Source organism: Haliotis rufescens, unplaced genomic scaffold, assembly GCF_023055435.1.
Source record: "Haliotis rufescens isolate VD_foot unplaced genomic scaffold, xgHalRufe1.0.p SCAF_11, whole genome shotgun sequence".
NCBI classification, from domain to species: domain Eukaryota; kingdom Metazoa; phylum Mollusca; class Gastropoda; order Lepetellida; family Haliotidae; genus Haliotis; species Haliotis rufescens.
Genome location: NW_025963791.1, coordinates 3,050,367 through 3,122,455, shown reverse-complemented (window position 1 = coordinate 3,122,455; position 72,089 = coordinate 3,050,367). Strand labels below are relative to the sequence as shown.

The 72,089-nt window shown below is 38.8% G+C and overlaps 4 protein-coding genes across 9 annotated transcripts; 2 read left to right on the top strand and 2 right to left on the bottom strand.

Moving 5' to 3' along the window:
* Window positions 1-19,679: 19,679 nt before the first annotated feature.
* On the bottom strand, window positions 19,680-24,660 carry LOC124144535 (acyl carrier protein, mitochondrial-like). 2 transcript variants are annotated; one of them, XM_046513979.2, is made up of 5 exons: window positions 24,467-24,660; window positions 22,826-22,939; window positions 22,103-22,190; window positions 21,278-21,386; window positions 19,680-19,847 (listed from the first exon to the last, which is right to left on the bottom strand). In XM_046513979.2, the coding sequence occupies exons 1-4, from the start codon at window positions 24,623-24,625 to the stop codon at window positions 21,295-21,297; spliced, it is 453 nt and encodes a 150-aa protein (XP_046369935.2). In that variant the 5' UTR covers window positions 24,626-24,660; the 3' UTR covers window positions 19,680-19,847; window positions 21,278-21,294. The 2 variants fall into 2 exon arrangements, with proteins under 2 accessions (XP_046369935.2, XP_046369934.2); XM_046513978.2 differs by lacking the exon at window positions 22,826-22,939 and adding an exon at window positions 22,683-22,796.
* Window positions 24,661-25,476: 816 nt separating this feature from the next.
* Window positions 25,477-30,152, top strand: LOC124144537 (glutathione S-transferase 1-like). The gene is made up of 4 exons (XM_046513980.2): window positions 25,477-25,645; window positions 27,138-27,366; window positions 27,872-28,051; window positions 28,875-30,152. The coding sequence occupies exons 1-4, from the start codon at window positions 25,477-25,479 to the stop codon at window positions 29,038-29,040; spliced, it is 744 nt and encodes a 247-aa protein (XP_046369936.2). The 3' UTR covers window positions 29,041-30,152.
* Window positions 30,153-34,252: 4,100 nt separating this feature from the next.
* LOC124144538 (ubiquitin carboxyl-terminal hydrolase 22-like) lies at window positions 34,253-59,909 on the bottom strand. 4 transcript variants are annotated; one of them, XM_046513981.2, is made up of 13 exons: window positions 59,686-59,909; window positions 58,525-58,657; window positions 57,345-57,473; window positions 56,910-57,011; window positions 56,286-56,458; window positions 54,223-54,370; window positions 51,873-51,975; window positions 50,409-50,524; window positions 49,084-49,141; window positions 47,145-47,271; window positions 44,748-44,911; window positions 42,968-43,117; window positions 34,253-42,249 (listed from the first exon to the last, which is right to left on the bottom strand). In XM_046513981.2, exons 1-13 carry the CDS (start codon window positions 59,803-59,805, stop codon window positions 42,207-42,209), a joined length of 1,566 nt encoding a protein of 521 aa, XP_046369937.1. In that variant the 5' UTR covers window positions 59,806-59,909; the 3' UTR covers window positions 34,253-42,206. The 4 variants fall into 4 exon arrangements, with proteins under 4 accessions (XP_046369937.1, XP_046369938.1, XP_046369939.1 ...); XM_046513982.2 differs by having other exon boundaries at window positions 50,421-50,524; XM_046513983.2 differs by having other exon boundaries at window positions 57,360-57,473.
* A 21-nt stretch (window positions 59,910-59,930) lies between these two features.
* On the top strand, window positions 59,931-71,876 carry LOC124144539 (dehydrogenase/reductase SDR family member 7B-like). 2 transcript variants are annotated; one of them, XM_046513986.2, is made up of 7 exons: window positions 59,931-60,058; window positions 61,072-61,253; window positions 62,129-62,232; window positions 63,213-63,432; window positions 66,563-66,655; window positions 68,081-68,233; window positions 70,499-71,876. In XM_046513986.2, exons 2-7 carry the CDS (start codon window positions 61,100-61,102, stop codon window positions 70,708-70,710), a joined length of 936 nt encoding a protein of 311 aa, XP_046369942.2. In that variant the 5' UTR covers window positions 59,931-60,058; window positions 61,072-61,099; the 3' UTR covers window positions 70,711-71,876. The 2 variants fall into 2 exon arrangements, with proteins under 2 accessions (XP_046369942.2, XP_046369943.2); XM_046513987.2 differs by having other exon boundaries at window positions 60,042-60,171.
* The last annotated feature ends 213 nt before the right edge of the window (window positions 71,877-72,089 follow it).

Sequence of the window (72,089 nt, the reverse complement as noted above, 5' to 3'; positions counted from 1 at the left end):
TAAGATAATCTATACTTGTACTTGTGTTTCATTCAGAAACAGAAAAAAAATTATACAAGAAAACGGTCGGCCGTAGTAGATATCAAGGACTAATTTATGTTAACCCATTGGATGCCACAGGGACATATATGTCCCTCCTCTACAACCCTTACTTTGAAGTCGATTAAAATTCAAAATACATCACCCACACAAATACACTTCACAGTTTTGAATAAGGTGGGAAATTCCCTGTTCTGTGATATCATCCATTTGAGGCCAAGCATAAGTACTCAAAATGACCCCTAAAAATTAGTTACATCGTAAATGTCGCCATAGATTGTCAGAATGTTTCTGATTACTTACATGTCACATTTATGTATATACGATCCCTGAATCAACGAAAGTCCCCTCCTAAAATCCCGCGTACTGTTGACAGTGAACACGCCATTTTGTAAAAGTCGGTCACCGGTTGTGATGTCATACGTCAACATTGTTGGACATATTTGGTAATTTCTTTGAGTTGAAGGTCCTTGGATGAGAGTGCACACGATCATTGTATCATGCTGTTTACAGTTTCAGTTGTGATGTAGATTTTACATATCTTTTATACATTTTTTCACACAATTAATTTCACTTTGGATATTTGTCAATCTTCAAAATGATATCATACGTAAATATAGGCCACAACATGTATGAACGATCGAACCTTTGATCATCTCCTGTTTGTTTGAACATTGTTTACATAACAATTGATACGTTTATAGTGACGAATACGATATTTCTTTCCTTCGGACAAGTGTTACAAGATGAAGTGTAAATGTAACTGCAGCATGTACGTATTTCTTGGGATTTGTAATATTCAATATTATAAGTTCATATAACCAATATCCATGAATAGCCGTTTCATTGTATTTTAAAACCAAAACTGAATATATTACTTTAACAAAATTGATAATACTTTTCATTAAAATATATGCAATTGTCTTGGCTTTTGAATTGGTTTTTTTATGTCTTTTGATACACAGAACAGTGATATCTAACGATTCGTCAGCCCAGCTAACAATTTCACGTTGTGACAACGTTGTGGTAACGTTGGGGGTGTTACGTCCATATAACGTTATTCTGTGGACTCCCATTTATGTTGTCACAACGTCATAGCCTAACGTTGTGTTACGTCATCTTCACGTCGTGACAACGTTGTGATGACGTTGTATTTGACGTTGTGGTAATGTTGTATTTTACGTTGTGGCAATGTTATAATAATGCGTCCCTACAACGTTATTCTGTGTACTACCATGGACGTTGTCACAACGACGTGAAATAACTGTTACCAGGATTAAATACGTTGTGAACATTCCCCACTAAAATGTTGTATAACCAACCTAAAAACATGTTCCGGAAATGTTTTAGAATATGCTTTAGTCACGTGAATGTGTATGATTCGAGACACCTTTTACCAATGTTTTAAAACCAGGGCGTCGAATAGCCTAGTTAACAGTTAGATCTTGTTTTGCTGACAATGTTCAAAAAGTAAAAACACCCCTGAGCTGTTAACTAGATACATATGACTATAACAAAGGCAGACACCATTACCCTTTAATAAATAGGCAAGTACTGCAGGAAACAAAATAAGAATGGCAGACATTGAAAGGGGTTGACCATATGATATTTTCTGGGGCGGGTCGGGTCCTGGAATTTTATCGAAAAAATATATTGTCACCGAAAATTCTTGACAAAAATAATTCCGGTTCAGACTGGTGGAAAAAATGCCTGCCACAAAAAGGACATAGATCTAGTTGCAAGGTGCTTATCTTCAGGCTCATAGAGTTAAATAAAATCATATATCTGATTTTGTAGCTGTGACCGAAAATATATGTAATCTCCATAGAAAAGTTCCAGGTCCCCACCTCCTTGAATATCAAATGGTCGGTCTCTAATCAAGTCCATATAGTATTCTTCAACTTTCAGTCATGCGACGTCACCATTCAACAAAGAACTCCAAGACACATTTGTGTTGACATTTTAATATTTTTAGATAATTGAAAATTTATACACTTTTCGAAATTATTGAATGCCAGAATCTTCTTTCTTTGGTGTTCACTTCCACTTCCCTGAAATACAAACAGCTTAATAAATCTCGAGCAGGTATTTGAAAGATACTATATGACGAGAAACATTCATTTGGAGTAGGGCTGTTACGATTCACTCGCGTATTCGGTGAATCGAACCGTAACCATTCGTGAATTGAATTCGTTATTCATGGCCACTAGAATCGAATATTTATGAATATGCTATCATGTATATGTACATATCCTGTACCTAAAAATATCCATAACAACATATTATATGCATAGATTCTTTCAATGACAACACTCTAATAATATTTAATTTGATAGTATTGTTTTCACTGGTCATTGTCGCATTTGAGCAGATACTAGTACCCGGATAAGTGCAGTATATAAATGTTTAATTTATTAATAATTAACAAACCATGTCAAATAAATTATGTTGTTATTGTTTCACTGAATATAATAAATAATACATAAATTGCTGACTTGTTATTGTAATTGTTAATTAATATTCGTATTCGTTACCCTATATTCGTGATATGAATCGTATTCGCCTCATAGTGTATTCGTTGCAGACCTAATTTGGAGATAAAGCTTTATCAATATTCAAACAATAATGTATAATGCAAGAGTCTGATGGAAACGAATTTTAACATTCATTCAGAGACATCAAGAATCAGGTTGAATACAAAACGTGGTACGAGCATAGATTTATATAAATAGATCTACATTCTTAGCATTCATTTAAAAAAAACAAAAAAAAACAATTAACATGGATATAGACAATGGAATGTAACTGTAAACAATTGTACTTACGTTAACATAATTCACAGCCCAGGGTTTATTTGTGTTCCTCAATGATTCAACATTCTTCATTTTATCTCCTGGAATGGTCGTGTAACATTTTCACCCTTGCTGCAACGAAAACATATATAAAAGTCAAAACTAGAACTATATTCAATAAGCATACATTTAAATCTATAGTCTATCCAAAAAGATAACATACATTGTATAATTGCCTAAAATTTAGGAAAAACTGTAAATCTAAAGCCCCCGTGTATAACGTCCGATGGGAAATATCTCAGGCTACAGATATAAGAAATAAAATTATGAGTACCATCATAAAACAAACACCTAATGTAATTTGATTTCCATATACACCGGTCTGACAAACCGGTCAGGCAAACCAGTTATTGTTATAGTGAGCCACGTCTCACAACCACTGTCAGAGTACCATGACACACAATCATGTTAGTACAAACATGGTTTGTTGGGGACCTTTTCTAAACCGGAATCCAAACGAGAACAGATATATTAGAGAGGCATTGTAGCTAATTACGACTCACATCTTCATCGCAGCGCTGTTTATATAGCTACAGTACGATTTCGTAGCGAGCACTGGATCTTACTCGTTCAGTTTTCGATCACCATCTCATTGTCAAAAAGTTTCAGAGAACCAAGTATCATATGAAATTTATTTAATACAGTTCAATATCGTTAAATATAATTCTGTAGTGTGGTAGCCTACGTGGCAACATATTGAGATCGAAAACCGAACGAATATGGTTGGTAGCATTGTATTTTTCATTGGTGCACATTGGCTACACCAAGATAATCAACAAACGATGACCAACTCACTGACAATATATGGTGATATTTAACTTTTGACTATCGACCAGCTTATCATCACCAGCGAGGACAATAAAGCAAACACCCCGTTATAGTTCGCGACGAGAGACTCGTTTTACTTTTGCTCGTTTTCATTAGAAACTATAGATCTAGTTATCGGAAAATGATGAATTGATTCTTTTTTTGAAATATTAAAAATACACATGATTAGCGCCTTGCTAAAATAAACTTTATAGACAGCACCAACAACCAAATGATTTAGGCTACTTCAGTCAGTGCTAATTAGGCCTTTTCGAAAACAAGTATGTTTCTGTCTCTTCCCGAAAATACAATTTTTCATAACATCATTGAGCGCTTTAGGCTAAGGCTATAACTAGCAGCCTACAGAGAGTCGATCTGAAAATACTTCCATTGTTTGGATTCTCTCTCTTCGCTGTATAAGAGAAATCTACTCAACCTTTCCCATGGCCCGAATGAGCCACATTGTTTCACAAAAATCAAAGTCAGAAGATTATAGTAGATGTAATGATTTCAGAAATAACACGGAAGAAATGGCGATAACTGTCAGTGGTCAGAAGGCGATGCATAAGTTAGGCCTATTTACAGACCTATACGCTTACGATCGAAACCCGAACATAATATGACGGCCACAAAACGCCGCAAGACTGAATTCTGGTCAAACATATACTGCTTGCCCTTGGTAATTACCCTTGGTATCCATAATATAATAAAATGGAAAAAAGTCGTGGGCCTCCTTCACCTCTATATACATCTTGTTCTGTGTATGAAATATTAATATCAACACTGACGCTCGGTGAAAGTGACCCGCAAACTGCATTCTAAACCCCGCCACTTCTGAATAATACGATACAATTAAGATAAACGATAAACTATCTAATTGTTTACATATTCAAGACATTATGTACTTGGTGAAAGCAGCCGTTTTATGTTGTGTCGAAAAAGCGTCAAATTCCGTTTTACACATCGAGATTTTCCGTTCCATGTTGTTGGTTTGGTTGGTTTGTTGTTTTACGCCGCACTCAGCAATATTCCATCTATATGACGGCGGTCTGTAAATAATCGAGTCTGGACCAGACAATCATGTGATTAATGTCATTAGCATCGATCCACGCCATTGGGATCGATGACATGCATCAACCAAGTCAGCGAGCCTGACCACCCGATCCCGTTAGTCGCCTTTTATCACAAGCATAGTCACCTTTTACGGCAAGTATGGGTTGCTGAAAACCTATTCTCTCCCGGAATCTTCACGGGTCACCGTTCCGTGAACGAAAATTAGGGGAGATATATATTAATCAAAATACCAGTGTCGTCTTGCGCCGACGTTATCAAAGACATTGAACCAGCCATGACGTCAAAAGGAATGGTGTTATGTTTTTGGTATTTCATTACATTTGATAAGGCTAGTGCTCCATTAATAATTGTACAACATTAGTCAAATTACACTTACACAATCAGGAGACTAAGTTATAGGTTAGATAGGGCCATCCATTTCTCTATTACCTCTTTTTTTATGAAGTACGATTTCATCATTTCTTATGATTGTTTTGGGTTTGTTTTTTTATAACTAAACCTATACAGTTTCAATATCGATATTTGTGTTGGGGTAGTTTGGTTCCTCGTGAACAAAACACCATGAAAATATATTGTCCTTACCCACAGCTAATTCTCACCAAGTGACCCGAGTTACAATAAACTAGTGCTAAGCATAGCGGAGTTATGTCCCCTTTTCTTTGTACGTGTGTAACCTCTCTGTCGCCTTTTGACGTCATAGAGAAAAATCAGTTTTTGTCATTTACGGCATGTTATTTTGGGCATTGAATGTATGTCGCTATATATACGCATACAGTGTCTTAGACAAGAGCTTTGAAACCGAAATGGGTAGGTTTTATGCCGCTTTTACCAATGTTCCTGCAACATCACGGCGGGGGTCACCAGAAATGGTTGCAAACGCAGTAAGCCGAAGCATTGATCCAGCGTCTGATTATCCTGTTTATCTTGGACACAGGTTTACGTTTTTACAGTCTTTTGCAACTGTGATGCTTATATATTTGGTTATTTTCGCTTAATTGATATATTGTTGTAAGAAAAAGGTGGATATTGCCATTGTACTGTCATTAGTGTATGAATCATTTATTTATGATTTCAAAGTTGCTGATATTTCGTTGGACCTCCGACTCAAAAGACAAGCAGATACACATATCTGCTATAAACTCGTACCTATATTTTAATTTGATGCAACAGCGGTTTTCGTATACTTTGACCTTGACATCTGGATTGATCCTCATTGGTAACCTGCTGCTTACTTGTAAATTTTGAAAACCAATTTTTGTTCTCCAAACGGTACACATAATTTGTCTAGAGTTGCGTATTTCATATGGAATGTAGAGGTAATTCCGAACTAGGTTGCTTACCAGTATCGATCAAGAGAAAGTCCACCAAACTTGAGTGGTTCACTACTGTGGGCCTCTACACAGTGGTTTATTATACTGAAAGATATGGTAACTAAGATCATAGCGGTTGCATTTGAAATCTGACTTTAATGGTTCAATATCAATCTAAAATTAGAAGAAGTTGTATTTTGTAAATTATTCGTGAAAACGTATTGCAACCCCAGTTCAATGTATAATTCTTTCAATCGCTTAAAGTGTAAATGATGTATTCGTTCAATGCACATTTATTCTCTTTCTGTTCCAATAGATACTTCCTGAGAACGTATTGAGTTTTCTTACTTCAACATTGTCTTTCAGTTTTGTATGAACGTTGTCTTTATTTAGAAATTATTTGTTTGTATGAGCAATATCATTTTCATTTTCTGATGTAAAGATTATGATGTCGAATTTCAGTGTATATTTTGCTCAATTGTCCCCAGCAGCGGTAGAAACTAAGAGTTTTAGTCCACTAGTCCTTATAATGATAACATATAGCAAAACCCTTAAAAAGGGCACATTTCTACTTGTCCTTATGATACCTTAACTCTTGGGCAGTTAAGCAAGGACTATAGGTGCCAATTTCTAACGCTGACTGGTAACTCGACATTTAAATTACACAGAATTCATAGATATCGTTACACTGCACAGTCAAGTATATATTTAAGTCGTGTAAACAAAATCTGTGGACCTAATTGTGTTCATGTATGTCATAAAAATTGCCGCTATTTTGTATGTTATCCGTTCAAACTGGATGGTGCAATTCAAATCTGCCGTTCAGCGATTCCATACCGTGCTTAAATAACGACTGGATGGCTGCAGTGGTTGGTTGGTTGGTTGGTTGTTTAACGCCGCACTCAGCAATATTCCAGCTATATGACGGCGGTCTGTAAAATATTCGAGTCTGGACCAGACAACCCAGTGATTGATATCATGAGCATCGATCCACGCAATTGGGATAGATGGCATGCATCAACCAAGTCAGCGAGCCTGACCACCCGATCCCGTTAGTCGCATGTTACGACAAGCATATTCACCTTTTACGGCAAGCATGGGTTGCTGAAGACCTATTCTGCTCGGTATGGGATGGAGTCATTTTGTGGAGAGCTTGACCACATGCGAAGTTTTGTTTTTCGTAGCTGTAGATCTACATCAAATATATCAATGTATATAAGCTACAGCTACGTATCTTTCTTTGTGGTCTAAAGCCGCACTCATCAATATTCCTGCTATATGGCGGCGTCCTTAATAATCGAGTCTGGGCCAAACAATCCAGTGATTGATATCGTGAGCAACGATTCTCACCGTCGGGGTACAAGGACACCCAATCAACCAAGTCACCGAGTCTCTTACGACCAGCATTGGCTCCGTGGTTACGGTCCGATTGATTAGGAAGCAATGTGTACAATAACGAAGAACGAGCACATAAAGATATAAAACACATTGATTTCAAGTAATTTATTAGGAGAATTAATTTGATTTAATTTTTAATTAATGAAAACAAAATGCATCTGTGCGAAAAAAGTCCAAAACTTCTCTGACACAGCAAACAAGTTCTTAAATTCTCACATTATCATAAAAAGGAAAACCGAGGATTTTATCCACCAAGTCACCATCTTAGTCGACTCTTGAAATAACGCTAGGTTGTTTGAAGCAAGCCTTTGGCATGGACCACCTGCGAAGCCATCTCTCGATTCGTTTGTCATCGGTTTTCACAAGGAGTGCAGAAAACGTAGTGAATAATAATAAAATACGAATATACATGACGCTTTCTTCAAGCAACAACTTTTATCATAAACATGTACATTTAAAGGAGATAAGCCAAAATAGTCCAAATTGTTCGTCCGAAAGGTAAAAAAACTTGTAGTTCAAACTACACTGGCAGAGACAATAAATCCAAACTCTATCTCTCTGTGAAGAAACTCTGGAAAATGTATTTCACACAGGACACAAGGACGGCCGAGCATGACTGGGGCTGCTTGGTTTCTTCACCAAGATCTATCTCCACAACTTGAGGGCGGGCTCTGGGGGAAGGGGCGAGAAGGGAGGTCTGGGGGTCGGGCTGGGATGAGAGGGGGTTGACAGTGATGGTGAAGACACTGAGGCGCTAATAGAGAGGAAATAAATTGCTTAATCATTGAAATCGGTATTTTATAATCGAGAGTGAATTGAGAACGTCGACCATTTTCGTCATTAATACTCTGTTTTACCTGGTCATTTAAACAAAGAAGCAAGTGAAGACAAATTACCTACCGACAGAGTAAAAGCGACAAAAACATCCCATAATCACAAGAAATCTTCACGTGTACGAGTCAGACTATATTATGGGCATGTGTTTCTGAATCACTATCAAATTGTGGTGGTGACAGGTGTTGACGAAAAGGTCATGTATTCGGATGTAAGTTTTATCATACATTTCAGAATAAGGGCTTTGGCTAGGTAAGGAAGTGGCAGAAAAATGAAAGTCTGTGTTGTTTGTTAGAAACGAGTACTGATTGTAAGACGCTTCCTGACTACTGAATATGTAATATTTGTCTCTGTAATGTTTGACTTGTTTCGAACGTTAGTTGCAACTGTTCTCGAATATGTTTTTCTTATTTATAGGACACATTCACACAACTTGAACCTTATAATGACCTACAGGATCTGGGACAGGAGGATTTGTTTGGGAGACGGGGGCCGGGGAGGTCCTAAACCTGTGGAGATCGTCCAGAGCTACAATAAAATAAATACAATAAAATACAAAATCCTACCTATCCTCATTGTATAGACTAGAAAATAGACTGAGTTTATTAAAAGAAACGGCGTGCTTGTGTTTTAGCTGCCAAATCAAATTATTGCAACGTTACAGGAACTTTGGTTGAGGTAATGTGGTCCCCTTTGGACATTATGGAACATGAAAGATGTACTTTACCACTCCCTTTGACACCAAACGTAGTTGGGAGAGGGTACTTAAAAGCCCACACTATGAATACGATATGCATAAACTCTTCTGACATGTTTCATAATTGACAGTTTTTATTGTCAGAAAAGCCTCGAGTAGATCCCACAGCTAGGGGAAGTAGGCTAAGGGACTAGAAAACATATCTACATTTATTGTCCGTTTTTTCATTTATCATGATACCTAACAGTGATTCACATGATTTTACCATGGAAGTGAATTTATACAATTAATATTAATCACTGAAATCACTTCACTGAGATAATTATGAGCTTTAATTAGGGAAGCATACATCGACATACATTCACATCCATACACATTCACTTCACAAAACACTTGATCTTTTGCAAAACAACATATAAATCCCCTACACCAATATACAAGGGACCGGCGAAGTACGTGTTACATTTGGTAATGAGTCATTCTCTTTTACTTTTATTGTTACCTAGGCTAAGGGTAACAGGAATCAAGTTTGGAATAGGCCTATAATCCGCCCAAGTGGGCCTCAAAATGTATCAATCTGAAACCTTTGAAATCAAGATGAGAAGCAAACATATTTTAACACTGAGAACACTAATAGATACCTTGATGATAAACCAAAGCAACAGAGGCATACATCGTGCAAAACGTGCGATACGTGCGGGATAAAGAGCAAAATGCAAACACAGACGTGGAAACAAAGTGCAGCAGCAACAACCAAAATGGCGTCGTTTGTGAATAACGGAAGGGGCAACGGTCTCCATGGAGATCCATCAGCGATCGTCGTCTCTCGCTCCTTTCCGTAACCTGTTTCTCTCGGAATGACACGCATATGATTGGGAAATCTGTTTTACTGTTGAATGACATAGAATCTTGAATCTTCCTAATCGAAAAATTCATTTCGACTAACCCTTCTAAAAATATTTGTAGTAATTTAACTACAAATTGGCAACATAGTATAAATAGATCCATATAAAGAAGTTTATTCTGAACCTCTTGCCTCTCATAGGGGTTTTTCTTTCACAGAGAAAACAGCATAAATTAACCTTCTTTATCGCCGATTATCATCACTGAGAATAATATTTGTATTCATCTAAGTTTAAGATAATCTATATACTTGTACTTGTGTTTCATTCAGAAACAGAAAAAAAATTATACAAGAAAACGGTCGGCCGTAGTAGATATCAAGGACTAACTTATGTTAACCCCCTGGATGCCACAGGGACATATATGTCCCTCCTCTACAACACTTACTTTGAAGTCGATTAAAATTCAAAATACATCACCCACACAAATACACTTCACAGTTTTGAATAAGGTGGGAAATTCCCTGTTCTGTGATATCATCCATTTGAGGCCAAGCATAAGTACTCAAAATGACCCCTAAAAATTAGGTACATCTTAAATGTCGCCATTTTTTACACATTACTAAAACACGACTCACGGCGTTATTTACAGCATATGTTTTGAAATCTAAATTTCGGATATTCACTCGGAGAAATGAATTTCAAAAATAGCGTATTAGTGATCACGGGTATCTGTCTTATATCAAATCACCAATGATCATTCCAATACGTCTCCGATAACCCTACAATCGTTTCGAATGTTTTGGAAAATACGCAACCACGAACGCCGAAGTGAACTTTCCGCCATAATGGATAGTGTTTACAAAATCACGTTTCAGGTACACCGGTTATGCGACGCCTGTAACATCACGTATATTTCAAACTTAGCTGCGATACATACATCCTTGAATTCCTCATACATTTTAGAATCGAATGAACAATGGTCTTTGTCACCAATACGAAGTGGCTGGATGAAATCAGGCAAAATAAGTTAGGTGTGAAAACGAACGCTGTGCTCGAAAAACTGCACTTGTTTGAAATGTAGGCAAAGCAAAATTCAGATTTTACACAGTGTAGCAATTTTTCTATTTTGAGCTATCCATTCGTCTATTCGTTCAAGCTATTGGCTTAACATTTTCAGAATAAAAATGGGAAGAGAATCGTTTGAAGAATAAGGGAATTTAAAATAAACAAATTGCAATGATTTTGTATTTTCAACAGAAATCGTCAAAGTAACCGTCCTGTGACTCCATGACTGACGCAAAATCACGCACAACCACAAGGGTATTTATCGGAATTTCTGACTATCTCCGTTGGTTTCAGTGAAAATTATAACAACAAATAACAGTACATAGATTGTCAGAATGTTTCTGATTACTTACATGTCACATTTATGTATATACGATCCCTGAATCGACGAGAGTCCCCTCGTAAAATCCCGCGTACTGTTGACAGTGAACACGCCATTTGGTAAAAGTCGGTCACCGGTTGTGATGTCATACGTCAACATTGTTGTACATATTTGGTAATTTCTTTGAGTTGAAGGCACACGATCATTGTATCATGCTGTTTACAGTTTCAGTTGTGATGTAGATTTTACATATCTTTTATACATTTTTTCACACAATTAATTTCACTTTGGATATTTGTCAATCTTCAAAATGATATCATATACGTAAATATAGGCCACAACATGTATGAACGATCGAACCTTTGATCATCTCCTGTTTGTTTGAACATTGTTTACATAACAATTGATACGTTTATAGTGACGAATACGATATTTCTTTCCTTCGGACAAGTGTTACAAGATGAAGTATAAATGTAACTGCAGCATGTACGTATTTCTTGGGATGTTTCATATTCAATATTATAAGTTCATATAACCAATGTCCATGAATAGCAGTTTCATTGTATTTTATAACCAAAACTGAATATATTACTTTAACAAAATGGATAATACTTTTTATCTTGGTCTTTGAATTGTTTTTTTTATGTCGTTTGATACACAGAACAGTGATATCTAACGATTCGTCAGGTGCGCGTTTGTTACAAACAATTTACGAATTATTCCTCTCGTTTTGCATTATATAATCAATTGGTTCATTTTTTTTCAATATTGTGATCACAGGATATTAAACTGTTTTCTTTATTTCTCCAGGAATTGTTAAAAAGTATAAGAATAAAACCCATGCCATGAACCCCTTTGGTTCAACCGTATATACGATTATCCTGATAATTCTATTTATACCAATAGAGATTTCTTCGCATCTTTTATTGTGTAATTCTGAGACGAGATGAAGAGAAATAATAAACATAATAATGAACAAATATATGTCCAATATTGAATATAAGTTTGGTTGTTTTGAAATATTCTTTTGGGTATTTCATTACGTAAATTGATGCCAAACAGATGCGTGTCTTGTCCAATTAAGATAAACGATAAACTATCTAATTGTTTACATATTCAAGACATTATGTACTTGGTGAAAGCAGCCGTTTTATTTTGTGTCGAAAAAGCGTCAAATTCCGTTTTACACATCGAGATTTTCCGTTCCATGTTGTTGGTTAGGTTGGTTTGTTGTTTTACGCCACACTCAGCAATATTCTAGCTATATGACGGCGGTCTGTAAATACTCGAATCTGAACCAGACATTCCAGTGATTAATGTCATGAGCATCGATCCACGCCATTGGGATCGATGACATGCATCAACCAAGTCAGCGAGCCTGACAACCCGATCCCGTTAGTCGCCTTTTACCACAAGCATAGTCACCTTTTACGGCAAGTATGGGTTGCTGAAGACCTTTTCTCTCCCGGAATCTTCACGGGTCTCCGTTCCGTGAACGAAAATTAGGGGAGATATATATTAATCAAAATACCAGTGTCGTCTTGCGCCGACGTTATCAAAGACATTGAACCAGCCATGACGTCAAAACGAATGGTGTTATGTTTTTGGTATTTCATTACATTTGATAAGGCTAGTGCTCCATTAATAATTGTACAACATTAGTCAAATTACACTTACACAATCAGGAGACTAATTTATAGGTTAGATAGGGCCATCCATTTCTCTATTACCTCTTTTTTTATGAAGTACGATTTCATCATTTCTTATGATTGTTTTGGGTTTGTTTTTTTATAACTAAACGTATACAGTTTCAATATCGATATTTGTGTTGGGATAGTTTGGTTCCTCCTGAACAAAACACCACGAAAATATATTGTCCCTACCCACAGCTAATTCTCACCGAGTGACCCGAGTTACAATAAACTAGTGCTAAGCATAGCGGAGTTATGTCCCCTTTTCTTTGTACGTGTGTAACCTCTCTGTCGCCTTTTGACTTCATAGAGAAAAATCAGTTTTCGTCATTTACGGCATGCTATTTTGGACATTGAATGTATGTCGCTATATATACGCATACAGTGTCTTAGACAAGAGCTTTGAAACCGAAATGGGTAGGTTTTATGCCGCTTTTACCAATGGTCCTGCAACATCACGGCGGGGGTCACAAGAAATGGTTGAAACCGCAGTAAGCCGAAGCATTGATCCAGCGTCTGATTATCCTGTTTATCTTGGACACAGGTTTACGTTTTTACAGTCTTTTGCAACTGTGATGCTTATATATTTGGTTATTTTCGCTTAATTGATATATTGTTGTAAGAAAAAGGTGGATATTGCCATTGTACTGTCATTAGTGTATGAATCATTTATTTATGATTTCAAAGTTGCTGATATTTCGTTGGACCTCCGACTCAAAAGACAAGCAGATACACATATCTGCTATAAACTCGTACCTATATTTTAATTTGATGCAACAGCGGTTTTCGTATACTTTGACCTTGACATCTGGATTGATCCTCATTGGTAACCTGCTGCTTACTTGTAAATTTTGAAAACCAATTTTTGTTCTCCAAACGGTACACATAATTTGTCTAGAGTTGCGTATTTCATATGGAATGTAGAGGTAATTCCGAACTAGGTTGCTTACCAGTATCGATCAAGAGAAAGTCCACCAAACTGGAGTGGTTCACTACTGTGGGCCTCTACACAGTGGTTTATTATACTGAAAGATATCGTAACTAAGATCATAGCAGTTGCATTTGAAATCTGACTTTAATGGTTCAATATCAATCTAAAATTAGAAGAAGTTGTATTTTGTAAATTATTCGTGAAAACGTATTGCAACCCCAGTTCAATGTATAAATCTTTCAATCGCTTAAAGTGTAAATGATGTACTCGTTCAATGCACATTTATTCTCTTTCTGTTCCAATAGATACTTCCTGAGAACGTATTGAGTTTTCTTACTTCAACATTGTCTTTCAGTTTTGTATGAACGTTGTCTTTATTTAGAAATTATTTGTTTGTATAAGCAATATCATTTTCATTTTCTGATGTAAAGATTAGGATGTCGAATTGCAGTGTATATTTTGCTCAATTGTCCCCAGCAGCGGTAGAAACTAACAGTTTTAGTCCACTAGTCCTTATAATGATAACATATAGCAAAAACCTTAAAAAGGGCACATTTCTACTTGTCCTTATGATACCGTAACTGTTGGGCAGTTTAGCAAGGACTATAGGTGCCAATTTCTAACGCTGACTGGTAACTTGACCTTTAAGTTACACAAAATTCATAGATATCGTTACACTGCACAGTCAAGTATATATTTAAGTCGTGTAAACAAAATCTGTGGACCTAATTGTGTTCATGTATGTCATAACAATTGCCGCCATTTTGTATGTTATCCGTTCAAAATGGATGGTGCAATTCAAATCTGCCGTTCAGCGATTCCATACCGTGTTTGAATAACGACTAGATGGCTGCAGTGGTTGGTTGGTTGGTTGGTTGTTTAACGCCGAACTCAGCAATATTCCACCTATATGACGGCGGTCTGTAAAATATTCGAGTCTGGACCAGACAACCCAGTGATTGATATCATGAGCATCGATCCACGCAATTGGAAACCAAGTCAGCGAGCCTGACCACCCGATCCCGTTAGTCGCATGTTACGACAAGCATATTCACCTTTTACGGCAAGCATGGGTTGCTGAAGACCTATTCTGCTCGGTATGGGGTGGAGTCATTTTGTGGAGAGCTTGACCACATGCGAAGTTTTGTTTTTCGTAGCTGTAGATCTACATCAAATATATCAATGTATATAAGCTACAGCTACGTACCTTTCTTTGTGGTCTAAAGCCGCACTCATCAATATTCCTGCTATATGGCGGCGTCCTTAAATAATCGAGTCTGGGCCAAACAATCCAGTTATTGATATCGTGAGCAACGATTCTCACCGTCGGGGTACAAGGACACCCAATCAACCAAGTCACCGAGTCTCGTACGACCAGCATGGGCTCCGTGGTTACGGTCCGATTGATTAGGAAGCAATGTGTACAATAACGAAGAACGAGCACATAAAGATATAAAACACATTGAGTTCAAGAAATTTATTAGGAGAATTAATTTGATTTAATTTTTAATTAATGAAAACAAAATGCATGTGTGCGAAAAAAGTCCAAAACTTCTCTGACACAGCAAACAAGTTCTTAAATTCTCACATTATCATAAAAGGAAAACCGAGGATTTTATCCACACAGTCACCATCTTAGTCGACTCTTGAAATAACGCTAGGTTGTTTGAAGCAAGCCTTTGGCATGGACCACCTGCGAAGCCATCTCTCGATTCGTTTGTCATCGGTTTTCACAAGGAGTGCAGAAAACGTAGTGAATAATAATAAAATACGAATATACATGACGCTTTTTTCAAGCAACAACTTTTATCATAAACATGTACATTTAAAGGAGATAAGCCAAAATAGTCCAAATTGTTCGTCCGAAAGGTAAAAAAAACTTGTAGTTCAAACTACACTGGCAGAGACAATAAATCCAAAATCTATCTCTCCGTGAAGAAACTCTGGAAAATGTATTTCAAACAGGACACAAGGACGGCCGAGCACGACTGGGGCTGCTTGGTTTCTTCACCAAGATCTATCTCCACAACTTGAGGGCGGGCTCTGGGGGAAGGGGCGAGGAGGGAGGTCTGGGGGTCGGGCTGGGATGAGAGGGGGTTGACAGTGATGGTGAAGACACTGAGGCGCTAATAGAGAGGAAATATATTTCTTAATAATTGAAATCGGTATTTTATAATCGAGAGTGAATTGAGAACGTCGACCATTTTCGTCATTAATACTCTGTTTTACCTGGTCATTTAAACAAAGAAGCAAGTGAAGACAAATAACCTACCGACAGAATAAAAGCGACAAAAAAACATCCCATAATCACAAGAAATCTTCACGTGTACGAGTCAGGCTATATTATGGGCATGTGTTTCTGAATCACTATCAAATTGTGGTGGTGACAGGTGTTGACGAAAAGGTCATGTATTCAGATGTAAGTTTTATCATACATTTCAGAATAAGGGCTTTGGCTATGTAAGGAAGTGGCAGAAAAATGAAAGTCTGTGTTGTTTGTTAGAACGAGTACTGATTGTAAGACGCTTCCTGACTACTGAGTACTGAATATGTAATATTTGTCTTTGTAATGTTTGACTTGTTTCGAACGTTAGTTGCAACTGTTCTCGAATATGTTTTTCTTATTTATAGGACACATTCACACAACTTGAACCTAATGATGACCTACAGGATCTGGGACAGGAGGATTTGTTTGGGAGACGGGGGCCGGGGAGGTCCTAAACCTGTGGAGATCGTCCAGAGCTACAATAAAATAAATACAATAAAATACAAAATCCTACCTATCCTCATTGTATAGACTAGAAAATAGACTGAGTTTATTAAAAGAAACGGCGTGCTTGTGTTTTAGCTGCCAAATCAAATTATTGCAACATTACAGGAACTTTGGTTGAGGTAATGTGGTCCCCTTTGGACATTATGGAACATGCAAGACTCTACCAGTCCCCTTGACAACAAGCGTAGTTGGGAGAGGGTACTTAAAAACCCACACCATGAATACGATATGCATAAACTCTTCTGACACGTTTCATAATTGACAGTATTTATTGTCAGAAAAGCCTCGAGTAGATCCCAGGGGAAGTAGGCTAAGGGACTAGAAAACATATCTACATTTATTGTCCGTTTTATCATTTATCATGATACCTAACAGTGATTCACATGATTTTACCATGGAAGTGAATTTATACAATTAATATTAATCACTGAAATCACTTCACTGAGATAATTATGAGCTTTAATTAAGGAAGCATACATCGACATACATTCACATCCATACACATTCACTTCACAAAACACTTGATCTTTTGCAAAACAACATATAAATCCCCTACACCAATATACAAGGGACCGGCGAAGTACGTGTCCCATTTGGTAATGAGTCATTCTCTTTTACTTTTATTGTTACCTAGGCTAAGGGTAACAGGAATCAAGTTTGGAATAGGCCTACAATCCGCCCAAGTGGGCCTCAAAATGTATCAATCTGAAACCTTTGAAATCAAGATGAGAAGCAAACATATTTTAACACTGAGACCACTATTAGATACCTTGATGATAAACCAAAGCAACAGAGGCATACATCGTGCAGAACGTGCGATACGTGCGGGATAAAGAGCAAAATGCAAACACAGACGTGGAAACTAAGTGCAGCAGCAACAACCAAAATGGCGTCGTTTGTGAATAACGGAAGTGGCAACGGTCTCCATGGAGATCCATCAGCAATCGTCGACTCTCGCTCCTTTCCGTAACCTGTTTCTCTCGGAATGACACGCATGTGATTTGGATATATGTTTTACTGTTGAATGACATAAAATCTTGAATCTCCCTTATCGAAAAATTCATTTCGACTAATCCTTCTAAAAATATTTGTAGTAATATAACTACAAATTGGCAACATAGTATAAATAGATCCATATGAAGTTTATTCTTGTCCCCAGCCATAATCAACACACTATATTTTAATGAGCACCATCAAACACATTTTCACTTTTAGCACATTGAGTATTTTCCACAAAACAAACTATTCATTCTTTGCACCACTACCAACAAACTATTCATTCAGGGCATATTTCTAATACATATTTTCATTTAAACGCTGGGACTACCCTACCCACCCCTATGCAAAACATGAAAGGACCCAATAGTTTATTTAAACATGCTTCACATTTATGCATTGATATGCTTTATTCAGTATTGTTTTTATAAATCCCCTTTCTAAATTTTTATTGATGTATATTATCATCTTCGCTGGTTTGCTTGTTGTTTAAAGCTACACTCAGCAATATTCCAGCTTTTGGGGGGCAGGCTGGAAATATAAAGCATCTGGACAAGACAGACCAATGATTAATATTATGAGCATAGACCCAAACTGTCGGGTCCATTCTTAAGTGCATGCATCCGTGAAAGTTTTTCTAATGGAATAAATAATATTGTTATATTCATGTTTTTTGTCTCATCTTAAAAGCAACAGATCTTGTAATCTGAACATAGTCTGTGTGTTGATGAATTTTGCAAGGCTGAATGTTGTAGGTAGCATTTACTTTGCATGAGAAACATCAAAATGATCAACAGTTCACCAATACCAAACCATCTTGACACTATACCTAATCAACCAAGTCACCAGTCTTACCTGATCCATTGAATCACCCTGCAGACAAGCACTGGTTGCTGGGGACCAGTTCTAACCTGGAATCACCACTGGTGAACTAGGGACTGGCAACCCACAGATTGATTGCATGAGCTAAGATTATCATAATCATGCTCTCCACCACCACTTTTCCTGGACCAGATTTGATTATATATGACAAAAACAGTAACTCACTCTTTTGGAGGTAATAAATGATATAACAGTCTGTGCCAAAAACTCTGAAATCCACTGGATATTTACACAATCATGACAAAATATACATCTGCATTGTACATGTATATAATCGTGCAAATATCTCGTAATTTTGACTCTGTCAGCATTCAAAATAGGTGGATGGCATATCTGACAGCATGTACATTTACTTCTCTAGATACAAATGTAGCATAAAGATCTGAACCGTTTCCATGTTATGATCCAGGATCTAAGTTTCCAGAGGCAAGGCTGGACCCCAGGGCGAATCCTATTGGCATAAATGTATTATTCTCTTCATAACAATCAAATGTATACAATGTATCTGTTAATTATACTGTGGCGATAATATCGGTTTGCATGTTATGGTCAAGGTTCTAACTCCTTTGGGAGTGCCGGACAGATGAACAAAAGGACCAGTCCTGGTAGCATATGTGCATTCATCTCATTATACTCAGCAATTGTACATATGGTTATTTGGAGGGGATCTTAACTGTGTCCAAGTTATAAACTCTTTTTGGCCCTGCCCCTTAGCCCCTCCATTTGTACAATTTTGAATCCTCACCAACGGAGAATGCTTCCAACCAAATATGGTTGACATCTATCTCTTAGTTCCAGAGAAGAAGTCTTTTAAAGCAATATAGCCAAATTACCCCTATTTGGCCCCGCCCCTCAGCCCCACCATTTGTACAATTTTGAATCCCCACCACCTAGGGATGCTTCCAGTCAAATTTTGTTAATTTCCAATTAGTGGTTCAGAAGAAGTCATTTGAATAAATTGTTGACGGACAGACGACGGACGCCACGGTATGGCATAAGCTCACCTTGGTCCTACGGACCCGGTGAGCTAACTAGTGACTCAAGTCACAGAATGATATAGTGTCCCAGCTGTCCTTTAAAATCTTAGCTACAAGCAAATCTGTTTGTTTCTCAGGGGTGACATTGGCACAGCCTAATTCATCGGAAAATACAGAACACAGGAATGTCTTCATACAACATGATTTATTCCAAGCCAACATGTACAAGCAATAATACACAGATCGTCACACCATACTAGTGAGGAGGGGACATATGTAACGTAACAGTCTCTTATTTGTACAGTTGTCCTCCAAGAGCCGCAAACATCTTCCTTTTTTTTAGCACTAAAACATCTGGAAACCAAACACAAAAACGTGATTAGGAAATTTTCAACAACAAAAATATGACAGTTTGTACTAAAATAGACCACAATGCTCTTGTCTTAAGTGAGTGAGTTGGGTTTGAACAGTATTCCATTTTTTTAATGGTGTGCGAGATAAATTGGAAGGAAAGCCTGATGTGATACAGGGCTCAAACTTGAACCACTCTGGTGAAACCCATGAGCCAGGGTATGGTGCTGACATACCTAGAAACATAAATAGAGACAAACCAGGTTTCGAACCCACAATCATAGGTTTCTGGCATGTCCAAGGGACTCACAAAATAAGTTAAATTAATGCATGCCAAATTCTGCTGCATATTGCCAGTGCAAAGAGAGTAACCTTGTCAACAACGTGAAGCTGATAATCTGAGTTTGGATATATACCACTTTGATTGGCAGTGAAAAAACCAAGTCTTCACACATCCTTTACACCAACACATACAACCATTGCGGTAACCCACCATCCCAATCATCATATATGGCTAAAATCACTCTCCTACTCAGAGTTCCATGGGACCAGCATAGTACCTGTCACAGGACAGCGCCATGTGACGATTCATCACATCTTACACAGTCCATTCAAGATATTGCATATATTTTTCCTTTGTTTCATTTTGGACAAGTCTACATATCCAGACAAACATATGTGATAAAATGGTTAACTTTCATTGAGAAAATATCCTAAATCGTGAAAAGCTATTTCCATTTGCGTTGTTATCCTATGTTTACATTGGTTGTACGACACCATGTGCTGACATTGAAGCCCTATGAAGAGCTAGCGATATGGTCACTTTGATGTGTAAATATGTATTGTCATGCAACTCACTGTTGCAGTTGTAGTAGCATATTTATATAATTATGCAAAACAATATGAAAAACCCGCCAATACAAATACTTAGTCTGTTCTGTTCTGATTTCTGAAAAAGTGTGTTTGTTTGTCGGGTCACATGATATGCAAATTAGCCTGTGGCTAAGTCACAATCTGCAATATTCCAGCCACATCGTATGATAACTTGCTATCAACCAAACCGTTCATCCGATCCATATATCGCATCAAAGTCAAGCATAGAGGGCCTACACTAACCTGGGATCCCCATCCATCATGCTCAGGGGTCATAAGAGAAATCTCAGGATCTATAAAACATTTATCTGAAGGGTAACGGTAAACAAAATGCAGAGACTAAATGCATCAAATTTGTTCTATACTGTTATGTTATTTGAGTTTTCAGTGACTAAATCCTGCCAAGAAATCCCTGGCGAACCACTTAAAACAACTACAGCTAATATAGATTTCATCTAGACTGCGTAGTTACAGTAGAAAGCAATTAAATTTAAGTCAAGACTTCTATCCCGTGTGCTGATCAGTAACACAGAAAAGATGGTAAACTTTCAACAACTTACAATTCCTCTCATTTTCTCTAATCAAAAATATCCTCTTTGTCAGCTATATATTGTACAATGTCTCTTGGTCTCATGAGGCGCTCAGAATCCGCATCAGGGATCTCGAACCCTGAAAAACAATACGAAAATCATTTCTTGAATTTAATACAGTGGTGCAAATCATAATACATTTCCTCAACTTACACCATGTACACAGTGTTTGACATCAAGGATCAAAGTCAAGATGTCCTACTCCTAAGTGATAGACTTAAGAGGGTCATTTGTCTAGCTGTGTATTGGTCAAGCAATTGTATTGCAATATATTGCACTACATGTACCTGTATTGTGATACGCATTGTAACATATCAGGGGCTAAAGCATTTGATAGTGATTGACAGTGACACTGACTGTATATGCAGATCCTATTTTCTACATACTAAAGTAAATAATAATCAGCATGGTCAGTCATCACCAACTTACAGGGGAGATAACAATGTGAAAGAAAAATCACTATAGTGTCAAACAATTTCAAAGGGAAACATCATTGTGAGTGAATTTCTGTGTAGATTTTATGTTTAACCGAACAATAACAAAACTTGTTTAATATTTTTTAAACACAATATACAAGAACAGAAAAAAAATTGCAAAACGTATCGTTTGAAAAGTGTATTGCAGCATAGTGACAATACTGCGCAGGCATAGTCCTTCAACAAGTTCTTGAGTTAGTGTTAACGCTCCCTTGAGCAGTATCTTAATCACTGTTATAAAATGTATTGGGGTATAATTACAACAAAGGAATACTTCTAGTTCTGCTGTATAAACCATATTTGTTTTAACGCAATTTACCAAATTCATCTTCCATCGCCATGATTATCTCCACCTGGTCTAAACTATCCAGCCCCAAGTCGTTCATGAAGTGGCTTTCCAGGGAGAGCTGAAACAAGAACATCACTGCTTAATGAAACATGGACCAAATGAATTGAATAATAACAGTTGACAAAAATTGCTGTGTAATTAAGTGCAAACTAACTCATAATCAGAAAGAAAACACTGAAAAGATTAAACCAGTGACAACTTGTCCTAATCATTGCAAGACACAAAATATCTCAAAATACTGGCTTCCTGCATCTTGGCCCCAAGTATTTATACAAGAAGAAATGGGCATAGTGTTACCTTAATCAGGGACTGATCATTAAATATTGGAGTAACATTTACCCCGACACATTTCTTTTCTGGGCATCCAGGGAAATGCTATTTGCAGGGGGGTAAAAATTAAATGACTAAAATGAGTAAAATCTGAGGCAAAATTATTTTTGTTTATTCTTTTCTAGAAGAAAACATTTTGAAAATATATAATGGTTGGTACTATTTAATTAAGATATTGTAAAGTCTTGTAATTCAAAGGGAAAATAAATGATTTTTGTACCTTTTCTGGATTAATTTTGTCATACAATTTCAAAACCAGCAATACTCTTTCTTGTATCATTTCAATAGTGAGAGGAGGCTTGGAGCTGTACAACCTGACATCTTTGACTGTGTTCTGAAATGAGAGTTGAAAATACTGAGTACCTTTTCTGCATTGATTTTGTCATAAAGCTTGCACACATTGAGGACTCTCTGCTGGATCTCTTCCACTGAGGTGATAGTGGTGGCGGTTGAGAAGTTGATAACATTCACGCCAACCTGTTAAGCGACAGAATGTTTTGTATTGCTTTAGATGTTTCATGAGGCTCCTTCTACATCTACTAGAAAACATTTAACTTATAGCTGCCGGAATGATAAACTGTCTTCTTCACTGATTAACATCAAACCCACATTGGCCATACAATAACTACTCAGTGTTTTAATACATGTCATCTATAAAATTTATCATTCAACTAATGAGTTATAGCTAAATTTCTTGCATAACAAATCTAGAGTTGCTTGTCCCTCATACACAGACTTTGCCGAAATTAACCCAAATTGTCTCCCGGAAAAAACTACTGAATTATTGTAGACTAGGTGCGTTGGTGATCTACACTTTCCATGCCTGAATGGACAAAGACAATCAAATATTTGCAACCATAAGTATAGTGGAAGGATCATGATACAGTTACCTCATTTATCAATATTTATTGCGGTATGTAGTTTGTGCTGTTTCTGCGTGAAATGTCTCTGTGTTCCATGTGGACCAGGTGAGAAAGGCTGATGCTATCAACCTGTTTGTTTAAATCACATGAGGAGTTCAACTGGGTTTTCTTATCATGCTGATATAAGTAAACAACCAGAGTCTGCTTTTTGTTCCAAGAGAGGCAGTAAGGTTATGCTAGTTGGAGTAGTTATCATGCAGTTATTTTAAAATTTGGTAAATAATATTACTGTTCGAAAATCAATACACAATTAAAACATGAATCATTACATAGATGGACATATAGTATATCATACTGGCAGGTGTAAAATTGCAATGGATAGCTGAATCATGACACACCTAAAATTTAGTCTCTTTCTTTTTTGTGTGTGTAAGCATGGTAAACTCTAAGTTATAAAACTTGAGGACTAAGAGCCTTATAACATACCACAAAAGGCATGACATTCAAGCTAAACTGCAGATGTCATTTACACATAAAGGAACATTTCTCACACTTGACAGTTCATTTGTCATTTGGATTATCAGATAAACTATTTATTTGTAAGTATTACCACCTTAAGCATGTCCAGATGAAAGAATACAATAAGCCATGTTTGTACATTCATTGACTATAGTAGACTAGAAATGAAATGTAACTCACATCAACCAAAAGCAACACGTCAGTTTGGTAAACGCATGCTGGTGGAAAATAAGACAACCTAATGAATGGGTGAACTCACTTAACAATAGTATCGCCAAACCATTTTCAGTATTGTCACGAACAGTTACTTCTTTATTCTCCAAAGACAAACTATTGTTGTTTGTGACCGTGGAAGGCTTGGACATGGGATAATTTCGGAGCACATAAACGATACATAATCATCTACTGTTCCACCCCTTTTCTCCGAACAGATAGCAGAATTAATTGTTTGGTGTCTATTAAATCACTAAATGCACTGCGGGTGCATCGTTTGTGGAAGCTTCTGAATAGCAAAGAGAAAATACGAAACGCACGATAACACGAGAGCGATCGGAGTAAGGTTCCATCTTTCAATGTCAACGATGTCAATCACGACCCGGGCACCGGTTACAAAGTTTCATACCTTTGTGAGTGTGACATTGGATAGAAGAGCTGGGGTATGCATGCATCTTGACTGTGTATTATGTAGGAGTGCAATCGCACTGACTCTTGGCAAAGTTGTGCGTAATGAGACAGCGGCAATGCTGCATGCACTCCTCACGTTTCTCAAGATGGCAGCCATGTTTGAAGATTACCCAACATGCACCACAACATCAGCCACCATGACTTCCGCTGTGTCTGTACGGAAATATCTGAGGCTGGTAACACCGGTTTCTGTACTGTTATCCGAGACACCAGCCTTTTTTTAATGAAAACATCACACGAACTTAAATTATTTAAGTATGTTACATACACAAAATAAATCGGGAGAGCGAAATGTTTTTACAGGGTTATTTTTCTGCCATTTCTTGCTGATAATTATTGGAAATAATTTCAGGCAGGTCGACGCAGGTTAATTGAATATGTACACATACAAAATAATAGAAACAAACATATGAATATATTAGCATCTATATATACATTGTAGGTAACACTGGAATTTCGGGAATTTCATCAAATAAAAACTAGACCTGTGTATTTTCTAATTGCGGTTACCCCCCATCTCCCTCCCTAGAACAAAATACGTTATTCATAATGCACTGTATACCGATAGAATCATGATTTAAATAAGAAAATACTTTTAATATGTATCGTTTATTTCATTTCCACAATAGGTGTGTGTGTATGTGTGTGCGCGCGCGCGTGTGTGTAAATATAGGATTAAGCGTTGATTAAATCAGAGACCATATACCGGTATAAAGCCAACATTGAACAATATATATTTTTAAATGATCATGGTCATATTAACGCTACAAAATCATACATTCGAATTATAGAAGTTCAGTTCGTTCAAGAGTGCTTACTGATAAGACATAAAATAAAATATTGCTATCCTAAAAATACCCAGAGTAACAAACATTTCTTAGGCACGGTCACTTTCAACAGGATGTTGATCCCCATGGTCGGTTGCTCAGTGGGAACATCACACAGTATATGTATATAAAGAGGTTGACCTATTTTGACAGGCAAGAAAGCGCGGGACATTGTATCACCCGTGTTCCCGAAGTCATGGCTGACGCGGCGAAGAAAGCAAAACGTGCAGTTATGAAGTTGTATCAGTGTCCTATGTACAGGTCGTTCAGGTGTATGTGGCTTATACACGGTGAGTGTATGTGCTCGGGGTGGGTGTATACATACATAAGGGTGTTCGCTGTAATAGGTGTATCGATCGGTAGCCCCAATGTGTTGGGTTGAAAGAGGTGGGTGGCCATGCGGGTGGTCAGCATACACTCTAAACCGTTGTTGAGCTGTTACATGGAGACGGTATGCTGAATATTCCCAGTACAGACCCATATTATATAAATACGTTGTAATTGCAGCTGAACACCGTTATGTCGAACTCGATTGTGTCGAACATATTGTCCACTCTTTCATTTTAACTTTTGTTTATTTTAGGAAAGTCGAATAGTTTGTTTGTTGTTTAATGCTGCATTTAGCAAAATTCCACATGTATGCCATCGGTCTGTAAATAATCGAGCCTGGATCAGACAATCCGATGACTGATCTCATGAGCATCGATCTACGCATTTACAGTCTGTAGTACACAATGACATGCATCAACCAAGTCATCTTCCCGGGGCAAGGGAGTTAACTAACTATAAAAGTAGTGGACTTTTACAGTCAGTTAACTCCCTTGCCTCGGGAAGATGCAACCGAGCCTGACCACTCGCTCCCGTTAGTCGCCGCTTACGACAGGCTTTGGTTGCGGAAGATCAATTAAGATCAGGATCTTCACGGGTAATGAAGAAAAATCACGGAAAGTCAATTCGGTTGTGTCAAATTTTCATTACATACTAATAATGCACGTATTCCTTTGAGTATGCTTTATGGAGCGGAAATGGCGCCTTATGAATATACACGCAATCATTACTGTATTCATTATAACTGTTGAATTTATATGTACTCCAATTTTAAGTTAGCAGACAAACCAACTAGTCTCTGAACGACTTGAATCTCTTTTGAGGAGACAGAAAATACTTATAGAGATATAATTAGTCAGTCGGATATCATCTTCCCGAGGCAAGAGAGTTAACTGACTTTAAAAGTCCAGTTTCCACCCTTGCCGAACTTGGCTGGAATTCCTGGGCTCGATCGTAGCGCCACCAGTGGCTATTACGAGTTATGTCCTTTCTATGCCTCTCCTATTGACCAATCAGATTCAAACTCTCGTATCACTTGCATTTGCTTCAAACAAAACGGTGGAGCCCAGCCAAGACGATCTGATCGATAATCAGGATGTATATTGTGATAAAACGAGTATTACGTCGCGAAGTGCATCAAATCACGTGAGCACCTTGATTAAAAACATGAAAAGGTTTAGAAAAATATCTGTCGACAACGAGTTAGCGGTGCACATGTTTTGCAAATCCTGCAGTCGATCGAAATCTGCATGACACTTTACGAACCGGATTTCGATTTCGGTGCGCGATTTTGATTGGACTATGCATAGACTCGTTAGTCCAGCCAAAATGTAACTCCATAATACCAGCCTAGTAGGGTGGAAACTGGACATTTATAGACAGTTAACTCACTTGCCTCGGGAAGATGGTCGGATATAAACTATATACTATGTCTTATTTTGTCATGGATTGCAGAACTTGACGCTGTCGACGATTTCGAAATTGTGAAGCTGGACTCCATTAAGGGTAAAGACACTGAGGCATACGAGGAATATAAGCGTTCCGTCCACCCCCACGGCACCATCCCCGCCCTACAGACTGAGGGTGAGGGTGCGATCATCGAGTCGGGTGCGATCTGCCTGTACCTGGCTGACCGTTACGGCAAACTAGCGCCTCCCCTCGGACAGAGGATGGACTACTATGAGTGAGTGGACTTAAACGATAGATACCATATTCCACAGAAATCAAAGAACAACCGATACTATATATTGGGTGTTCATTAACTTCTTTTGGGTAGTATATTTGATATGATGTGAGTTAAGAATGCCTATTAACCTGTTAGTGAAGGAATGGTTCCGGAAATGTATTGGATTAAAAAATGTTTACTGCAAACTGGTTCTGGCAGATGCATAAGTTATTCCATTTCAACCACCACCACCATCATCATCATCATCATCGTCGTCGTCGTCGTCGTCGTCGTCATCGTCATCATGCGTGACACGGGTGGCACATGTAGGGTTTTGTCCCTCAGCTAAAATATGCGTGTGAATCCCATTCTACACGTTCACCACCATTGAACTGGCGTAAATTTACACTCCCTCATAGGGTAATGCCCATGAAACGGAAGCCATAGAGCGAAACCCAAAAGCTGGAAGACCCAAGGTAACACGTGACCAAAAATGTTACCTTTATGTTTCTCACTGTTCTAGCTGGGCACTGTATGCTAGCGTGACTATAGACGAGGCAATGGAGCTGTTGTATTGGCAATGGGCCGTCACACCCGAGAAGCCCGACCCACAGGGAGTGGACAAGATGGTGACAAAGATGGACACCTGCATGAAGCGTCTCACCAAGACTCTGGAAGGAAGGCAGTATGTCTGTGGCGACAGGTAAAAAGGGAAATGGAAATATATGTAATGATTTGTGATGGTCTGTGCATGTTAGGTATTCAACATATTAGGGATAATGCTTTTTCATTTCATTTTCCAAACTTGGCGTTAGGAAACTACAAGCGAGTTCGAGCTTTGAGAGTGAAGTGAGTGAGTGAGTTAATATTTAAAGTCACATCAGCAATATTTCAGCCATATCGTGACTGTTTCGAGACTGGAGGATGCACGGACCCCTATTGACATCCGATAACAACGCACAAGTAGTTTATATGGACAGTTCCTCAACAGTTGAAGATGTGGTTGGGTAGCCTAGTGGTGAAAACGTTCGCTCGTCAGGCCGAAGGCTCGGGTTCGATTCTCCACATGTGTACAATGTGTGAAGCCCATTTCAGGGCCCCGTTCCACAAAGCGATCATAGCGCCACGACTGTCGTAAGCCTATGATAAAGTATGGGAGTTACGATCATCTTAGCGCGTACGATCGCTTTGTGGAACAGGGCCCTGGTTTCCACCATTGAGTGACATTTCTGGAATGTTGCGAAAAGCGGTGTAAAACTAAACTCACTCACTCACTCTTTTCTATTCTGACGAACACCCTGGACCCATTCTACACCAAAACTTTGTTTTGAACCGTGTCCGAAAGACACGTCTTTAAAAATGGCCGCACAATAAGATTCCACTCGTGAGCGAGAGAACTGTGCCAAGTCAGTAATGAGAGCATGAGATGGTGACGATTGGGTCTATAGTATGTATCATAATAGAATGGAGATCTATTACCCTGGATAATCGAGAATGCTGTATTACAAATGTTTATATCTTTTCAGTTTAACAGCTGTCGACTGCATCTTGGGGTACAGCGTGTGGGCGGCGACAGACGACATGTTCAACAAGGGATCCTTGCTGAAAGATTACCCTGAGGTCCGAGACTACGTCAAGCGGCTGGAGCAGAGGTCTGCCTTCAAGATGGCGCTGAAAGCTCAGTTTCAGTAGATGATCACATGTCAAAGATTTGTATTGTTTTGGGTTTGGAACTGGCAAACAAGTTGAGAGCATGAGCAACGACCACGCGGTAGTGTCAGATGACAGGCCTACAGCCGAGTCAACCATGAATATCCGGTAGAGAATAGGTCTTCAGCAACCCATTCTTGCCCTAAAGGGCGACTAACGGGATGTCGTCATATAGCTGGAATATTGATGCGGCTTTTAACAAAAATTAAACAAAATGTATAGCCTTGCCAGAAAGCCTGACAAAACCGCCCACATTGGCTTCGCAATGTTTAAAACGTGTGTTCAGGATACTGGCTCTAATGCTAGCATTTCTTATTTGAATAAATGTGAAGGCTTGGAATTCGAAGTGCCCTGAGCACACATTGTATATTGTCAGGTCATAATACTGGCACAGTTTTTTTATTTTTTGTATAAGATAATTTTGGTACGACTGCTATGTGGGTACTCGAACATTTAGAATGTGTATATATTTACATCATTATTATACCCTTGGAGTAATTTTCGGGTTAACGCCGCTTCAGACAGTATTGAAGCTTCATCACAGCCTGTCAGGTTAAGATGGGAAATACGGCCAATGGCGTATAAGCCGTAGAATATAGCATTTTGGTGAAACCCAAAAGCACGGGTGTGTTGACAGACCAATGATCACAACTGGTGCAAGTCTTCGATTCGAACCCGCCTGGTTCCTGACACGGATTGCGGACACAAATTCTTGTCCTTTGGGGATTTTAATACCATTTCATACCATATTCACCTGGTTTCACCAGGAAACGACATCCCTCGTTCTGAAAATACAAGGACACCTTGTCAACCCAGAAGCCCGTATTCCAGACAATGTGTTTGCGAACTAAATGTTTGTATTTTCTGGGTCAAATTCAATTTTCAAGTGTATACTTCTGTTTACTCTGCAGTTTATATACATATATAGTCAAAGGAACACTACTATTTACTATTAGTTAATCCCGACGATTTTACAAGGAACGGTAAGACCGGATTGATGGGTTTCCACTGTGTATATGCATGAACGGTTTGTTTACCTGTTATGTATTCTGAAGTTTATCCAATAAAGTACGCAGATTCACAGTAGTGTATCATACAAGGCTTGTGTTATCGATGAGATACACCAATCCGATAAATTTGGCCGTATTGTGATCCAAATATGCAAATGAGGTCGCCAAGCAGAGGTACATGTACTTTTAAGCTCCATGTACAAAGCGATGCTTCTTTCTTATTAAACTATTGACTAACGTTCCCAATATTCTTAGATAGGGGTTTTCCAATGTGTAGTCTAAACACGCAAACAAACATGGCTGCATGACATTTCGCCAAAGGGCCCATTATACATTTTGTACTCCTAATATAAGTTATGTGCGAAACCAAAACACTCAGCTAATAACCTGTATGCATTATTACTAAAGCGAACATATTACTCATCCATGCTTGGCTATTAAATAGTAGAAACCTGATCGAGTTCGGTGGGATTTAACTAGCCTCCCGTTACTTGAAGAGGTTTAAGGCCGCTTTGAACATTAATTTAGCGTCAGAGTTGTCATCTCCGAGTGCATTGGAGTGACGTAGATCATTTACCAGGTTGATGAAACTCATGTACACGTATGCGCCGACAGTCAGTATCACACTTGGAGAGAATTGTAGAGTGAGTGAGTGTGTTGGGTTTAACGCCGCTTATAACAGTATTCAAGTTATATCACGGCGTGTCAGCTTAATGTGGGAGGAAAGCCCGAAGTGATGCAGGTCTCAGACGTTTACCACCTCGGTGAAACCCACGAGCACGGGTATGGTGCTGAAACATAATCGGGGCGAACCGAGCTTCGAACACACAATCATAGGTTTCTGGCGTGCACAAGGGACGCAACTCTGCACAGCGAATCGCGGCGCCTTAGACGACTGGGCCATCTGTGCCCCCAAGAGAATTGTAGAAGCAGATACCGATACTGATAAGGGAATCAACTGAACAGTAGATTGAGGCGCCCCAGACCACAGTCACCCGTACTAAAATCTGGAGCCACAAGGCAAACGTACCGCTTGAGGCAATACACATTTTGCATATCCTTTCTTTTCTATCCATTCCTATATGGGAACGAAATCTAAACTGTACTAATGCCATCCGAAATGTATGCAAACGTATTTCTGTAAGGTTGCGTTCTTTTTATAAGTTTCATTCACTAACAACCCAAAGATTGATATACCTGAGAAACTAACTCATCATACCTTGTATTTCATCTCTAATTTACCTTAACAAATGATCAGTTTTAGAATTTGTCTTTCGCAAACTGAAAATAGTTCCATAACCCTCACCAAAACGTGAATTGTTGTATTTGGATACTAAGTAGTACTTGATCAAACTCCTTATCCTGAGTGTGAATGCTCTTAAGCATTTAATGATACAAAATATTATTGAAGTTGAAATTATCAAAGCAAAAGGCACCAAATGATAGCTCTTGTACTCTTCTGGAAGTGTTCCCAAACCTGCTTGCTGTTACATTTGATGTTTCCATACACAAAGGAAGCGAAAGTGGAAGTATCTTGAATCGTTTTATATTTTGTCCGTGGAGAAACAAAGAACGGGTGAACTCTTGGACAGCTTCCCTAAACATACCATGATATGCTCCGGTTGCCGTCTTGCCTTTTCGGAAGACAGTCAATCATGACGACACCCTCGGCACGAACACGGAGGCCATCACCTTTTCAGCTGAGGGGGCAGCCTTTGTCTTATTTGGTGGTGGTGATGTCAAATGCTCCCATCGTTTTGATTGTTGTTTGGACTAAGGCTGGAAATGATGAATCCATGTTTAATCCATGATTGCAAATCATTGCAAGAACCTTTCTGGTTCAGCTTCAAACATAGCTTGATTATCACAAAACATGTTGGTTGGTGCGTTTTTCATCAGATGCCAGAAGCTATAAATTCCAACGAGCTGATACTTGTTTCTTTGTCAAATTTACTGTGATAATGGAATGTATATTTGCTACGAAATGCCAACTGAGCTAGCAATATGACGCTGTCGTCACTTATCGTGGATTCTCTGGAGCTGCTGGCGTCATTGGCCTTCCTTGACATGGTTCGCCTTCAATGCTCTCCCTGCTACGCTGAAACGCTTCTGCCCACCTCTTTACAGTGGCACAGGAAGGGGCACCCTTCCCTTGTGTTGTGTTCATTATCTTCATGGATGCTTTTGGTGTTAAGTCGTTTCTTTTGCAAGTACTTGATCAATGAACGTCAGAGACCCCTGCTTAATTTAACAGTTTGTCATAGCGAAACAAGTTTTTGTGTTCGGATATACCTATTACATCATGTATTATCTACGACAAAAGATTTTATTATTATTCAATTCCTTCAATGCGAGTCACTAACTTATCATTCAACGCCCTTCTAAATTTTTTCATTTGGTAGGATGGTTGCTTGGGGAATTCTGAGTATAATGAGCTTGTACAGCCTGAAACTGGAGGTTGATAGAGATATGTAACAAATCTATCATAACTCAGTTCATATAGATTAGTTTTCATTGAAGTATGATAGTCACCTTTGTGAGGTGAGGTGAAATTGGGTTTAACGTCGCGTCCAAGATTATTGCACTTATATAGCGACGTGCATGCACGTGTATGTGTGTGTGTGGCTGCTAGTACTAGTCCGTACTGATGCCGATTTATAGTGCTAGCTCACTGAGATACCATGCCGCAGTTTAACATGAATACCCCACTCAGACACAGTATACTGACTCCGAGCCGACCAGTCCTTGTTTTAGCCCCTTAATGCCGAGCGCAAGACAGGGTAACAACAAGTACAATCTTTTAACGTCTTTTTGTATGACGCGGCCCGGGATCGAACCCTGGACCTTCCGCTCTCCGGGCGGACGCTCTACCACAAGACCACGGAGGCGGTCTTCACCTTTGTGAACAATCGATAACAATGATTCAAAGTGCAAGCGTGTACTCATGTTGTGAATAAGAGTGAGTGGGACTATGGTTTCATGTCCCTTTTTGCAATATTCCAGCAACACCATAGCGGAAGACACAAGATATGCGCTGTATCAGATATCTGTGCATAAAGATTCAAAGTGACAAAACAATCTCCACAAGACTGTATGACAAGAGGGATGACTTCAACTTTCCAAAAGTTAACTTTCCCTTTTTGTGGAGCAATATTCTAGGAGCTCAAGCATTTGGCGTCTACATTTCACAACTTTTGAGGTACAATCGCTCTTTCTCCCAAGGTTTCAAAGAGCGTTATACGACTTGGTCAGAAGTTTGTTTTATCAAGGTTACAACATTCAAACCCTCAGTCGTGAGCGGGTATGGTTTTACGCCGCTTTAGCAATATTCCAGCAATATCAAGGTGTGGGGGGGGGGGGGGGGGGGGGGGGGGGACACCAGAAATGGGCTTCACACATGGTTCCCATGTTGGGAATCGAACCCGGGTCTTCAGCGTGACGAGCGAACCCTTTAACCACTCGGGTACCCGACCGCCCCTCAAACCCTCTGTAAAGCTTTCCAAAAATTTTATGGTAGACATGTGGAGGACATTTAAAATTTGACGCATCAGTGACAAAAACGATGTCCGATGCATATCCTTATTTTGACTTGTACCATATGTTCCCTTGGTTTTTTTCAGGTGAACAATTGACTTGCCTCTGTATGTGTTTGTGATGGATGCCACCTATGGGGCAAGATACGCTCATCTATTCGCGTCCAACTGGTATCATCACTATTTGATAGTGATTCATAAACACTACATATGCTCATGACAGTCCGAATCGTAAATCTTTTTTTGGCAAAGATTTCATATGAATATGGAAAGGGATTCGTCGCTTTTATTTTCTTACAATGTACCTATGCAGGAATTGAACCCAGACTTTGGTGAATGAGTGAGTGAGTATGGTTTTACGCCGCTTTTAGCAGTATTCCAGCAATATCACGGCGGGGGACACCGGAAAATGGGCTTCACACATTGTACCCATGTGGGGAATCGAACCCGGGTCTTCGGCGTGACGAGCAAACGCTTCAACCACCAGGCTACCCCACCGCCCCTCTTTGGTGAATGAACACTCACCATGCGAATGAATAAGATCATTTCAACCACACCATCAACCAACTTGTATTGGCGATGTTTGGCAACTCTTTGCCAATCAGATGACTAATAATCTAATGTTCACAAGAAAAGAAAAGTGACAAGGTATTTCATTTGATGTTTGTAATATCATTCCATTCAGCATAACACATACACATACACATTTTTACATACAAAACTCTCGCAACAATCAATATGTATAATTCTGAAAATCAGTAGCAAGTATCAATGATAAATATACGACTTGAACTTGCACTCTGTGCAATAGTATAGTAATCAGCAGTCAAAGTCAGCACTTCAGGGGTAGAAGACTTCTCAGATCTGAATATACATCCAGTACAAATCAACAATTACATTTCATTGGAACCATGATCAAACTTAACACTAGGACTGGTATAACTTAACACACACAACTCAAACTGACTTGAGCTACAAACATTAGCAATCTTCAGCTCAGTCAACAGGACAGATATCATTTGGTACTTATCAGTGCAATCATTGATGCTTATCCATTACAATAATGAGGGTCAGGTGTCATGCTCTTGAGGAATTGATGACTAGCATCAGACCAGAGCAGGGATCCACAGCAAAAGGGTAGGACAATGAGGCAGCAGATTGCAGCCTGCCAATCCTTATTTCAGTCGGCTTCCATACAAGCATTATTAACTGGGGACTAGTTGTCACTGGGGAAACTACAGGGAGAGGCTGTGTGGCAGCCTGGCACATCAACATGGGGTGTTCAGTCTTAACTGAAGCTTACCTTAACTTCTTATGAATTAATGTTATTTCTGTAAGAACAAAAGTAGTACAAATGCAAATACCATATTCAATGTAATAAGTACCCAGGGCCTCTCAAAATGATGGCTATGATGGCTATGGTGCCGACAAACATGGATCATTATCCAGAAAAATCTAGGACTTGAACCCACAATCAACGGATCCTGCAAAGGGATGCAACCCTTCACTATTGTGGTAGCTGGACCATAAGGCCAACCCACTATAAAGGTTATGGAGATAAAGAGTTTGATCAGAAAATGTCTCCTGCAACTGGAGTTATCTGCCCTGTCAACTGAACAAGCATTCTATCATTATACATAACAAAGTGAGCCTGAAGGGTCCCGACAGTAGCACCAACAAACAAGATACAGTAAAATATGGACTTAACATCCATGTAAAGGACATGTAGGCTCCATGTCAACACTCACAAGCAGAAATATACAAAGTCTCACAGTTGTAGCTAGCACTTAATGTGTCAAATATGTCACTATCCATCTCAATTACACAGGGTTAATATAATATCTCACTGCCAATATTGAGATCATTCATTTAACTGGTCTACACAGTCTAATATGTTTACTCAGATACTCACACTTTGTCACATGAACACAATATATCAGATTCAGATAATGCCAACAGTTTTGCGAGAAAATACATGTTGAGAGTTAAGAAATACGAATGCCCTATTTAATCATCCATTGGGAGCTGAAATGTGATTCAGATGATGTTATATAAAAAACTACTCCAAAGTACCAACATTCAATAAGGATCTTGCAAGGAGTACACATGTGAGGAGGAACTTTAATACCCTGAAGAAGACCTGTGCACAACATAACAACTGGACATTAGGCCATCCATATTATTTTTTGTTTCCCATTTCCACGATCAGCTTCAGATGGAGCAGTGGTCAGTTGGAAAAAACTTACCAATTGTATTTTTTAAATCCTCCAAAAAACTACCATTGGTTTTAAAAGATGAAATAAGATGTTTTTGTTTGTGATTTAATGCCACACTCAGCAATATTTGAGCTATATGACAGCAGCCTAAATAGTTGACCAGACAATCCAGTGATTGATATCATGAACATCAATCCATGCAACTGGGATACGATGACATGCAAGGACCAAGTCAGCGAGCTTGACCGCCCGATCCTGTCAGTCACCTCTTACGGAAAGCCTGGGTTTGCTGAAGACCTATTCTGACCCAGATGTTCAACGGGCTTAAAAGATGTAAATTGGTTGAGCTCCTTCCTTTCTTTCAAAACCTCCTACAATAACATAGCACTGACAGGAAATTCATATAAAAATAATTTAATAAAAGTAATTTGGGATCAGTAGATGAGAAACAGAGAAAAGTACAGATGGCCTTAGCTGGTGTCAACTTGCAGAATTTACAAGCAATACAGAGGAATATTAAGGAATGTTTGTTTGTGATGTACATCTTTGACAATTACTTAAGCATTGACAAAAAAAATCATGGTCTATAAAGCAAGTTTCTCACAGTGTTACCAATAGGCTCACTACACTTACAAGTGATGATAAGACTCATGAGTTCTGATCCACAATACAACATGTGAGAGAAACCATAAACTGTTTGAAAAACAGTCTCTGGGTAATGTGTAAGTTTGATTAATGACTCTCTGGACAGTATTTCAGTTGGGGATTTAAAGAAAGTGATGTGGTTGCAATTACCCAACTGAGCCTAAATTAAGGTGCCAACCCTCTTTCATTTTCAGTGCTAATCACTTGAACAGTATTTCATTTAAACTTGATGTGGATGAAAAGTTTGAAGTGATGCAGATCAAAGACATTTACCACTTTGGTGAAACCTACGAGCAAGGGTATAGTGCTGACAAACAAAGTATGATAATCAGGGCAATCCTGGGATTCGAACCCAGTATTGTAGGATTCTGGCTCAACTTTGCATGCCTTGGCCACCTATGTTCGCCACTCTTTGATACAGATGAAGGGGCACACAGCACCAACATAGGTGCGTTATTCTTTTTAAATAATGCCACGGCACTGTAGCTCACCTTGACATGTAGTCAACAGTTTTAGATGTTAAAAAGACAACAACATAAAGGTTGCTGTCAAATTGTCTGCATAAATACAGAGGGAAAATGTATTAACAAATATGAAACAAGTAACTAAATTTCAAAAAAAGGTTTCCTGGTTCCGTATCCGCAGTGTGCAATTTCAGTAATGTCTGCAGGGCCAAAAATGTATTTTGAGAGAAATTCAGGTGGATATACTATTAAACAATTCAAATAATGCAAAATGGCCATAAAAAGCTTCAATATGGCTGCTAGGGCGGCCATATTGAAAATTGGATTCAAACCCCTTCAAGAAAGTAAGGTGGCACCTTTGGAAGGAATAAGCATGTGAATTTTCAGCTTCATTGATCCAGTGGTTTGAGATGTTTACAGCTGCTGACAACAATGAAGCGGGACGAGCTGGCCATGACTTGCGCTTGCTTGACTTTTAGTCAGGTGAGCCAAAAAAACAAGGCTACCTACCTACCCATGTTCTGAAATTGAGTGTAATAGGAACCAAAACCACAATTCATATATTTATGTCAAAGGTGAGCCATTGTATTGATGCATGTCATCTGTGTGGTCAAATGTCACGAACAATCAAAGGATGATTTCCCTTCTGGTAAAGAAATGTAATCTACTTGGTTCAGTACCCGGTTATTCTTTCATACTCAAAAAGTAGCTCTGTCTGTATATTACTTGAGCATCTGCTACCACTTCCACCCCAGGATTTTAGTCAAGGTTACAGTGATCCAGATTAAATGTCAGTCCTCACTATATTCTTCTGGACAGTTATCACATAATACAGAAATCTAATTTCCTTTAAACAATTGTAATAGGGTCTCAAATTAATTATTCATCAGAATCAACTTTCATTTTTTTGTGAATTCATGTTTTAATTTAGCAACATAAATGAAGAGCAGGTTTGATTTAATGTTTTTTTTTAAAATATTTCAATTGTATCAGGGTGTGCCAGCTTGATGTGTGAAGAAGGCCAAAATGATTTTAATCTTACTTTAAGGAGGAATCTGTCATTTAAAGGAAACTTAAATAATGTTTGCTCTATTTTAACAACCAGTAATAACACTACTATATATACTGGTAATATTGTCTTTCCCCTTTACAATACACATAACAGAATTATTGTTGCCAGGCACATATACAAATATCAAATTCCGAGAGATTGGTAGACCCTTACCTGCAGCATTTGAACCAAAGTTTACACCACACTGCCAACTTATCCACAAACAAGTTATCTAGACTATATTTGACACAACATTGGCAAATGATCATGGAAACTAAAAATTACTGTACACAATACACAGTGAAGAATGGCAAACCAGCCTTATGGCTGACATCTCTACCAACAAGACAGCAAAAAAATAATCAATTACAAAAACTTTAAAGCATTTTCAAATTCAATGCATATGCAAACTTAGCTTTAACACATAATTAAACATTCATACTTATCTGTGCATCCTGAAAACAAAATGACCATTCAAAGATTAGTTTCTATCATTTCTCATGTTTATAACATCGGGGTCAACATTGCCAAACCATGCAGTTTTTGAAGGACAAGGTATAAGGGCCATTTTTGGTTAAATTGAAATTCAAATTTACAACATGTTGAAACATGGAAAACGCATTTCAAATACAAATACGATCAAAAAGTTTGAATGAACATCATCACAAAACAAGGAGGACATTTTTCTAAAATAATCTTTGTAAGTCAGACTTAAGTCATAAGATGTACTTGAGCACTAAGGCCAGAACATGAGTTAAAGAAGCCCTTTAACCCTTTAACCATGTTCAAAATTGCTGTATTAATCTTGTTTCCCTAACCTTTTGAGTGTTCAACAAATACTTAATTTGTGAACTGTCAAAACATAATTTCTTTGTCAGAACGCAAAGTGTCCCGGAAGCATTATCTGTAAGCTCAAGACAATGCAGTTTAGTAAACATACTTTGCAAAACTTTCTTGCAACATATCACAGCTTTCTAGAGGATAGGAAGAAAATATAATAAATGTACAAAAAGGCAATTAATATAAGTATTATCACTAATACTTGCAATTCGCTGTCATGTTTGGTATTAAACCATTTCTTACACTGAGGTATACTGTATAGCTGGTTCCTACAGTACAAAACCTTTCCCTATGGTCTAGCTCCCTGACAGACATAAGTGGTGGCTGGTAAAACACTGATAAAGATACAGATTACAGAACACACCATCGTATCATTTGGGTTGACAAACAAAACTTGGTTGTCATTTGTTAGAAGCATTGAGTCCCTTTGGCAGAAATTGGCAAGGTCTAACAACACTTACCTTATGCGATGACACCCTTTTACTCCGACAACCTGTGGGGGATTATTGATGGCAAACTTAATTTTGTAATGAAGCAAACTTATTACATAACAATGTTTCGTTAATCTAGTGAGTGAGCGAATTAGGTTTAACACCGTTTTTTACAGTATTCCAGTTATATCCTTGCGTGTCAGCTTTATGTGGGAAGAAAGCCCAAATTGATGCAGATCTCATAGCCCTTTTGTAAATCTGGAAAACTTTCTTAATGCAGCAATTGGTTAATCTAGCAGATACCACTGCATCAATACAATCTGGATAAGCTGGTTAATCTGGTTAACTGTACATAATTGCCTGGAGGAATATAGAGGGTTCTGACGACACCCTGTTGAATTTGTTTTGACACATTGTCAATGAATTGGTAAACAAGGTAATAAAATACATGGCAAACGTCCCCCAACTTATCCACAGACTTAAAAGATTCTGAATAACCTAGTGTACATCTGAGCATAGCATTGTGCATCTGTGCAGTCCTGTTGAACCATCACAGAAAAGACTGTATTGACATTTATGGTTAACTCTAAGAATTGTGTATTGATAGAGGAAGATAAACAGTGAACAATATATTATGGACACACATATCGTTTCACTGACACTGAACTGTGACACCTATTGTCCATACCCTAAAGTTTCAATAAAAAATAACTGACATCCTCTCAAGACAAAGTGGTTGTGATATCTGGATATTTTAGCACAAAGTTTGTATTGTCTTCGACATGATCAATGATATTCTGTCAAAATACTGAAACCCATAAGAGATCTTGTGTCATGGCAGAGGTTTAACAAGTATAAAGCTTACAAACAAATCATCCCAAATGCATGAATAAGGATCTTAATGCTAAATGATGGATCAGAGTAAGGGGTGGATTTGTCTTTTCGAACACACAAGAACATTAAATCTCTGTCAGGTGTGAGAAACTTAACATTCTGATAACAATCAACCAAATCAGCTCTAAATGATCTAACATCCATTAGAAAATACAAAAAGCCATATGCACTTTTTTATGCTTATTTGGGGGGAGTGGACAGGAAAAGTTGGTGAAATTGATATTAAATGACTCTGGATTAAGTTCTTAATTCTGTTAACAGCTTGATAAGATAGTTTGTCAAAATGAATCAAGTTATTGGAACCTTATTAAGTATCACCCCAAAACAGGAAATTATTCCAATAATAAAAAAATCAGAAAGGTACAGTCTAATATTGTACAAGTACTTATCTAATTAAATCAAAGGAACTTATATAATAACTCTTTAAAAATGTTTCTAAATGACATCACAAAATGTCAAATAGAGAACATTCTGACTTATATTGTTAAAACATCCCATCATTCCCTCTTTGATAAATTAAATAAACTAATTGTGACCAAAATTATTTTTGATTTCTTTTTTATAATTTTTCTGTGTGACCTCATATCTAGATTACTTAGGATTTCTAAATATTTGGAGCTGTTAACCATTATGTTGTCACATGCATCATTTATTACTAGCTGTTTCTACTGTTTCCATCTGACAGAATTTTTAATCTTAAAGGTAAATTGAAAAATGATAACCAAGAAATACCATGTAAAGATCAGAAAACTAAACAAGACCAGGTGCAAGAGCAATAAACATCAAAGGTGCTTTGAAAACAACAATGCAACAATTGAACTCGTTATTACATAGGAACAAGAATCAGGACCATAATATAACAATCACCCTCCATCTTGATATTTAAACTTGACCATAAATAAAAACCGAAACCACTACAAAGCATGTAATTAATGAACTTGGTATATCGCTTTAATTCTAAAGCTATGCTGTGTGTTAAAGAAACGCAATTTCCACACCTCACAATGTTACCAATCAAAAGAATTGTTTTGATAAATACTTAAAAAACTCACACCAGGTGAGAATGGCAGTGTTATAGTTAAGTAGTAATTAATTTTCCCAAATGACATTCAAAGGACTATAAATAGTATGTTACAATTCAACAAAACAGACCAACTCAGAATCAATCAAAGGGCAGCACTTGTTTTTGATTTAGTTTGTTGATCTACCAAGAAGCACTACTTTACAGTCACTGTTGTCGACTTAATGAGAAGGATGTTGTAAATCTAGAAACTGACTGAAAGACTTCAGCACAAGTCAAGGTGCCGATTTGACAGCTCCAACCTAGCTTCACATTCAGGCAAGAAGCGTATCACAACATAAAGTAACAAAATAATCTTTGGCATAGTAAAACAGCTACTTGACAATACACATGTATTGTTCACACTGAAGTAGAAGTACTCTCATGATATGTACAGATGATAGCCGACACTCCTCGTGGCTTGATTAGCTAATCTATACAGCATTCACATAATACCCTTGCAGGCTCTCTCCCACTGATGCCAGGCCATCAAGGTAGATGGCTGCTGTGTGGTGTTGGCCGTTCATCTGAGTACCCGTATATCAGACTTGTCTGATACAGATGCAGCTCAACACAGGGTGGAATACTAGGGTGGGGCAGAGTGATTGTGGTTGTACATCAGCACGGTAACCCTTTACCCATTGTGACTTTTTAAACGCAGTGTTTTAATTGTCATTGCCAACAGCAAGAAGTGAGTGGTAATTATGGCAATATATGTCTGTAATATCACCAACTTGCTATACCAGCTATCAACCATATAGAGTGTGTTCCACCGGTAGACTGGCTTTACAGTCATGTCACATTGCTGGGCCGGTACAAACCAAAGTGTAACCCAAGGTGCCACCCAAGGTACAGCTCAAGGTTATTGGATGAGGGTTAATCATGGCTTGGCAAAATGATGAGGCAGCGACAGGCAAGGTGTAGTGCATCCGTTTGATTTCACCTGAATTACAACAGTTGAGCAAGTAATTGACAAATTAAACATTTCCTAAGAGCCACGTATGTCATTCATACTCCAGGATCTGCTTGTGGTAGAACAAAAGGTACCTGAAAGAGAAAAGAAACAATTAGGAAACAGAAAACGTCACACACATCTTATGAAAATCATGTTATCTGTCCATCGGCTCACATACAAAATTGCTAAATATGTGCTAAGATCACTTTTGGTAATAATGTCCCAAAGCATATTTTATTTAGCTCTAAAAGCATTAAGTACTGGGCTATAATAAGACAGGGATTGTTTAAATGGCATACTCAATGCCCTTTGTGTAAACAGTTGTAACAGGTCATTGATCTTAAAGGAGTGCCCTTGTCTATGATGGAAAGGACTGGGCAAACTATCATTATGTTTTAGAGGTTTCCACCAAGAAAAAAAGTGAAACATAACTGAAGTGAAAGATGAAAGGGGTAACAAGTATCTCTCTGTTGTCTTGAAGTACTCCAGCCATATGAGGGCAGCCTGTAAATAATCAAGTGGACCAGACAAACCAGTACAACCATCATATATTACAAGGGATCAATTTGACTCTGTCCTGTACATTATCCCAAATTAGTTGCCTTTTACAACTCGCAATGGGGACATTGAGATAAATCGACTTTGTGTATTCATAGCAGTGGGAAGCTGGGGACACATTCCACCCTGGTCACCTAGAATGTGGTGTACAATTATGTTTGTAGTTTCTAGGTAGGACTGTCTACTGCTCACTGCTATGTGTTCTGCCACAACAGGTTTCTCATTCAGATAGGACTTTGCAGAAGGCATTACCCTTCACTATTGAGAACTTCTTCTGGTGATGCCTTTGTGATCATGTGATCTTCACACTTGAACCACTGGTCCTTGTGGAGGCGGATGTAGCATGTGTAGTGACCGGTTTCTATGGTACCACTGTGATTCACCACAGAGAACAAAGAGTATCTGAAACATCAGTGATCAGTATACAAATTTATGCTTCAAGAAAATCAATAAGTAACAAATTTTATATAAAATGTGAATGTATAAATACTTGCTCAGGGAGTACTTATCTAAATTTTTGGTTTACAGATTCGACCAACCAGAGAAAAAAGTCAAGTCAGAACAAGAAACCAAAATAGAAAGATTTCTTTGTAAAACATCCATCAAATCAAATAATAAACAGGAGAAATGTTGTGTGAAGTTACTGATAGGTGAGATCGATGGAGATGGTCACTGTCCCTTGCACTGCATGTTGTGGATAGTTTGCCCTGAATTGCCATACTGAGAGACCTCTGGTGGCACAGGATAGACCTAGTTATCACACAGAAACTTCAAACAAATTGATCTTCTAATGAAAATCGATGATACATTGCCCATTGTAGTTGTACAAGTTTTAGAAGCTCATCATTTGTAACCAAAGTCAACCGATGCTGCATCTACGGAAGTCAACCGTTGCTGAATTTACAGAAGTCAACCGATACGGAATCTACTGATGCCAACGGCCGCTGCATCTACAGAAGTCAACCAATGCTGCATCTACAGAAGTCAAACAATGCTGAATCTACAGAAGTCAACCGAGATTCAACTACGGAAGTCAACCAATGCTGCATCTACTGAAGTCAACCAATGCTGCATCTACGGAAGTCAACCAATGCTGCATCTACTGAAGTCAACCAATGCTGCATCTACGGAAGTCAACCCATGCTGCATCTACAGAAGTCAACCAATGCTGCATCCACAGAAGTCAACCAATGCTGCATCTACTGAAGTCAACCAATGCTGCATCTACTGAAGTCAACCAATGCTGCATCTACGGAAGTCAACCCATGCTGCATCTACAGAAGTCAACCAATGCTGCATCTACGGAAGTCAACCCATGCTGCATCTACAGAAGTCAACCAATGCTGCATCTACAGAAGTCAACCAATGCTGCATCTACTGAAGTCAACCAATGCTGCATCTACTGAAGTCAACCAATGCTGCATCTACGGAAGTCAACCCATGCTGCATCTACAGAAGTCAACCAATGCTGCATCTACAGAAGTCAACCAATGCTGCATCTACAGAAGTCAACCAATGCTGCATCTACTGAAGTCAACCAATGCTGCATCTACTGAAGTCAACCAATGCTGCATCTTCTGAAGTCAACCAATGCTGCATCTACTGAAGTCAACCAATGCTGCATCAACTGATGCTAACCGATGCTGCATCTATTGATGCCAACCGATACTGCATCTACGGAAGTCAACCAACGCTGCATCTACAGAAGTCAACCAACGCTGCATCTACAGAAGTCAACCAACGCTGCATCTATTGATGCCAACCGATACTGCATCTACGGTAGTCAACCGATACTGCATCTACAGAAGTCAACCCATGCTGCATCTACAGAAGTCAACCAATGCTGCATCTACGGAAGTCAACCAACGCTGCATCTACAGAATTCAACCGAGCTGCATCTACAGAAGTCAACCAACGCTGCATCTATTGATGCCAACCGATACTGCATCTACGGAAGTCAACCGACGCTGCATCTACTGAAGTCAACCGATGCTGCATCTACAAAAGTCAACTTCTTGTTTCTCCCACTCACTTGTTTTCACATGAAAGACCTTTGGCAGAGACCTGCACAATTTGATTTGAGTAGCCATTGTTGTTGTTTCTCGAAGAAGACATGAAGGGTGTCATGTCTAGTTCTTCTGGGAATGATACAAATGTTGAGATCTTCTTATGGTAGCCTGTGGAATGCTCAAATCTCTGCAATAAACAAAATAACATCTTCTTAAAAACACTTAAACACATGAGGTTGCAAAATAATTCAAAATAACTCAAAACAAATATGGGTAAATGTATGTGACCACCTTAATCATGACAACACTGACCAATTCAGCAGGTTTCCACAGATATCCTTTCTTGCTATGCCTTGATATTTTTTGCTGTGATATAACTGGCATATACCTGACTGCTGCAACAGTCACTATTTTCAACATAATTAGCACTACACAGACTCTTCATTTTAAGCTAAACTCTAATGTTCACTAAGGCATATAAACTCTAAATGACACATTGTTAGTGGGTGGAGCATCAAGATTTATAACTATTTAACCACAAAAATAGACACATCAAAACAGAAACTTGTGGTACTGTATCAATCTTTTTCTGGGATAGGTACTTGATAAACAAGTGGGGTTAGCATGCATTGTGTTGCATTAGTCTCACTGATTATCTACTGTGCAAAATTCACACTGTACTATATCGTATATGGGTCATCTTCCCTAGGCAAGGGAGTTAACAGACTGTAAAAGTCCACTTTCCACCCTTGCCCAACTAGGCTATTACGAGCTGTGTCAATTCAATGTCCCTCCTACAGACCAATCAGATTCCACCTCTCTTATCACTTGCATTTGCGGCCTACCTTTACAGTACCACAAACTTTTCAAACACGTGACAATAGCCTATGACGTAATTTGTAGTATTTTGTTGCCAGTCACACTGGCGAAACAATGTCCTGTGACGTCAAGGGTCATTGAGTGTGCATAAGCTCCTCCCAGTGATCTACCATCTCTAAAAGAAATGTCATTGAATACGCCAAGCGCTGTGGAGAGTTTTGAATATTTGTTTACTGAATATAGCCTGCGGCGGCGCATTTTATAGCAAGTGCTAGTTTACGAAAGCACTTTTATTTTTTATATATTTTTTATTTTGTTTTTCTCATAATTCAAGTGGCTTAAAGGGTTATAAATGGGAACTAATATACATATATTATTTTTTCGGTGCATTAATTTTCATTATTATGCACAAGAATGTAGTTTATTAGGGATATTATATTGACGCTGAACACATCCAAATTTGCTAGTGTTAGGGTAGATTACCCCGAACTCCATCCTTAGCCCTTGGATCCCCTTTACGATCAATCACCCCTTTTCGATCATTAGGGTTAGGTACCGGTTTAGTGGCTATTAGATTACCCGAATTCTGTCCTTAGCCCTTGGATCCCCTTTACGATCAATCATCCCTTCACGATCATTAGGGTTCGGTAAATCTACCTGTTCAGTTTCTCCTAAACGTAATTCTTCACCCAAAAACATAGAGTAAAAAGAATTAAATGGTTTTGTGTCAAATACTTTGGCTACTGGAAACTGTCCTGGAACATTCACACGAGCCACTTTCACCAGCTACATTATTTCAGTAGTGATTCAAAAGCGAACTCACCATTGTGTCGTCACTAACCATGCACATGCCTCCCTCGTTCCTTACTATTTTCCACATCATCCTTACAGTGTTCCCTACCACACTTTTCTGTCACAAAATCCACCCGACGAATTACTACATAACTCGTCATTCATGCACTCGCGAGTTCGACGTCTGACGTCTGATGCCCTGAGCCGTTTTCAGTTCGAGCGTTATCGGATCATTCCTCGCCACTCGGTATCTTGTAGATTACGGAATGGGACGAGTGTGCCAAATGGCATCGGGATCATTCGTAAGTGTCGATAGACTAAAGTCACGAGACACCATGCCTACCCGTAACCTTTGTAAGGGTTCGTCACCTATTTGACCCTTTTCGTTCAGTTCCGTAACGTTGTAGGCTTGACTAGGTAAATTTGCACTTTGTTTCACAGTGTGGACGTAGCTCAGTCGGTTAGCTGTCGGGCTAAGAATCCGAAGGTCGCGAGTTGGGATCCTACGGATTCTCACAAAAACTGGTTGCTTGTCTTTGAGACATGTGACCTACGGCAGAGACCGTCCTCACGAGAAGTTGTGGTACTGTATTCTAAAGGTGCTCCGTATTTGCTTCAAACAAAATGGCAGTGCCCAGTCAAGACAATCTGATCAATAATCAAAATCTATTTTTTGACAAAACATGTCTCTGGGTATGTCAAGGGTCAAAGCATTTGCTCATCAATTCCTCATATGGGCACATATGTTTGAAGTTCATTCAATGTGTCACCTGCTGCAATATTAGGGGAATATTTGTGTAGCCACTCACCTTCAGATGGAAGCATGCCACCACCGGCAGTTTCTTCATTGTCAACTGTTTGGTGGACTCCTGGTAGCTGTGACACTTGCTACACTTGATCTTGGCTGAACTGCCCAAGTGCTCAGGTTTTGTAAACCTGCAGACACAACAAGCATCAGACCACTTTGATTGTGATGGGGATGTCGCTGATTTGTTGTTTGCCCCATTACGAAATATTCTGGCTATATGCCAGGACCAATCCAACCAGATTGATATTATGAACAATAATCCATGTTGTGGGTGTAGGATGGACACACAATCAACCAAATGACAACATGATCTATTCTGTCAGCTCTTACGACAATCATAGTTTGCTGGGGACCTATTTGGGTGCACTCACTGGGAGGATGTCATTGAAAATTGAAAAAATGAATATTGTCGAAAATAAAATTATGAACATAGTTGAAAAGTCTCGTTAATCCGACAATCAGCTTTATCCAACACTTATTAACGTATTAAATCAGCACTAATTAGATCCCTTAATCCAACAGTTTGGCTCTCTTACACACCTTATTTGCAACAAATTGCTAAAATCACACATTAATCAGTTTCTGTTAATCCAACACGATGATCAGTATACTCTGCGGTCATCTGCCGATGAGTACACCACCCCATGTTTTGATGCGAGCTGAGTCGGCTGTGGCTGCATACTCAATGGCTGGAGTGAAACTTGCTTAACAACAAACAATTAATCCTTTACATAAACAAGACAAGATTAATTACATTTCTAGATTACCTCAATCTCTTTAAAATCAGATCTAAGTTCTCACTACTGCTGAGGACATCCCATTACAGGTCACATCAGAACAAACTCTGGCCAATGAAATGACTAACAGGAAGTCAACAATAACCATTAAGAAAGCAGTTTTCTTGAGCTTTGTTACACTAGTTTTAAACTGGCGACTTACATTCCATTTTATTCTTTGAAAAGTATTTTGAATCAGTCGTACAATCCGTAACTGTAGATCAGAATACCCTGTGTTAAGCCTTTCGAGGTTGCATGATAAGAGAACATATTCCACTAACAATAGAACCATGATAACATAATAATATTTATATTTGCTAGTTAATTTTTTAATTACAACATACATGTTTCATGTTATCTGTTGCTTAGTTATTCGATTTTTGATCACAAACATTTATACTACTTAACTCTGTTTATCTGACATACTTGTTAATCCAACATAATCATATGCAACCATGTCGGATTAACAGGATTTGACTGTATAGGAGACAATGTGTGTCGAAATACTGTCTTGGTGCACAACATGAGAGTTTGGTTCAACGATGCTTTGAACAGTATTCCAGTTATGTCACTTGTGTCAGCTTAATGTGGAAAGGAAAGTCCGAATGATGCATGTCTCTGTTGTTTAACACTTTGGTGAAACCCATGAACATTGGAAGGTGCTGACACACCTAGAAAAATAATCAGGGCAAACAGTGAATCGAACCCATGACCATAGTTCCAGTCACACCTTAGGCACACTATTCAGGGTGAATTCCACAGATGACTGGATAAACCAAATGAGAATATGGATGGATATAAACATAATAATGTGACCATTAACCATTGAAATTATTTACAAAACATACACCTCAACTTTCCAGAATGTGTATTTGTAAACAATGAAATACAACCATATCATATTGAAAGAAATCTAAATCATGTTCATCAGGTCTTTCCAATATTATCAAAAAGAGATCTGGTTTTTGAATTGCTGCTTGCAAAATACTATCATGTTTACAATAAACCTTTGAAATTTGATTTATTTAAAAAAATGTCTGTTCACATTCCTCATGCAAAATGACAAACTGATGACATCAACTATCACATAAAAATGATTTATCCACCCAATGGTGTGTCGTACAGTAGGCTGTAAACATACAGAAGCATTACCAAGTCACCTACCTTTTCAAGCACTCAATCAATGAGGTAGGTTCATAGGTCCCTGGACTGTTAGTGTAGCCTGGAAAATACAAAATGTTGTATCAACACAGGTCTTCCAAATGTCCGCAGCATGACAGTCGACTGAATGCAACTTGAATCACAAACTTTTCTGGACAAAATGAAAGTTCTGGGCACTTTACATGTTCCTTAGCAAGCCTCATGTGACATGTCTTATTTTCAATCCAAGATTATTTCATATCCTTCTACTTCTGCAAAGCAAAATGAAACCATCATTTCTTGTTGGGGGCCCTAGAGCTGTTTCAGGCTCATATGACATCATATCCTAAGACGAGGTTATTGATAGCAAAGGAGGTACATTGACACAAATTCAAAATCTTTTTTTTTTCAAACTTTTTCCCTTGTCAAACTAAACACTAAGTTAGACAAAATGTAGGTGAACGTAGGTTAGAAGAGTGACCACTGTAGTAGCTTTGCTGTAATACCTAAGAAAAGATCGGTAACTCTTGGATATTTATGCGTAGAAGGGAACTGATAGGATGCTTACAGATGTGTGATGCTACATTGTCAGGTAAAGTACTGGTTAATGATCAGCTTAGCGTTGAGCAGGTGGAAGCCATAAAGTGATGCAGGTCATTGACAACTACCACTCTGGCAAAAGCTAAGAGCTCATGTATGGTGATGACAGACCAAAATTCACAATCCATCAATTTAGGATTCAAACCCAAGACAGGTGGATCCTGGCATTGCTGAAGGATGCAACTTGTATTGTGAACTGCTGTGAGTTAGACCAGACAGACACCCTGCAACTATCAAAGTGAATCAAGCTGTTATTTGCAACAAGAATAACCTGTTTCCATCAAGCTTCAACACTTGTAAAATGATTAACAATTAACAGACAAAAGTTACAACTCAACATGTCCACAATATACATGATTTGTTTGTTTGTTGTTTATTCCACACTCAGCAATATTCCAACTATATGACAGCAAACTGTAAATGATTGAGTCTGGACCAGACAATCCAGGGATTGGTGTCATGAGCATTGATCCAATTGGGATATGATGACTTGCATCAACCAAGTCAGCGAGCTTGATCACCTGATCCCATCAGTCATCTCTTACAACAAGAATGGGTTTTTGAAGACCTCTTCCAACCCGGATCTTCACGGGTCCACAATAAACAGTAAACAGATTCACACATGTATGTGTGTCTCGTACTGATTTTACAAAATGAGTGTCGAACATGTCCAATATTTCATACTTCCTGAATGAGAAAGGGGTGATGCAGGTACGTCAAAATAAAAGGTTTGCTGGAAATATATTTACTTCTCGATATACCTGATTCGATAGAGAGGTGAGAGTTGTTGTTGTTAGAGGAAGGGGGCCCTGGGCCCAAGTCTAGTGAGATGTCCCATATAGGGTCAATCGTTGTGGAAACGTTACTGAAACATGAAACACATATTTAGTCATAAATTATCAACATTTCGTACACACAAAAAAGGTATGTTCAATGTCAGAATCTGAACATTAGAAACAGTCACATACTACAGACATCCCCTCCTACAAATATATCAGGCCAAACAAGAGGCTGTATTCTCAATTCCACCATTTTCTCTCAACTCTCTCACCCAACCTTTCATTCCCCAACCTGTTCACTCCACATCCCACCACCCCCATTCTGATAACACCACTCAAAAGTTTATACAAAGCATGGACAGTTTATAGGACACTTTCCACAGGTTTGGTTAGAATACATATTATAGAATACATAATGGAACTACACCCTGCCTCACACAGCTCCCCAACTTATGGTTCTACATTAAACTCACCCCACCTTCCTGTCACAACATTCCATCCCCTCACCCTCCTTTTTAACACATTCTATAAACTTCTCAGCATGCTCGGTGTCATATCTGTTTTGAGTATGTGTTTGTTGTCTAAAGCCGCACTCAGCAATATTCCAGCTACATGACGTCTTTCTGACAATAATCAAGTCTGGGCTAGACAATCCAGAGATTGACATCATGAGCATTGATCCACACAATTGGGATATAATGACATGCATGAACAAAGTCAGCAAGTCTGACAACTTATTCTAACCTGGATGTTCATAGGTCTGTGTGTACAGGGATTTATCTAGTAATCCAAACCATGTGTCCTTGGCCGGAAAATTGGAGGGAAAACATTATTTTGTTCAATTGTGTTTTAACATTGCATTCAATGGAATAATGTACAACTAAACATTAAATCCTCTTCCCATCCATCTCCTGATTGGTCCTGTTATCAGTGAGATACAAGTCGCTCTACAAAGGCAGAACCAGGTCAGGTGAGGCTAAACATTGAGATCAAAAGTATTGCATGTAAATAGGGATGTGTGTCTGTCTGTACTAATCTGGACTAATGCTGGTTTTATAGAGCTAGCTAGCTGACTGAGATAACATAGATACCCTGCTCAGGCACAGTATCCCCTCCTATTCCGTTAAAGCCGAGTGCCAAAGCAAAGTAACAACAAGTATCTATTAACGTCTTTTGGTATGACGTGATCGGGGTTTGAACCACCGACCTTTCATTTCCAGGCAGACACTATCCGCTAGACCACAGATGCAGTGAAGCTATAACAGTAATTGATAAACATGAGACGGGACTTATTTCCAATTGGGAATGCATACTGACATCAGCTGTAGAATGGGGCCTCCGAGCAGGTCTACGTAAATCACTGACATCATCTTGTTATTGCAAACAAACAAACTATCTTGCACGACTTAAATGTCCACGTTATTGTCGACTTACTTGCACTCTTTGCAGGTGACATCTGACTGCAGGCCCCCCGTGAAGATTTGGTCTATGATACAGTTGCAGTGATGTGGGTTGTTAGAGTTGAGGCCATTGGTACCTGGTCAAATACAACACTCATCACACCATCTCAATATCTCATATCAGGAATATTTTGAAAGGTTTGTAACCCTAGACATAAACCAGACTTCAGAGATGAAAGGAAGAATATTTGCAGCTTTAGACTAGGCAGCTCTTTATTTTATGAATGACCATGGCCAAATCCCACCAAAGAAAAATGTTCTAGCTTAGCCTTAATTTGCATTTACATATCCATGACAGCTTCATCTTTCGCATTTTTGTAATGGATTACAAACATATAAACATACAACTATGACAAATCATACAAATTTAAAGTAACTCCAATAATTGATCAAATGCACTTAAAAGTTTCTAGCCTCTGCAATCTTCTAAAAAGGATTAAAAAGCCCCCTCGAGAGAGGAGAAATGTAATAGCATGTGAATGACAGTACGATTCAAATGCCTTCCATTTATGGTCATACAATGCTTTCGTAGATGACCTGTGAGCCCCTGCAATGGTCTTGGCCACTTGTACAGAATAGCCCTTAGCTATCAATGGTTGAGCTGAGAGTGAGAGTATGGTTGATGAAGAAGGTCATCCCTTAGATGTAGATGGTACAATTTTCGTGTCCACAAAGAGTAGTGATGGATCCCACATGGTGAGCTAGAAGTTCTAGTAAAGCTGTCGTTTTATCCTGGATGAGGGTCACAGCACCTCAAATACAAGATTTTTCTGGGGAAGATGCATGAGCTAAAGCGATAAAATGGTAGAGATCAAAGGGAGTGTCCTTCAAACAGTGGTATTGAGGTGAATGAGATCCCTCTCATCCACCGAAGAACAAGAGTACAGACTTTGGAGCTAATGTTGCGAAGTCTCCATCCAGTTCAGGAGCAACTGTAGCCAAGCCTTGAGTGCCTGCGTTTGCCAATACAAAGTGTGGAGATTGAAGCCAATCATGAAGACAGTGATAGGATCCAAATTCTTTGTCTAAACTGGATGCCATATCCTGCAGAACTGGTCTTAGAGGGAGTGTGATGTTCAGCGATGAGGCTGAAGTTACAACAAATGATGATAAGGTGTCTTCCGTTTAAGTGCTTTTCGACAGTTGTAGCTTCTCTGCTATCAAGATAAGCACAGATCTGCGATGTCGAAGCTCCCAGATGGCTGGGGAGGTATAGTGGTCTGATTCGGATTCTAGAGGTTGATTCACTGAAAGGGATGTAGCAGCTGTCGATGCAGAGGGAGGTACCACAGTCAGTACAGTGGTTGTCGACTGGGGAAGACATGCTGGTATTACAGCCTGTAACTAGAGATCCATGATGTAGGGATAGCTTGAGATGGAGTCTGTCATGTAGTAGGTTCAGAAGTGTATGATGTGGTTCAGAAGGAACAGCAAGCCATCCAAATGGGGGTGGAGATGGTCAGCCGGAATAACGAGTAGGTGAAGTAGAACTGTGCCTGTCCATAGGTGAAGGACATCTACCAATGGTAGCTGATGGGAGTGGTCTATCCCTATAACGCTGGGGAGAAACATCATGATGAGAAGAGGGAAAATGGCTTGAACAAAAGGTTCTGTAATTCGGAAAGGCAGGATCATGGGGGTTTCGTTGCATTGGAGGATAGGAATCCCTGTAGTGTGGACATCGTTCCAATTCATGTGCGTAAGTACTGTATTAGGCAGGGTTCCAAGGATAATCCTGTCTTTGACAAAAGTAAAAAGTGTGAGGGTAGTCTCTTGGTTTGAAACCCGGATAGGTGAAAGAAGAAGATTGAGACATGTAGGATGAATGACCAATAGAATCATTGTAACGTTCATCCTCCGACCCCAGATGTGATGCATAGTCTCCGAGTCATAAGACGAGTATCCCTCCCTATTACTAACAACACGTCACCACTGTGTGGCGATTTGAAAAAGAATGAGTTGAATGGGATAGACATGTGATCAGCTCAAGTATGTCAACCACCTTGCACAGCTTGCAGGACCTAGATCTGGGCGCTGATCGTGGCCACATGAGGTATGTACGGATACAGTAACTTCAGAAGCTGAAAACCTTTATTTCAAACATGTTTCCACTCAGAATCTAAAGAAGAAAGAGAAATGCATAGTGTGAGATAGGATAACTTTAAAAATTGTCCTTGACATTAAGTCCACTTGGACGAATGGATCTGATGATTCTCTAACACCAGTCTGCAAACAGTCTTATCAAATAGATATTAGTAGTGTTTCAAGACCAAGGTAACAAAGGTGCAAATTTGACCTGCCTTGTGTTAATTTGGAAATCTTACCCTTGCAATGTCTATGTAGAACATCTAGTGCAGCTATGAGGAACTCATGAGCATCCTGTTGTTCATAGCCAGCTAGATGCCGAGCATTGGTCCACACTAAGTGCAGCAGTCGATACGGGATGTGAGGTGTCCGAACCCCTGAGTAGAACTGTAACAAACAAAAGCATGTTTTACAAACACCAATTGGGACACTTCAAACTGCAGTCTATCCAGGGTATTATATCTCCATACTTTTTGATAAACACCATGGGCCCATTTCATACTATCACACTGTAGCATTGTTACGGAAGTGATGTGATCTCCATTTGTCTGTTTATCTATCACAAACTTAGCACAGAATTTCTAGCTCATGATCTTGAAATTAACTAGCAATCAATAGTGGCTTGTTTGAAAGAGTGTTCGACATAGATTAACTTTCAAAATTGCAGCCTTGTACAAAAGAGCCCTTCGTATATTTAATTTAATTAAAAGACTGTCGTAAATAACCATTTAGCTGTCTATTAAAACATGATCCACTGTGACATTCCTAACTGAAGATGAAGGTCAAAGGTTTCTGTTGACTCCAAATATTGGAATACCTTACTCTCTGATTAAACCCTTTGGAATACAATACAACAGAAAAAAGAACAGTCAGTAAAATGCTCAAAATAGTGCATCGGGTTGAGAAACATCCTACCATTCAAGGGAAATCTTGTCAATCCTGACAACAGTGTTTCATGTGAAATGAACTAGATTACCTGCAACCATTTTCTGGATTACCAAATATTGGTAAGGAGTAATGTCCTTACATCCCACTATTCACAACAGTTATCATCATGAAGGAAGAGTTTGCAAACTAACAGGGTCTATACTATCACTGTGTGTCAGCTTGATGTAACTGGAAAGCCTTAGGTTGCAAATGTTTACATTGATAAAAGCCATGAGCAAGGGTATGGACAGCATTTTTTACAGACCAATATTCTTATCAGGATTATTTTTAGCCCTAAAACAGCAACCAGCAAACCCTGGCAAGTTTAGGGGGTGTAACATTGCAGTTACTGCAGCAGCTAGTCTGGCCCTCCATTGTTTCAGTAACCAACTGGACTAGATACAGGAGACAGTGAGTATTGCCTGACACAAGCATGCGATTAATGTCAGTCACTTTGCAGTTCTTCACGGTGAATATTGAGATGCAGGCGACATAAGACAAACAGTTATAATACAAAACAAGACTTCTTGGACATTAGGTCCATCAACACAGTCTCATTAAAATCATTTACTCTCTGTGCGAACATCTGAAAACCCTCTATAAGAGGTAGTCAGGTGAACATTGCAGTAGGTCAACTAGCATTGAAGCTTATGTTCCTGGTATGACCAAGTGAAGCATTCAGACTGAATCAGAGCAGCATATCTGATTTCAGTATCTTGAAAAGGAGCATAAACAGCAGTTCTGAATGGAAAAAGTAATGACCGCTATTACATCATTATGTTTATGAGTGCCACGGTATCTACATCCAAAAGGGAGAACATCTAAGGACTACTCATGTTCTGTGTCGGTTTTCCACTGTTAAGGCTGAAATTTCGAAATCAAAGGGGTTAAACATTGAAGTCAAATCATTTTAGAAAACTGACATCTGATCTGATTGGTTAAAAAAACAATACAAGCATCCTTCATTTAGATTAGGTTGGTTGGTTGGTTTGTTGTTTAACGCCGCACTCAGCAATATTCCAGCTATATGACGGTGGTCTGTAAATAATCGAGTCTTGACCAGACAATCCAGTGATTGATATCACGAACATCGATCTAGGCAATTGGAATCGATGACATGCATCAACCTATCAGCGAGCCTGACCACCCGATCCCGTTAGTCGCCTTTTACGACAAGCATAGTCACCTTTTACGGCAAGCATGGGTTGCTGAAGACCTATTCTACCCCGGAATCTTCACGGGTCCATTTAGATTAGGACCAAAGATCACTCAGTACACCTGACGTGACCCTCTATGGAGGGTTTTTCAGATCTTCATGCAGAGTAATAATGTAATGAGGTGAAAGACCTGATTGTAATGAGATTTATTAACATACCTCCTGAAACAGGCGTGACATCTCACAGACGAGGCACTGCTTGGAGTTGCTGGATGTCTGGCAGTTGTGCTGGTCAGACAGGAAGTAGTCACGGAGGATGGGTGTGTGAGTAAGGGCCTGGACGATGCAGTTCATGAAGCAGGTATTGCCCAGATTGATCAAACCGCGAAGACCTGCCAATGACACTTGCATAATAATACACAGCAACATCAGCAGCTAGTGAGATGTGCTCCACAATTTGCTCACACCTACCATTGGGATAAATCTACACCTACATGACTGGATTGCTTGAAAAGGAACTCTCTAAAAAATCAGACCAATGTTGTCACAGCATCAGAACAGCATTAGAAATTGGCACTAGTCCTGTAGTCCTTGCAAAACTGCCCAAAGGTTAAGGTATCATAATAGAAATAGAAATTTGCCATTTTTAAGGGGTTTGCTATACATTATCATTATAAGGACTAGTGGACTAAAACAGTTAGTTTCTGTTGCTGTTAGAACCAATCAGAACCCTCTTATAACATGTTTAACACATAATTCAATGTTACATCTTTATATAAAACCAAACCCCCATTTTAAGTGTATTGTTCCACTATCTCACCATGATGATGTGATGGGACATACCTATGGTCGATTTCTCTTCAACTTTCCTTCGTTTGGGGTTCAGTTTCAGGAGTGCAACTTCCTCTTCTGATGGGTCCCAAGGAGTCAGTGACCCTTTCAGGCCTGCAAATGTTACAGGAAATCTTGTTACCATGGTTAAATCGCTGCTGCAAGACACCCGACTCACATGTACTTACATTTATTCTTAAATTTACCTTGCCCAAGTTAAACATGTTAAATGCGATAATGTAACTGAAAAATCTTTTAGTGAGGATGGACATGGTGAATATATCTTTGAATAGTTCTTCCCCACCAAATTTATAACTATTAGTATCAAAGAGAAAATATAATAAACTTCACTAAGTGCAGATCCCTTCAAACATCAGTACATCTCATTCCAGCCATCATACTATTATTCTGGATATTATGGATGCAAGAAGAATGACAGGATATTACATGTGTCCGACTGACCAAGCGAGGATGCCGATTTCCGCCCCAGTCCATAAGCCAACAGCTCCAGTTCTCGGTCATACACGTAGTCATGGCAGGAGAAACAGTAGATGGCTCCATACACCATGTCAATGGCTGAAATAAACCACATTTCAAGTAACTAATTATAAGCACCCCCAAAATAAGAACAAAAATGTACATAATATGTAGGGCTGGGATGGGTAACTCGGGTACCCGGGTCGGGTGGGTACTGAGAAGGACCCGGGTACCCACAGCAGAACTACTCGGACCCGTGGTTGGTCATGTGATATATTGTTTAATGACAAAATTATCTTGAACTCTGTGTCACACAACAAGTCACTAATGTTTGCATTTCTTTTTGACCATGCACCCATTCCTTCTGATTTTTCATATGGCTGAACAAAGATATATCTTAATTCAACTTCAGTGTATGAATGACCAGATTGTTTAATACATGTATTTTAATATATTTTGCCAGGGCTATGAGACATCTCCTGAGACCTACAGTGGGTACCCGGGTAGTAAATTTGAACTCGTCCCAGCCCTAATAATCAGACAGTCCATATCTTCTTGTGTGTATCAAATATTTGTTATATAAAACAGCAGGGTTGACCTATATCACTGACTAGTAACTATTACCAAAAAAGCTTTAGGTTCATCAACGTTTGAACTAGGATTGTTCACTACCGCTCAACATCTGAAAACAAACTTAATATTTGTATTGTTTTAACATGTTTAATAACAGTTTTCCCGCTGGCTTTTGAAATTGAAATTCAGTCACAATTTTCTCTTCTGCTTTTTTAAAAATATTTCGAGACGAAGTCACTACTAATGGATATTTAACCTAGAAATAGACAAGAGGAAACCCTCTGACTTTGTTCGAAAAATGTACTTATATGAATTATTGAATATCACCATTGTTTTGCTCAACAACAAAGATTTATAAGGTACTGGCAGTCACATGAACTACCAGTCCAAGCTTAATTTTACTGGTAAAAAAACTGGTAATTACAGGTAAACAGGAACGCTGAATAAGTTCCCCTCTTGGTCAATTCTCAAGGCACCTGGAGCGCTATTACTGCAAATGCAGTACGATAAACGCAAGCCTTAAAGACAGCACCACCCCTCAATTTAAAGCACTGCATACATGACAGTTTTATTTTACCAAGGTTGTGTTTCTTGCTCCTGGCATGGTCATGGATGTGTCGATCACTGTAGCAGCCGAAGTAGACACAGAACAGACAGGCATGGAGACGCACACAGTGCTTCCTACATGTGTGACACAGGCAGGACTTGGCCTGAAAAGTCACATACAATGCTTAAGTTGAGAGAAATTCATTATTTTATGTACAATATTTGCAACTGAAATGAATCCTGGAAACAAGCAGCAGGAAGGACAATGGACAAATTTATATTACCGAATGAAAACATTCAGAACATGTTCACTCAATAAAACCTACATATGTTTGTAGCTTGTGGATTAACATGTTTTGGTTGTCTTGTGAATATTTTACATTAAAAAGTGAACAATTTACCTAATTGTACCTGAAATGGTGCATTTAGTTGCTGTTTGTCATAAAAAAAAAGTAAATAGCTATTCTCATTTAATGAGAATGTCATTTGTCCATCAGAGAAAAGCAAAAAGAAGACACTGTGTCATATTGTAAATATGAACTTAAAATGTAGCCCAAACATTATAATTTCATAGGAAAATAACATTCTCTAAAATATTTTACCATCCCACTATGTAGGGCAACTGTTTTGTACTCAAAATGTAACAGGGCCATACATATTGCCAAACTGTGGCAACAGAAAAGATATGCAAGTATCAGTTACAAGAGTCATATACACATGTACTACAGAGTAGTACTTTGCAAAAATACTTGTGACAGTTTATGACTCCAATTTCAAATCAGCAGTTGTTTTTTCAATGTCTTTTGTTTGTTTGTGTACATTTGAAGTCACAGTATTTCGATTGAACCAAACGACTAATGACTGTGATTTTGAATTTAGTCAGTATTTATAGTTTGATAAGTATGTTATTTATTGCCAAAAGCCGTATTGATTCCACAAAACGTAAAATAATTCACATCTCACTGCAAAATATCGTCTGACATTTCCAGGAAACCCGGATTTCGCTCAACGGAGTATTAAGTGCATGTAAGCAAGTGGGCATCGCATACTGCAAGGCTAATGCGTAATATAGGAAGTCACTGTTCGAACTACGCAATCTTTACTTATGACATCATCATTAAAGAACTGATAGTAGACAGTGCATATAAAACAGTCAAACATTTTATTGTGAAGTTTCAAGAGAGGCTTTCACCTTCTGTCGTCTTGTGTCAGCTGTCGTGCAGGCGATAAAATAGGAATGAATGAAACGGAAAGGTTCGGTCCCTTTGGCTGCTTTGAAACTACTTAAGTGTGAGCAGCCATCGACACTCATCTTTCCCCCCTCCTGTGACTTTCGAGCGACGCAAACTTCATGTGAACTTCGAGTCAGATTTATCACCAAAATGCTCAACAAAGGTTATGCGCAGAGCAACTCAATCCGGCAGTGTCTGCGCACATGCGGTGTTGTTGACTTACACTTCCGTTTCCTGTGTTTTGATTCATGGAAAGGGTGGACTGTCAAAACACTCCTTATCTTACCAGCAAGACACTCCTCGATATCAAATCAACCTGAATTTATTATACACGTATGAACATGTTCTCAACAAGTTGATACATTCATAGAAACATTATATAGTACTGTTGCTAATCTTTTGCTCCTAAAAAAGTTTTCTCGTACTTTTTGGACTAATTTTTCAAGGTAGAGTAATAATTTGGCCCACTACAATGAAGGAAATGTTTATGAAAGTTGTCTATGGAAGTTGCAGATTATTGTAATTTGTTGCTGACCTGAAACCAAAGAATGTCCTTAAACGCTCTACAGATACTGATATCAATAAAACCAAATCAAACAAAACTTAAAAGTCTAGAATGAGCATTAATCACTGTTTGAGTGACCCATGTTATTCAATAATAACAGTGTTTCTTTTTTTTGTCCAAACTCAGAAAGCAAAATGTTCATACATACAACATAGATATATCAATGTCCATGGGGTGTGTGTCACAGAATGCCACATGTCAATACATATTGTGATACTTGAGGGACATATCGTGATATTTGATTTGTGCCATCTACCAGTTAACCAACTCACACTTGTTCTTATTGTATTATGCAATCAAATTGGGCATTTTGTTTTGTTTTTGACAGGTGTTAAGTTGACACAAACCCAAGTAGTTATCAGCTTGTATTATTAGTACTTATTACAAACCTCTGTACATATTACTTTTTGAAAATCAATGCAGAATTAAATCATAAGTCAATAAATGAAAGGCGTAATGTATACATGGTATGTCATATCATCAGGTGTAAATTTGCATTGCATGAATATGCTGGTGAATCAGGACACATATACTGACTAATATTTCAAGATTTTCTTAAGACAGTAAAAGTTCATGTAAACGACATGGTGAATAATAGCATAGTCCATTTTTGTCCAGCATGTTGATGAACAATAAGAAATATGTAATAAATAGCAAGTAATACTCATTTTTATGCTAACAAATTGTCTGCAACTGATAGTTAATCCACCTTCATGAACAGAGAGACCTCAAAACATCACATTTTGTACCATGTTCATTGGCCTACTATGATATGTTTCAGAATGATGCAGTCATGATGCCCTACTGAGATGGGTAAAATCTCGTGGGAGGTCATTGGTAGTATAGTAGGTGCACCCATTGGTTTGTTGTGCCTGCTGTACATTGTATGGGGATATAGGAAGAAAACCTTGGTCAAGGACAAAGTAGTTCTTATAACAGGAGCGACATCTGGACTAGGAAAAGGTACGTTCAATACACCATAACATCACCATTTTCTTATTTAATCACTGACATGTTTAGACTGTTGTATGTTAATATCCTAACAAAAACTATGCTATAAGGAAGTACAGGAGGCGAGCCTGGTCTAAGGTGCTCCATGTCACTATACAGAGTTGCATCCTGCAGCTGCCAGTCTCCTGGGCACTGTTCCACAAGCGATGTTAGCGCTAAGACTGTCATGAGTGAATGATATAGTATTGTTCAAAATTCAGAGTTGTTCTGCAGCGGTAGAAACTAACAGTTTTAGCCCACTAGTCCTTATAATGATAACATGTAGCAAACCCCTTAAAAATGGCAAATTTCTACAAGTCCTTATGATACCTTAACTATTGGGCATTTTGGCAAGGACTACAGGACTAGTGCCAATTTCTGATGCTGGGTCTGGAATCTTTGAGGTTTGCTTCTACATGTATATCATCTGGAAACCCCAATATGTTTAGGCTTTTAGATTATAGTCATGACAAGGACTCCTGGGCTCACTTGCACAAAGTGATCTAAGTGCTACGACTATTGTAAGTCTGTGTTAAATCATGGGAGTTACGATCATCTTAGCGCTAAGATCGCTTTGTGCAAGTGGGCCCTGGCGATTTTTATGCTTGATTTCAAATTGTAAAGTACATGAGTTATGATCTTGGTGCTAAGATCCCTTTGTGGAATTGGGCCATGGAGAGTGATTCGAGTCCCAGAGATGAGTACAATCCTTGGTTTGTCTAAACCATTCCTGATCTGATGCTACACTACGACCGTCCGTTGATCAGTTATTACTATCAAAGTAGACTGAAACCAAACTCACTCACTCAGATATATTGTATATGTAGCTTTCCTCTTTGTTTTTACAGCATGTGCAAAAATCTTCCTGCAGGCTGGCTGCCATGTGATATTGGCAGGTAGGAGTGTTGACAAGCTAAAGGAGACTTCAGACATCCTCAGAACTGAGTTAGGAGTAAGTAAATATGGGAATACTGTATTAATGATTTCTGCTGGTATGATTTTGTGTTACTGGGTAGTTCAAACTTTTGTGTATATTGAGAGTGTTTTTAATGAGATAGTTTATGTCCATCTGTCGCGAATAGTAATACAGAACAGCGGAGAATCATAGCCTAAAAGTCAGATCATTAAGGTCATCCTAAAACAGTTCCTAGTCTCTCTCTCAACAATTCTTCATAGGTTTTGTAGGGGCACGGGTGGCCCAGTCGTCTAAGGCGCCGCGATTTGCTGTGCAGAGATTCGTCCCTTGGGCTCATCAGAAATCTATGATTGTGGGTTCGAATCCAGGTTCGCCCCGATTATGTTTCTAGGTTTGTCAGCACCATGTCTGTGCTCGTAGGTTTCACCGAAGTGGTTAACGTCTGAGACCTGCATCACTTCGGGCTTTCCTCCCACATTAAGCTGACATGCCGTGATATTACTGGAATACTGTTAAAAGTGGCGTTAAACCAAACTCACTCACTCACTCACTCACTCACTCACTCATTGGTTTTGTAAACTAATTTACACCATCACGACCTCTTTGCAGTGTTGTTGTGAAATGTGTCTAGTTTTAGCCAGCAAATTCAATTAGTCTGTTCATAACTCACACAAGTCAAGTGAGCCCTACTCTGTGCATGACCTCTTTGTGCAAATGCTACCACTGCCTGATACTTAAGCAGTGTGTAGAGCAGATGTCCGCAAGGCTATGCTCACAAGAAATATTGCCACTTTGGCAATATAATCTGACCACTCATTGGTTTGAGTACTTGCTTGTTTACCTATCGATGAAACCAGGCAATGTCTTGATTTGTTGGCTAAAGAATAGCAACCCCGAGGCAAAGCGATCGTATGTATTCACAGGTGATGGAGGAATATAGAACATACAAACCTGTGGAACATTGACAGTGCTTTCTTTCTCCCAATGGTGAATAACTACCTGTTGTGATGTTTCAGAAGCGACAGCTGCATGATCCGAAGCTTCTGGTGATGGATCTGGAGGATGTGTCCAGTCTGCCCAGCAAGGTGAAGGATGCGCTGAGGTTCCATGGTAGGGTAGACATCCTGGTCAACAACGCTGGGATCAGCTATCGGGGGCAGATTGAAGACACAGCTATGGAGGTGGACCGAAAGGTCATGATGGTCAACTACTTTGGCCAAATAGCCATAACTAAAGGTATTACAAGGAAGAAAATACATTAGTGAGCAAGGTATGAAATAGTCCTAAAATATTGCTGGCCAGGTGGGCTAGCCAGCCTTAAAAGTTATAGCCTGCTTCAAATTTTACGAGCCATGGGACCCGATCATTTTGGGAGAAATTTCTGTTTTTGTCCTACTTAATTTTTCGCTTAATAAATGGGCCAGGTTGCCTTCACACGAAAAAAGGAATGCAATTTGCCCTGTTGCGATATTTTGGATGTGTCACAGACTCACAGTTAAATTGTCAAAATAGAAGCGAAAACATTCATCATGCTGCAATATTTAACATGGGTAGTCAAAATTTGTGATTGGTTATACTGCGAATTACAACCAAGGCTTAAAAGAATACAGAATTAGTTCTCAGGGAATGTTTTTTGTAAATATAGTGCAATGCCCCCTATGTTTTTTGGTTGTTCAAACTAGTATGTAGGCAAATTAACAGTTGTGTGCAATCAACCTCGGTAGGGCCTCCCTATTCCTTGATGAGTATAATACTGGAATACAGTATTTGACTACTGTTGGACTACCAGTGTATGCATAATACATGTATACAGCGAGCTTCGATTTATTTCACAACACAAAGACATTATCGGGAGCACACAACACCGGAAAGAGCATGTCAACAACCTGGGAAGGGGCCTCCCTAGATAAATGTATTCCTTGATGAGTTATATACTGGAATACAATATTCTACAGTTGGACTACCAGTAAGTGCATAATACACGCATACAATGAGCTTTGATTCTATTTCACAATGAGAAAACGTTATCGTGAGCACAAAACAACGGAAGAAGCATGTAAAAAAATCTGTACTGAAGTATGCAAGTTACTCCTGTTATAACACTTTGTGGCTATAAAAGTGTTCATTTTGTATCTGGACTTACATTTGTAATCCATTATATTACTTTTATCAAAGATTTCATTCAATTTTTTTTTACTTTAATTTCAGCGGTTAGGTGGCTTTTTCACACACTGTTAGTGAGGCATTTCTTTCCTTGATTTAGGATTTGCTGACCCTAAATTTCAAAAATGTGTCATTTATAATTCCTGAGTAATATATCACATGAAAAGAAAAATAATTGTGTAGCAGGCATAGCCTGTCTTCGAGACCCATAATGTAAATGATATTAAAGAGAATGTGTGTAATAGTTCTTGCCATTGCCTACTGGTTGATTTAATAGTTTTAAAACGGGTTATGAACTGTATGTTTCCACCCTGCCAACTATACTATCCAGTAACCACTTTGAAAAATGTTATATTTCAGCCGTGACAATTTGCAATTTCCTTCGTTTTTTTAATATCTATAACACAGAGTGAAAACTGTTAACTTATTCGCCAACACAGCGTTAGAAATTGGCACTAGTCCTGTAGTCCTTACCAAACTGCCCAATAGTAAAGGTATCCTTAGGACAAGTAGAAATTGGCCCATTTTAAGGGTTTTGCTATATGTTATCATTATAAGGACTTGTGGACAATAACTGTTAGTTTTTAACCCTGCAACAGACTACAGTCACTTGTTCAGAGTTACTTCCTATGGTCATCCTGTTGTGAGGTCGACACATTTTGGCATAGACGATGACTGTTTGGTGTTTTTGCCTTGTTTTAACATATATTTGCCATCTATTAGAGAGCTTTGAAAGCTTCTTTTTGGTTGTGATGCATTCTGTTCCCCTCATAATGATCGTAACCATGCTTTCAATGTCGCATCTGTTATGTCTTATTTAAGAACATATCTGAGGGTGATTTGGTGCATTCTGTAGTTGTTCAGTGGTTAGACGATGACGTGGCTGCCACACTGTTTCCAGCTACTTGTTCCCAGTGTTGACTTAGTGCATCAAGGCTTGACACACAACACTGCCTGCCCAGATTGCTGTCCCCCAGCTGCTAGTCCTTGGGCAGTGTTGGGCAGTGTTGGAGGATCTTTGTTTGGGTGATGCTCTGACGATGTTCCAGTTTTTGCCGTGTGAGAGAAGGGTCATAAAAAGGTTTATTCAAAAGAACTACATCAATCTGCTAAGTCCTTTTTAACACAAGCCCTGAAAGTGATGGGATCAGCAGTGTCACCCCCAGCCAATCCACACCTGTTGGTGGCAGACTGAGAATGTTTTGGAGAAACTGGGATCTGCAAAGGGCGCTTTTGTAACATGGCTTTTCCAGGAGAGCAGCTCAAGCTGTTGTCTGTGTTTATAGGATCTTAAGCACTTGGTCCCCTCAAGGATAAGAACAGGGGGAAAAGATATTCAGCTCAAAGACATTGGCACAGTTTGTTGCTGATTTCTTCCTCTTTCTTAGGAAGTCAAAGAATGTATGTGGGTGTATGATTGCTACCTTCGTACAGGCACAGTGTCACAAGATCAAACCAAAGATTATTGCCGTGAAAGGGATCTTGTAAGAAGATCAATGACAGAAGTTCTGACCTCCTCAGTGTAGTTCTAAGACATCTAACTACAAAGCTGCGAATCTCTATTCATCAGATCATCAACTTCTGACTCAGAAAACTGTTTTCCTGATATCTTTGGCGACAGTGACTGGACCAGGAAGACCGAAGATTTAGGATCTTCCTGTGCTCTTCAATCCTGGAGCAGCATGATGAGGAGGACTTTTGCTTACTCCCTGAACACCTGAAGGTGATGTGGCCTCACCCATGGCAGTGCAAATTACTCTTCCTGTCAGTCACCTGTACCAGCAAGATGGAGGGGGATGATGAGGCTTATCATTATTTGAATATCTTGCATATGATATTCGTAACCTGATATGACAGGGATAAGGCCCACCTGACCTCCCCTCATTCTGGTTCCTTCCTTGGTAATGTGGAAGCAAGAGGTGGATGAAGGGAGGTAACTCCAAATTAGTGACTGTAGGTGCGTTCAAGCAATTAGTTTTCACTCTGGTGTTACAGATAATTAAGAACGAAGGAAATTACTTTCATCGTATCTGGTATATATCATATACGTTTTTTCGATTCCCGACATGGGTACAATGTATGAAGCCCATTTCTGGTGTCCCCTGCCGTCATATTCCTGGAATATTGCTAAAAGCGGCGTAAAACCATGCGCACTCATATACGTTTTATTCAAATATCTGTCAAACTGTTTCTGTCTCTGCAGCTCTCCTCCCTATCATGCTGAGTCAAGGTGGCGGTTATATAGTTGGCATCAGCAGTGTCCAGGGGAAATTCTCCATTCCATATAGATCAGCATGTGAGTTACGTTTTGTGTTCAGTATACATGAAAGTGTATTCTCCACTATGTACCAGTATTGACCTGTAAACCATGGCTTGGACTGGTAAATTCATGGGCAGGCTGTCCCTCTATCTGGTAGATTTATGCTAGACCTTTTGATTTCTAAGCATTTTCTGGCCACTACAGCATACCACTTTGTCACTAACACTAAATGTTGCAAATGGATCACAAAAAATACCCAAGGATGCATAATGAACGTTGCAGCAAATGCTGGGTTTTCTGTTGTAGAAATAATCAGTAGAAATTAGAAATTACATGATGGCGGGCCCATGGGACATAATTCGAGAACATGACAGCCAGCATAAAACAGAACACACTGTCCAAATATCTAAAGAAAAAAATGCTCAACTTGAAAAGGATTAAAAAGATTGAAATTAAACTGAACAACAAAATTTACTGTAGTTTCTTTTCCTGGTCAATACGAGCAAATAGTATTTTATACAATCTTTGATTTAATTAAATATACAGAAGGCTTGCTGTATGAGGCCCCAATTTTGGATGCAATCTCATTAAAATCAGATCTTAGTTCTCGCTACCGCTAAACAAAGATCTGAGGACATCCCATTACGGGTCACGTCAGAACGACCTTTCATCCAACCAATCAGAGCGTCGCTTACCAGATCATGAAAGTGACAGTCGGAATGTGTTTTCTAATTATGCAACCTCGAAATATTTAACAGAGGGTATTCCGAACGACAGTTACGAGTTTTATGATTATATCCCTACAATCTAGACCTACTATAAGCCATTCCAGAATGATCTTTTGATCAGTTTAAAAAAATTTAATTGAGAATACGTCAAAATATGTTTTGAAGCGTAGTCCCAGTTTGAAACTAGTGTCGTAAAGCTCGAGAAAGCTGCCTTCTGATTGGCTAATGTCGATTTCTTGTCAGTCATTTCATTGGTCGGTCAAAGTTCGTGAAAGGTCGTTCTGACGTGACCCGTAAAGGGATGTCCTCAGATCTTTGTTTAGCGGTAGCGAAAACGAAGATCTGATTTTAATGAGATTGATTCTGGGTGTAGATTGTTTTTGATTGATTTTTGAGCCAGAGCTAGAGTTCCTGAGCTAGAGAACTAATGTGTTATGTTTGAGATAAGATGGATAGAGATGGTGACGTCACTACTGAAACAAAGCTTTGGAGGCAAATGGGTCTACAGCTTCTTGTGATATTGGAGTTGACTGACATGGAAACTGGACTTAAATAGAGAGTTAACTCACTTGCCTCAGGGAGAAGATGAGTCCTCAGTGTTTTTGAATGGAGATATGGTACAGTTGGTGATCAAGGAGAAGTTCAAAGAGACATTAAACTTACTCACTCACTTTGAGATAGGTCACTGTATTAAGCAGTGTTAAGTAATGATGGTTTTACATATTTTTTCCAGACTCTGCATCAAAGCATGCATTTCAGGCATTTTTTGATTGCCTACGAGCTGAAGTTGCTGATAGAAATGTTAAAGTTAGCATCATCAGTCCAGGGTACATGCACACAAATCTCTCCCAGAATGCAGTCTGTTCTGATGGATCAAAACATGGAGGTAGGATCAGTGATATAGTTTAGCTGTGATATTGTGTGACACTGGAACATGCAGCTGTGATATAGTGTGATACTGGTACATGCTGCTGTGACATTGTGTGATCCTGGTACATGCAGTTGTGATATAGTGTGATTCTGGTACAAGCAGCAGTGATATCGAATGATATTGGTACATGCAACTGTGATACTGGTACATGCAGCTGTAAGATTGTGTGATACTGGTACATGCAGCTGTGATAATGTGTGATTTTGGTACATGCAGCTGTGATATTGTGTATTGGTACATGCTGCTGTGATATTGTGTGGTACTGGTACACATTCAGCTGTAATATTGTGTGATACTGGTACATGCAGCTGTGATATTGTGTGATTCTGGTACACGCAGTAGTGATATCAAGTGATACTGGTACATGCAGCTGTGATATTGTGTGATTCTGGTACATGCTGCTGTAATATTGTGTGATACTGGTACATGCAGCTGTGATTTTGTGTGATACTGGTATATGCAGCTGTGATATTGTGTGATACTGGTACATGCTGCTGTAATATAGTGTGATACTGGTACATGCAGCTGTGATATTGTGTGATACTGGTACATGCAGCTGTAATATTGTGTGATATTGGTACATGCAGCTGTAATATAGTGTGATACTGGTACATGCAGCTGTGATATTGTGTGATACTGGTACATGCAGCTGTAATATTGTGTGATATTGGTACATGCAGCTGTAATATAGTGTGATACTGGTACATGCAGCTGTGATATTGTGTGATTCTGGTACATGCTGCTGTGATATTGTGTGATTCTGGTACATGCAGCAGTGATATTGGTACATGCAGCTGTGATACTGGTACATACAGCTGTGATACTGGTACATGCAGCAGTGATATTGTGTGATACTGTTACATGCAGCTGTAATATTGTGTGATACTGGTACATGCAGCTGTGATATAGTGTGATTCTGGTACATGGAGTAGTGATATTGAGTGATATTGGTACATGCAGCTGTGATACTGTACATGCAGCTGTGATATTGTGTGATACTGGTACATGCAGCTGTGATACTGGTACATGCAGCTGTGATACTGGTACATACAGCTGTAATATTGTGTGATTCTGGTACATGCAGCTGTGATATTGTGTGATACTGGTACATGCAGCAGTGATACTGGTACATGCAGCAGTGATATTGTGTGATCCTGGTACATGCAGCTGTGATATTGTGTGATATTTGTACATGCAGCTGTGATACTGGTACATGCAGCTGTAATATTGTGTGATACTGGTACATGCAGCTGTGATACTGGTACATGGAGCTGTGGTGTTGTGTGATTCTGGTGCGTGCAGCTGTGATATTGTGTGATACTGGTACATGCAGCTGTGATATTGTGTGATACTGGTATGTGCAGCTGTGAATTTGTGTGATACTGGTACATGCAGCTGTGATTGTGTGATACTGGTATGTGCAGATGTGATATTGTGTGATACTGGTACATGCAGCTGTGATATTGTGTGATACTGGTACATACAGCTGTTATATTGTGTGATACTGGTACATGCAGCCGTAATATAGTGTGATACTGGTACATGGAGCTGTGGTGTTGTGTGATTCTGGTGCGTGCAGCTGTGATATTGTGTGATACTGGTATGTGCAGATGTGATATTGTGTGATACTGGTACATGCAGCTGTGATATTGTGTGATTCTGGTACATGCTGCTGTGATATTGTGTGATACTGGTACATGCTGCTGTGATATTGTGTGATACTGGTACATGCAGCAGTGATATTGTGTGATACTGCTACATGCAGCTGTGATACTGGTACATGGAGCTGTGGTGTTGTGTGATTCTGGTGCGTGCAGCTGTGATATTGTGTGATACTGGTACATGCAGCTGTGATATTGTGTGATTCTGGTACGTGCAGCTGTGATATTGTGTGATACTGATACATGCAGCTGTGATATTGTGTGATTCTGGTACAATATCACAACGTCATATACGGTAGCTGGAATATTGCTGCATGTGGCATTAAACAACAAACAACCAGCCTGCGGCATGATGAACAAATGCATTAACCACAGAGCTACCCAACCACCAAGGAACACCAAACTTATTAAGGTTGATCATGGGGATAATGCCATGATATGGCTGGACCAGAGTCACATCAGAAACTGACTGCTGTGATATAAGTGAAATACTGTGTCACTCTTTATGTTATTTCAGTAGCAAACAGACTGACAATTTTCAACTTCTCTTTTTTTACAGTAACAGATCCCACCACAGCATCAGGAATGAGCCCCGAGTATGTGGCACAGCGTGTACTCCAAGCCATCGAGTTCAACCAGGCTGATGTCATTCTAGCAACGCTCATGCCCAAACTAGCCTACTACACAAGAGTTTTGTTTCCAAAAACATATTTCTCTCTGATGAGATCTCGTGCCAGGAAACAGAAAATAGACTATTTGAAGAATAAGTGATTTGAAGTGTCTGTGTGAGGTAGCACTGTGTGATTGATTTGTCAGAATAATTTGTTGTTTGAGAGTGTTCAGTAGGCCAGATGTCGGTGTTTCAGTTGCCAAAGTGTCCTTGCTATAGTCTTTTTCTCTTATGGAGACAATTTAGTTCTTGTATTGTGTTTTGGACCAGCATAGGTGGTGGGATGTGTGGCCCTTATTGCAAATGGGTTTCAATTCTCTGTGCTGTTTAGAATACCTTAGACGCTTTTCACTAATCAGGGAATTCAAATCACGATTGAGCTCAATTATTGGGGGGGGGAATCAAATGTGTTCCTCACGCATCACTTTTGTTTCAATAAAAATAATTTAAAAATGTCTTACCCCCTCTCCACTTTTGAGGAAAATGTGCCAGAAGGTCACTGAATGTTTTATTGATAGATGAACAACTTCCACTGGGGAATCTGGGCTAGAGCAGGTTCCCAGCTACCTATGCTTCTTGCATGACTAGATGGATTAGCAGTCAGGCTTGGTGACATGGCTGTATGTCATCCTTCCTTGATGGCGTGGAACATTGCTCATAATATCAATCACTGGTTCTGACAAGGTGCTAACATTTCTCTGTTGCACAGCTTGAACTTTCTGATTGTTATGGATGGTGCTGATGAAGTACAAAGTGTCAAATGTTTTGAATGCAGATATGATCTTCAGTATTATGATAGACTGTATCGATGCCATCATTTCATAAAGCAGATTATGTATTATGAATGAGACATTTCATTTGGAATTAGATTATTCTTTTTAACATTACTGTCATTTCATAAAACAAGTGAGTGAATATTGCTCATAACGCCACATAAGCAATATTGCAGCTAACTTTGGTGAGAAATGTCTTTAGTTTAACCATAGGACCCGTGAAGATCCTGCTTGTCGTAAGAGGCAACTAACAGGATCAGGTGGTCAAGTTTGCTGACTTGGTTGATGATGCATGTCATCTTATCAGAATTGCGTGGATTGATGCTCATGATATCAACCACTGGGTTGTCTGGTCTGGACTCGATTATTTACAGACCACTGTCATGTAACTGAAATATAGCTGAGTGTGGCATTAAGCAACAAACAAACAAAAACACAACAATATTTAACCGTATGTTAACAAACACAATAAAAGTGATGCAGTTCAATAAACATACACTTTGTTGGTCCTAATTTTTAGTTCATGATGGCGTGATAATTCTTTGTTATATTTCTTATATAATGTGCCAAGGAAACACCATTCAAATGATTTCTGTATGTTTAAATATGTGCCTATTGAACAATGTGTGATGTAGAGTTCAGATTATGTTCAGGGATGATTTAGTAGTTTTTTATTTTGTCATGGAGCTTTGCTGTGGCCGTAGGTA

Excerpts from the sequence above, each read along its gene's own strand:
- LOC124144535 (XM_046513979.2), bottom strand. The coding sequence starts at position 24,625 with ATGGCTGCCATCTTGAGAAACGTGAGGAGTGCATGCAGCATTGCCGCT. Across the intron at positions 22,940-24,466 it reads CCAATGTCACACTCACAAAG|GTTGGCGTGAATGTTATCAA; the intron begins GTATGAAACTTT and ends GTCGCTTAACAG. Across the intron at positions 21,387-22,102 it reads GGCGATGGAAGATGAATTTG|GGTTCGAGATCCCTGATGCG; the intron begins GTAAATTGCGTT and ends ATTGTTTTTCAG.
- LOC124144537 (XM_046513980.2), top strand. The coding sequence starts at position 25,477 with ATGTATATAAAGAGGTTGACCTATTTTGACAGGCAAGAAAGCGCGGGA. Across the intron at positions 25,646-27,137 it reads GTGTATGTGGCTTATACACG|AACTTGACGCTGTCGACGAT; the intron begins GTGAGTGTATGT and ends CATGGATTGCAG. Across the intron at positions 27,367-27,871 it reads CAGAGGATGGACTACTATGA|CTGGGCACTGTATGCTAGCG; the intron begins GTGAGTGGACTT and ends TCACTGTTCTAG.
- LOC124144538 (XM_046513981.2), bottom strand. The coding sequence starts at position 59,805 with ATGAGTGTCGATGGCTGCTCACACTTAAGTAGTTTCAAAGCAGCCAAA. Across the intron at positions 56,459-56,909 it reads TGAAGAGAAATCGACCATAG|GTCTTCGCGGTTTGATCAAT; the intron begins GTATGTCCCATC and ends TGTCATTGGCAG. Across the intron at positions 54,371-56,285 it reads TGTCACGCCTGTTTCAGGAG|TTCTACTCAGGGGTTCGGAC; the intron begins GTATGTTAATAA and ends TGTTTGTTACAG.
- LOC124144539 (XM_046513986.2), top strand. The coding sequence starts at position 61,100 with ATGGGTAAAATCTCGTGGGAGGTCATTGGTAGTATAGTAGGTGCACCC. Across the intron at positions 62,233-63,212 it reads TCCTCAGAACTGAGTTAGGA|AAGCGACAGCTGCATGATCC; the intron begins GTAAGTAAATAT and ends GTGATGTTTCAG. Across the intron at positions 66,656-68,080 it reads CATTCCATATAGATCAGCAT|ACTCTGCATCAAAGCATGCA; the intron begins GTGAGTTACGTT and ends TATTTTTTCCAG.